Source organism: Arachis stenosperma, chromosome 9 (genome assembly GCF_014773155.1).
Source record: "Arachis stenosperma cultivar V10309 chromosome 9, arast.V10309.gnm1.PFL2, whole genome shotgun sequence".
Taxonomy (NCBI): domain Eukaryota; kingdom Viridiplantae; phylum Streptophyta; class Magnoliopsida; order Fabales; family Fabaceae; genus Arachis; species Arachis stenosperma.
Genome location: NC_080385.1, coordinates 148040262 through 148112350, shown reverse-complemented (window position 1 = coordinate 148112350; position 72089 = coordinate 148040262). Strand labels below are relative to the sequence as shown.

General features: G+C 33.9%; 3 protein-coding genes, 2 long non-coding RNA genes and 1 pseudogene across 6 annotated transcripts; 5 read left to right on the top strand and 1 right to left on the bottom strand.

The window, feature by feature from the left end:
• The first annotated feature begins 7187 nt into the window (after positions 1-7187).
• Positions 7188-8250, top strand: LOC130947788 (uncharacterized). The gene is made up of 3 exons (XR_009072805.1): positions 7188-7418; positions 7541-7648; positions 7733-8250. It is a non-coding gene; the product is annotated as an uncharacterized LOC130947788 (long non-coding RNA).
• Positions 8251-28775: 20525 nt separating this feature from the next.
• LOC130948424 (uncharacterized) lies at positions 28776-29410 on the top strand. Its single transcript, XR_009073048.1, has 3 exons — positions 28776-28830; positions 29044-29128; positions 29380-29410. It is a non-coding gene; the product is annotated as an uncharacterized LOC130948424 (long non-coding RNA).
• Positions 29411-31094: 1684 nt separating this feature from the next.
• Positions 31095-34494, top strand: LOC130950062 (uncharacterized). Its single transcript, XM_057878622.1, has 9 exons — positions 31095-31212; positions 32727-32783; positions 32889-33014; positions 33120-33316; positions 33431-33646; positions 33746-33838; positions 33912-33932; positions 34053-34079; positions 34138-34494. Exons 1-9 carry the CDS (start codon positions 31095-31097, stop codon positions 34492-34494), a joined length of 1212 nt encoding a protein of 403 aa, XP_057734605.1.
• Positions 34495-42738: 8244 nt separating this feature from the next.
• Positions 42739-47887, top strand: LOC130950936 (protein BTR1). Of its 2 annotated transcripts, none has more exons than XM_057879539.1 (8): positions 42739-43137; positions 44166-44404; positions 44501-44607; positions 44892-45085; positions 45741-45805; positions 46818-46913; positions 47000-47061; positions 47188-47887. In XM_057879539.1, the coding sequence occupies exons 1-8, from the start codon at positions 43050-43052 to the stop codon at positions 47282-47284; spliced, it is 948 nt and encodes a 315-aa protein (XP_057735522.1). In that variant the 5' UTR covers positions 42739-43049; the 3' UTR covers positions 47285-47887. The 2 variants fall into 2 exon arrangements, with proteins under 2 accessions (XP_057735522.1, XP_057735521.1); XM_057879538.1 differs by having other exon boundaries at positions 45678-45805.
• Positions 47888-49314: 1427 nt separating this feature from the next.
• LOC130948086 (glycine-rich cell wall structural protein 2-like) lies at positions 49315-50405 on the bottom strand. Its single transcript, XM_057876790.1, has one exon. It carries the CDS (start codon positions 50196-50198, stop codon positions 49575-49577), a length of 624 nt encoding a protein of 207 aa, XP_057732773.1. The 5' UTR covers positions 50199-50405; the 3' UTR covers positions 49315-49574.
• An 860-nt stretch (positions 50406-51265) lies between these two features.
• LOC130953598 (small nucleolar RNA U3) lies at positions 51266-51461 on the top strand (annotated as a pseudogene).
• Positions 51462-72089: the final 20628 nt, after the last annotated feature.

Genomic DNA, 72089 nt, shown 5'->3' with positions numbered 1-72089 from the left:
AGATTCATTTTGATCAAAGTGAGATTCATTTTGGATTTGACAGAGTAATTTAAATCAAGGGAAAATGTCAGGATTCTTACAATATACTTGGTTATAAGAAGGAAGATCAAGAATGATAGTCCAATGAGAAGACTTTGCCAATTCCACTGTAAGTAGAAATTAAGAAAGCAATAATTATTTGTGAGCTTGTTCATCATTTAAATATAGTGAGACCCACATAAATATTAAAATATAAAGAAAGATGAAGATTCACCCCATGGTGCACATTACTCCAAACCAGAGATCATTACAAAAACAATATCAGTATTCTTGGTAAAGTTTTTTATACCAAGCAGACCTTTAAGCTGGAGCAGTGCAATAATAATGACAGCTCGCTCCAGCCATGAACTCTACAAAAAAAAAATAATAATAATTTCAAGATAAGGACTAAGAAAACAAAGTATGAATAGAAGGATTTATTCAAATATATAAAGGATGCAATTTACATTTAAAAAGAATAAAAATAATTATAGAAGGAAAGAATAGCATTCTTTAATATGATTTAAGAAATACTCAGTTTTGTTAGCAATAAAGTGATTTGTTAGTGATGAGCAAATAATCAAATCACAAAAATAATGCAAATACTAACTCTGACTGAGCATGGACCATTCAAAACTTCTAGCAATTTGTCTAGTGTCTTCTAGTTAGCCGTATACTAATGATTTATGATAACTTGGCATAAAAATAACATAAAAAATATTAAATCACTCTTCCACCTTAGCCCATGACAACAATAAAGACGTCTCACCGCCCACAAATTCAGCCCAACAGAATGCACAAATTCAATTATAATTTTAATCTTTATCTTATCTTATAGTTATCTTTATCTTTATCTCTATCTTATCTTTATCTTATCTTTATTTACTTTTATCTTTCATAGGCCAATGCTTTATATATACTTAGTTTTACCTTCATAATGAACAATTCAATCAATCAACAATCAATAAAATTTCTTCATCTTTTCTTTTCTTTCATTATTATTCTTTCACAATTTTATTATCTTTGCATACTCTTTCCGTTTTATTATGGTATCAGAGCTCCTCTTGAGCTCTGCTGACATCCATGGATAAGGAGAAAGGGCACACCAACAACTTCATTTGGAGCCTCTTTTGGACCTTTCGTCAGCCCAATACTTTTCTTTCATGGCACCTCCTTTCAATGAAGAAGCTCGTCCTTCAAACCAACTTGAGCTTTTGCCAAGTCCAACTACTCATTATCTTTGTTCTTTCAATGCTTTTTCTACTATTAACAATTCTTCAAATCGAGATTCATTCTTGAATACTTGGATTATTGATTCTGGTGCCACAGATCACATTGCATCAAATTTGTCTTGGTTTATTTCTTACACACAAATTTCTCCTATTATTGTTCATTTACCAAATGGTTCTCAAACTACTGTTTCTTATAAAGGCATCGTTCAATTTTCACCATCCTTAGTTCTTCATGATGTTCTTTACTTACCTCAATTCAACTTTAATATTATTTCTGTTTCAAAAATTACTTCAGCACTCACATGTGAACTCACTTTTTCATCTTCTTCTTGCACTTTACAGAGCAACAATTTGGGGACGATTGATCTGGCCAGAATGAGAGAGAGATTATATGTCTTTGAACCCAATTTCGGTAAAAATTCATCCACTACACACTCCATAAATTCCATCCAATCTCCACCCATTACACCTTCCAATATATGGCATTTTCGTTTAGGACACCTATCTGGGCAAAGACTTAATCATTTACATAAACAATTTCCTTTTATCTCTATGCATCATGATGAAGCTTGTGACATTTGTCATCTTTCTAAGCAAAAGAAACTTTCATTTTCTCAAAGTTTTAACAAAGCCAATGCAAGTTTTGATTTATTACATTTTGATATTTGGGGTCCGTTTCGACAAAATTCTATTCATAATCATAAATATTTTTTACTATTGTTGATGATTTTAGCCGCTTTACATGGGTTACTTTATTAAAATCAAAAGGAGAAGTGCAAAATCAAATAAAAAATTTTATTACTTTAATTGAAACACAATTCAACTCCAAAGTCAAAACTATTCGTTCCGATAATGGACCAGAATTTATTTTACCTGATTTTTATGCTTCAAAGGGCATTATTCATCAACGTAGTTGTGTTGAAACTCCTCAACAAAATGGAAGGGTAGAACGCAAGCATCAACATATTTTGAATATAGCTCGTGCTCTTATGTTTCAATCTAATTTACCATCATCTTTTTGGTCTTATGCTGTTAGACATGCTGTTTATTTACTTAACAGAGTTCCATCATCCGCAATTAATTTTAAAACACCATTTGAAATTTTATTCAATCATCCACCAAATTATCATGATCTTAAAGTTTTTGGATGCTTATGTTTTGTTTCTACCCTAAAGGCAAATAGATCAAAATTTGATCCAAGAGCCAAAAAGGCTGTATTCATTGGCTTTCAAAGTGGTTTTAAAGGATATATTGTTTATGTTTTAGAAGATAAAAGAATTGAGATTTCTAGAAACGTAATTTTTTATGAAATGATCTTGCCCTTAGTCACAAAAAATGCCCAATTCCATACATTCAGTCCAACATTGCCAAACACACCTTCTCAAAAACAAGATTCAGTTAGTCTTCCAGTTGAACCCTCACCTATACCCATTGACCCAACTCCACCTAGTTCTTTATTTTCTCCAACAACCTCTCCTTCTTCCTCACTATCGTTACCTAGCCAAGTTGAACACATGACAACCGAATCACTTTCAACACAGACACCCATCTCTCCTTCTGCACTAGACACCAGTCCACCATCACCTTCTCATCCCTCGTCACCTTCTTCACCACCCGAGCAACCCCATCCTCGTCATTCCGACCGGCCTCACCGACCTCCAGCATATCTCTCTGATTACTTGTGTAATTCCTCTCTCATCTCTACAAATCAATCTCCCTCAAAGTGCAAGTATCCTTTATCTTCAGTCATGTCTTTTTCTTCCCTTTCATCTTCACATAAAAAGTTTCTTTTATCTCTACATTCTGACGTTGAGCCAAAGTCTTTTAAAGACGCCAATCAATACTCTAATTGGCGTAGTGCTATGAAAGATGAGTTGGATGCTCTTGAGTTGAACAAAACTTGGCGTCTTGTTGATTGCCCTGCAGGGGTTAAGCCGGTTGGCTGTAAATGGGTCTATCGCATCAAACGCAAGCCTGATGGTTCAGTTGATCGATATAAAGCACGCCTTGTGGCTAAAGGGTTCACTCAAACTGAAGGTGTTGATTTCTTGGAAACTTTCTCCCCTGTTGTCAAGCCTGCCACCATCAGATTAGTTTTGGCATTAGCTTCTATGAAGCGTTGGCCCATACATCAGTTGGATGTCAATAATGCTTTCTTACATGGGGATCTTTCTGAAGATGTTTATATGACTCTGCCACCTGGATTTATATCTCCTCAACCGAATCAATGCTGTAAGCTACTAAAGTCACTGTATGGTTTACGACAATCTAGTCGTATGTGGTATGATAAACTTTCTCATCTTTTGCTATCTCATGGATATCAGCAGACCTCATCTGATTATAGCTTATTTGTTAAATTCATTGGTGATCAAATTTCTATCATTTTAGTCTATGTTGACGACATTGTTCTCACTGGTAATTCTATTTCTGAACTTGCTGCCATTAAGTCTATTTTGCACCAACACTTTCGAATTAAAGACTTGGGCCCATTAAAATATTTTTTGGGTATTGAAGTTGCTCAATCAGAGAAGGAAATTTGCTTATCTCAAAGAAAATATTGTCTTGATCTTTTAGAGGATTCTGGTCTATTAGGTGCTAAACCTGCCTCTGTTCCAATGGATAGTACCACAAGACTATATCAAGACAAAAGTCCCCTGCTATCCGACCCTTTTGTATATCGCCGTTTGGTTGGCCGTCTTATCTATCTCACCACTACTCGACCGGACATCATGTATGCCACTCAACAATTAAGTCAATTCATGGCATCTCCTACTGAATCTCATCTTCAAGCTGCCAAGCATGTGTTACGGTATCTGAAAACTAGTCCCGGCAAAGGACTTTTCTTTCCAAGGGAATCAGAAATTCAGCTTCTTGGTTTTAGTGACTCTGATTGGGCTGGATGTCCTGACACTCGACGATCTTTAACAGGTTATTGTTTTTTCTTAGGCAGTTCTTTAGTCTCTTGGAAGACCAAGAAACAAACTACCGTTGCCCGCTCATCCACCGAAGCAGAATATCGTGCACTTGCCAACACAACTTGTGAACTTCAATGGATACTAAATGTGTTACAATTTTTACGCATCTCTCCTATCCGTCCACCAGTTTTATATTGTGATAATCAGAGTGCTCTTCACATTGCTGCTAACCCGGTTTTTCATGAACGGACCAAACATTTAGAGGTTGATTGTCACTTGGTTCGACAAAAAGCTCAAGCTGGAGTAATGAAACTTCTCCCAATTCCCTCTTCTGGGCAACTAGCCGACATCTTCACCAAGCCTTTGTCTCCTCAACCCTTCCATCTTAATCTGAATAAGCTTAGTATTCTTGACATCTTTCATCCTCCAGCTTGCGGGGGCGTATTAAATCACTCTTCCACCTTAGCCCATGACAACAATAAAGACGTCTCACCGCCCACAAATTCAGCCCAACAGAATGCACAAATTCAATTATAATTTTAATCTTTATCTTATCTTATAGTTATCTTTATCTTTATCTCTATCTTATCTTTATCTTATCTTTATTTACTTTTATCTTTCATAGGCCAATGCTTTATATATACTTAGTTTTACCTTCATAATGAACAATTCAATCAATCAACAATCAATAAAATTTCTTCATCTTTTCTTTTCTTTCATTATTATTCTTTCACAATTTTATTATCTTTGCATACTCTTTCCGTTTTATTAAAAAAAACTGATGCTTCATTATAATAATATTTCATTGCTTCTCTCTTGAATCACATTTGGATTCATGTACTCACTTAATCAACCTTAACAGTCAAGTTTGTGTTTGAAAATTGTATTTTAATCAACCTTAAACAGTGAGAAGCCATGCTTTCATTGAAAAATAGAGAAATAATAAACAGCTTCATTTAGCAACTCATCATGTCTGCCTTCAATTTCACCTGCTACTTTGCTAATTACGAATCCATTCTCATTCAATCTATTCTCAAAGTTTGAAGGTATTCTCTTTTTGCTTCTATTAACTTACACAAATTCTATCTAAAACATGCTATCGATCAAGAAATAAAATATCGTAATTCAACATCTCATGTTTATTATGCCAATATATTTTTACTTTAAGTAATCCATCACTAAAAATTTAATGCAACATAAATATGATGAGAATAAGTAGAATAAAAGTCAAATATACTAATTTAAAAAAGATTATTTTTATGTTTCTTTCCACTTCAAAATCAAGAGAAAAAATAACGGAAAAAAATCAAATTTAATAAGATATTAAAATATCGATAGGATGAGAAAAATTCTGAAATAGTATACTGAAACGGAATAGAGGAATATCAACTTTGGAGAAGAATTTATGAGCATGAAACTTTTAAAGTTAATGATTCAAATTCATTTGGGATAATTCACCTAATATTCAAATATCTTTGAAAAAAATAATTCAGGAATCAAAATAGATATTAAGAACGAAAATGGAAAAAAAATCCAATTTATTAAAAAAAATACAGCAAAAATAATGGGCCATTTGTGATTCTTTAGATTAAGTTGTTGTCTAACCACACCAATCTTATAACTAGCATGGAATCTATCATCTCGTGTGAAGATTAGGTCATATAATAAGATAAGGAGATTTTATAAGAATTGGAATTTATATCTATCAAATATTATTTTAGCTATTAAGTTTAATTTACAGTATTTACTTGCTTATGATATTTAAAAATATAAATTTAGTATTGTAGAAATTGTATTAATTATATATTGTACCTAAATCATCATATATTATCTATGCTAGTAGTTGTGTCTTAAAATTTATGGAATGTAATAACTTCTATGAATTAATGAGAACGGAAAGGATTAGTTCTAATTGAGTATTCAATATGTTAATCTATATAAATGCATAAAAAATATGAAACTATTATAAATAAATATGAAGTAATATATTATAAAGTCATTATTGCCAAATAAACCTTATGATGATTGGATGAACATGCATAACAATTATTTGTTGAAATTTTTTAGTATAACTAAACAAAAATGTATACAACAGTATAAACAAGTTAATATATGATATCTTTATAAATGTATATAATAGTGTAAACAAGTTAATATATTCTGCTGGATTTGTTGTAAATTTAGTTGAGTTGTGATTGATGTTGTAGATTGCGGTTGATTGGATTTGTGGAAACCGTAAAAGTAGATATATGTCCAATTTTAGAAGAGGTTATGTCAAAATTTTTTTTAAAATAATATAAATATTGAAGGATTTGTGTTGTATATATATTGATTATGTTAATTGGTATTCTCTTTGCAGATATGACAATAACAGGTAGCAGAGGTGTCACGAGTGTGTCTCATGGTCGTGGTAAAGGGGGATTCCACCAGTACCCCAAGGACTTCTCAGTCATCACCCTCAATCCCGACTACCCTGTCGACCCCTGTGACATCACAGGCGGGTCCCACAGACCAGCAGTTTATCATGGTCCCAAAAGTCAACTACGTAGCTCTTTCTACCACGCCCCCTCCACCCCCTATAGCTCCAATGATAAAGCCCGTGGTAGGTGATTCCTCTAATGCGTCCCAGCCAGATGCACCTCCACCAGCGTCCGTCATATGGATGAAGATTTGGCCTGATGGCATGCAGGCATGAGTACATTCTATTTTAATGTCGTTTATTCGCAATCTATTTTGAATTTGTTAAGTTTTTTGTATTTTTATGTGTTTCTAATCTTAAGGCTTTCATTGATAGGTTTGTCCCAAACAATGCATGTACACAGGAGATCTCCAATGTGATTAAGTCCATGTGCGACAACCCATGGTCGAGTTACACAAAGATCCCTGCTGAGACCAACGAGCGACGGTTTTAAAAGTGGACAGTAACCCAATGTTGTTGAATCAACTGTATTTTAACTGTATTTTATTTCGAATAACTAATGTTATTGAATTACTTTGTGCAGGAGAAATTTATATGGGATATGGAATATGATATCTTCATCAGGAAGATCTATGACCATCAGATAGTTAGGCAACTTTAGCAGATGATGCAAGACATTTGTCAAGGGTGCCGGGCGTGACCACCTCATGATTTGGATCCGTCCAGATATTAAGAAGGAACTGGACGCCCACTTTAGTACTGATGAGGGGTTCAAGCGTCATCGTCTGACGAACAGAACTAATAGGACTTCGCCGAGGTTGTCGAAGTATACCGGTAGGTCGGCGACTTTTATGAAGACGAAGAGTAAACTAGTATGTAATTTGCTAATCTTTGTTAACTATTACTTGAATTAATTGTTACTAATTTATTTTATCAGTTGGTTTCAATATGTGTAGTCTAAGTCGTTGGAGCGTGAGGCGATATTGGCGGAGACCTTCAAGTATACCTATACATTGAAGGCCAACAAGGAGAGATTTGATGATGAGCGATCTGTGGCTCATTATGTGAGTTTTAATTAATTCTATGTTTGAAATATATTCGGTTTAAAGCAATTAACTATCATTCTAATCACAATGTGTGTTATACAGAACGACTACACGTAAAGATTGGAGGTCGCAACCTAACAATCTCAACCTAGTGGGGACGATCTCGGCTTTGATGCCTCAGTCGTAGATCCTGATAGGGTTTGGCGTGAGACTACTTCTGAGCCCTACAAGAATTGCATCTATGGGTTGGGGTTGTTCTTCGCCAGCGGCCTTCGGACCTCCACATTGGCAACTTCATCTGCCTCTGCCTTTACCACTAGCCCTGCCAATCCCAAAGAAATTGTTGATTTGAGGGAGTAGGTGTAGAAGCTCACATAGGAGCTTCACCAACAAACTCAGCAGTTTGAACAGAGGTACAACGAGTTTCTTGCATTCGTGGGAGACACCGTTGCCATCAGATCGGAGCTGATGAAAAAGCTGGAGTAGCTAGAGCATTTACAAGACCAGATGGTGATGTACAACGACCAAATGCGCGCTAGAGGCAGCGGCGCTGCTAGTGTGGCATCGACATAAGCTCTTAGTCCGCCGCCTCAACGGGGGAAGACGACGACGCAACGATTACTGGGATACGTAGGATTTAGGAATTTAATTTATTTTATGTCTATTTCATTGTATTTTACTTTTTTGACCATTTATTATATTCAGACCCTTGATATTTAATAAAATCATTAGTTGATTTTTGGTAATTTTGAATTTGTATCCTAATTTTGTAAACAAAAATTTTAATTTGACTACTAATTGTGCAAAAAAGAAGAATAAAAAACCGTACCGGCAGAATAATCCGACGGTAATTAAGTGCCACAAAACATAATATGGGGCCAAAATTCTCCGCCAGTAATCAACCGCTTATTTTCGTTGCATTAATTACAAAATTCGACGCAAAATCTCCCCGATAATTAGTGTCGGACAAAATAATTTGCCAGTAATAATTTTTCAGCATCATTTATACCGTCAAATTCAAACCGATGGTAAACTAGTTACCGACAGATTTATCAAATCTGATGATACTCAATGTTTTTTTTGTAATGAATGTCAATTTGTCACTGATTATATTTGATTAAAAATTATATTATAATAATTTACAATTAGTCTAATTATGCATTAAATGATGATTTTTATATATAATTATAAAAAAGATACATTTCTAAAATAAGTTAAAAAGAGAGAGGTATATATACTGACACCAGCACGCGTCACGTCTGCATTTTTGGTGTTAGAATGCTATCCGTTATTGAATAATGTAATGATTACTTATAATTTTTAAATTACGTCAAACTCCTAAAATATATGTTTTATATTTAATTAATATACACTGAATTCAAATATTTATTTATAATATATTTTATTATTTGATGTGTGCATTAGACAAATATTTGGATCGATAATAAATAATAAAATGATCTTATCAATTGAAATTAGTCTTTACATTTGCTTCAATCATATTCATTTTGTACCTCCTAAGTTTGTTAAATCTAATCTACTGCTGTTAAACTTTTTTTTAAGGAATGAAAAACACTTATATGAAAATCACTCTCAATTTGTTCCACTCTCACTTTATAAATTTACTTTCCTCACACTTACACATCATTCTTTTTTTTCTAAACCATTTTACAAATGGTTGTCAAACCTATTTTAGGGGTGCTTAAGCAAAATGACATAAAGATATTTCTAAAGTTAAGAATTAATATGTTTTAAATATTTATATAAGCAAAGAATCCAAATATATTAACTAAAATAGGTTATATAAAAGATAAAATAGTAAAAATATACTATATAAACTTCGTCGTGTCTTTATTATATATTTTGAATTCATAAATTAAAAAAAAAACACTTAAAATATTTTGTTTATGTTAGTTTTTTTTTCTCTTTCCTAATACTTTTCGAACTTTTCTTTTCATCTCTCATAACTCATGAGTGATGACTGGTGAATAATGCACTTAAACACCCTTAAATTTAAAAATATTTACATTTGCCTCTCCTTAAAACAAAATAAAAATAGTGTTTACTTTTTATGTATTGTTGATATTATTTAACTGTACTTATTTTTTATATAATTATTTATGTATTAGTTATAAAAATTAATTTTACTAATGTATGTAATAACACGTAATGAAATATATCTATAAAATTAGTTTAGACTATCAAATTAAATTTGTAAAACTAATTTAGATCATCACATAATAAATTTTAGTATAGAAAAAAAAAGAGAGGGGGAGGGGCTAGCTTAGCAAGTTGTTATTATGATATAGAAGAAGCTTATCAGTTATTACTTATCACGAAGCATAATTAAAAGGCACTTGCAAATTGAATTTCATATGAAATTGCTAATTGTTAATAATAATAATAAATTGTATGAAATTAATTAATTAATTAATTAAATCATTGAAGCTTGATGTAGACAGGACTAGCAGATTAAAAAAAAAAGCTTCGTGGCACACCATTCTTCCTCAACTACGAGTTTTCATGTCTTCAAACAGGCACGTTTTATTTTTTTTCGAAAAAAGAAAATAAGACAAATCAATATCAAAATTAAAATGAAACGAGTGACAAGAAAACACAACTTAGAAGGCGATTGGGATAGAGACAACAACTAACTTAATATTTTCCTTTCGAATGTATTGATTTATTTTTCAGACCACATACTCAATTTTTGGAATTCTTTTAAATAAATAAAATAAATATCATAATTATAGTTATAGACACCCACAAAAAAAATTTATGTTTATATATCTTATTACTTATTTCATTCTCACTATTAGGAGTGTGCATGAGTAGAGTAAAACCGAATTTGATGTAACACAGACTCAATCTAAAATATATACTGGGTCTATTTGTTAAATCTGAAGTCGGTTCTAGACCCAATGAAACCTATACACTTTCGGATCACAATTATACCGGATAAAAACTATGTGAAAACCGGACCGTTAATATTACATTACCTTGATATTTTCTTGTAAGCTAACATGTGAAAATATCTAAATTTTCAAGACTCTAACCATTATTTGACATGGTAAAATTCACTTAGAAAAATATAACAAGAACCAACTATTTTCTATAATTAAAACATAACCATAATCAATACTAATATTAATAACACCAAATATTTAAATCGATACAAATAACACAATATTATGCATTAGTCTAAAATCTTATGCATTTTAAACATAAAATATTAATTTATAATCTTATATATAATGACTAATAGCACAAAATATTAAGGTTTACAATACTTAAATTCTACATAAGAATAGCTATCATCCATTACTAATAACACAAAATATTAATTGTGTATGATGACCGGACTACCGGGTCGAGTTCGGGTGACCCGAAACAAAATAATGATCGCGTCTATTTTTGAGACCCTTACCCGACTCTAAACTTAGTGAAATCACACAAAATTAACCCCTAAAATATTCGGGTCAGGCCATGCACACTCCTACTCACTAAATGAGTTTTCTATATATGTATCTCGTCGTTGAGATAAATAAAGAAAATTAATATTGTATCTAGTTTACAGATAAAATAATACATTAAACATATTTTGTTTATATAAAAAATGAGATAAAATGTCAATAAATTATAATTTAGATGACATAATCTTTTTATATTTATCTAAAAATTATGAGTTCAAGTCTTACTTCTAACTTAAAAAAAAAAAACGAGATAAGACAGTGCTTGTTTGCTAATTTAGCTTGTTTGCTAATTTTTACTTGTCCATTTTATGGCTACTTTACCTTTTATTTCTATGCCATCTTAATTTGATATTAATTTCAATTTATTACTAGTAAAAAGAGTTTGATTTTCTTTTACCATTTATTTTATAGCTTCTTGACTTAAAAAGAGGAAAAATATTTCTCCAATTACCCTGTCTCTTTCAGTATTGTCATAAGGAACAAGATAAATACTAAATAGAGTGGTACACACAACCATTACTTTAATTAAAAACTAACACACAATCCCATTTGTAGTTACTTTACATCTAAAACATATTACCAACCATTAGTATATGCTTAGCTTCTGTTAAACCCAATTTTTTGTAGCTTGAAATTCAGCTTATTCGACAATCACCTTCACCAAATATTTTTTTCTTGTATTAATAATTTGTATTTAATCACATTTTAATTTGCATTTAATTAGAAGTCCCAAAAGTCACAATTGAAAAGGTAATTAGTACACATGCTAATCAATAATTCTAATGGAGTTGTACTACTTCATTCAAATCTTATAGTATTTTTAACGAAAGTTTGAAACAATACCAAAATTGGAAAAAAATTTCCTCCTTTAAATTTTAACACAAATATTTATATAAATATATTTTTTTAATTAAGCGGGAATCGATGAAAGTCAAAATGTTAACGTGCGTTGGCTCAATTTGTCAAAAATGATTGTCGAGTGATTAATTAAATTAAATTCCTCCAATTGGGAGATAATGTTATTTAATTAATGGTGCTCTCAGATGTGCTAGATTCAAATTCATCATCAGAATTTAGAAGTCAATCTCATAATTTTATTCGGCAAATTTTTTTTCTTAACGCCAACGCTTGATTCAGCCATAGCCCAACTTGTCAAATTAAAGTTTCTGCCACTAATTTATTCACTAATTAATGTTGGAAGAATAATATATAAACTTCCATTAAGCAAACAAGTTAAGAAGTGCTTTTGAGATATTTTGTAAAAGGTTATTTATGAAAAAATTTTATTTTTTATATGTTATATGGATACAAATAACACTTTATAATAATATTATGATTTATTTTTGTTAAAAAATTGTTTAAATATGAAATATCTGCTTCTTGTCCGTAATATTTTTGTTATTTTAGACTAGTAAAAAAAATATTTTATTTCTCTTGTTAATTTGCTTCCAAATAATAGAATGGTTGGTTAAACAAGCTTAACCCAAAATATTTTTTCAAAGATCATAATTAAAAAGAATAAAGTATTATTTTTTTTATAATACTTTTTCCTATTTTATTTGTCTCAAATATTTAAAAGAATATATATTTAAAAAGATTTTTAAAATTTTTTATGTCAAATACTTTTGTCTTTAATTTTTTTTTTTTTTTGTATTTAAAGTCTCTAAGTTTTATTTTTGTAAGACAAATAAGTTCTTTTAAATCGTTGATTATAAACGAAAAAATCTTAAGTAACCATTAAGTAGATGATGTGACCGTAATGATGTCACGTATCAAAAGCAAGACAAATAAGTTTTTATTAAACACTACATTTAGCGGAACAAATAGATGGACTCCAACTAATACCTCTCATTAGAATCTATTTGTCTAACAACACAAATAATTAAAAATTTATTTGAGGCTCAATTTTATGGATATGGAAGGTTTGAGTGCGCTAAACCTAGATATGGAGTTATGGCGTACAAGACAAAAATGTGAAATAGGTTTTTCTGAACCAAAAGTATAACAACTCGGACCATGCGAGTTCTTTGGTCTTGAAATTTTGCTTCACAAATCGCATGGTCCGTTTTGTAGTTGCAAGAATTTGTAATCTGAATCGTGCAATTCGGACCCTCCGTTTTGTTTGTGGTGGCTAATTTTTTTAACGTTATGGGGGATCAAATCGGAGGGTACGATTTAGTTTTTTTATATTTTTTGAATCCGGTTAACCTAATCGAAGGATCCGATTTTGTTTTATGGACATATATAAAAGTGTGTAACTGAAGGAAGAGATCTAGTCGCGTATTCTTCTCCTTCTTCAACGGCTTGTTTTCCTAGTTTTTTCTTGCTGTGTTTCACAGAATCAAGATATTTATTCATTCAGGGAGTACTAACAATGACATTAAAGTAATGTCCTTTAAAAATGATACTACTAAGGAAAAGTATATGGAACCAAGCGGTTACCAGCCAAAAACTAAACAAAACCACATTAATTTATATTAATAATTAATTTTAAATTTTTAAATTCAAAATTTAAAATTAATTAAGTAAACCTAATTAAAACCTATAAAAGTCTTCTTCTTCTCTTTCATATTAACCTACCCACCTCCAACAATTACACACAGACCTCTCTCTCTCTCTCCAATGCTACTGGAAGCACCAGCGACTTCCATGCTCTCCGCGACGCCCTCAACAAGCGCATCTAAGACAACTGCTTCAACACGAAGTTCACCTTCGATTTCGTCACCGACGAAACCTTCTCCTCTTCCCTCCTCAACCACCTCCTTCAAACCCTATCCACCCTCAACCGCGGCGTCACTCACAAGAACGCGTTTGAAACAGTTGAAAGCTCATACCTTTTTCCTTATTCTTGGTGTTTGACTCCACTCGAAGCAGCCATGGCAGCTAATAAACCCTAAAGAATCTCCAGATCTAATTCCAGCAGATTGGCCGCACCAATTTCATTCGGTGCTGTTCATGAACAGAAGCGGAGCACTGCAAAAGATTGACCTATGGTACGACTGGATCAATGGGCGCAACTTGAACATCATTCAAGAACAGCTCGATGACGATATCCTGTACGACGCCGAGTGGAACAACGGCATGTCGTTTCAGTTCAGTTTCCATCCAGCTGCGCCGAAATGTGACATGTTCCAGCTGGAAGTTGGGATCCTGAGGCCCAATTGGTTGAACGGTGCTAACTACTTGGGCCAGGAGACGGTTGATTATTTTGTTTGCAATGTTTGGGAGAAAGCTGATTTCATTGTTTATATGAGGAAGTGTACTCTCTGCGTTTTGAGATATTAGGTGTCGTTTTGATGATTAAAGAGACTGTAAACTATACAATTACAGAATTATAAAAAATATTTATTTAATATGAAAAAAAAACATCTTAATACTTAACAAAAGAAACATCCAATTATATTTTAGCAAAAATAATTAAATATTTATAAAATTTAAAAAATATGAAATTCTTAAAGAAATAGAGACATTCACGTTTGCAATACAAAAAAATCGAAAAATATATAAAAGAAGATCCATTTAGTATGAAAAAGAAACATTTTGATACTTAGCAGAAGAAACATCTATATATATTAACTCGTAGAGATTTTAAATTCACACAAAAGTATTTAGCTGATTTTTTGCTAATACTCTTTTGGTTTCCTAGCATTGCTCTACTACTAATCATTCAGTGAATACTAACAATTTCTCAAAATAAAGCAACGTGCTTTAAAAATAATACTACTAACAATTTCTCACAACAACAATAACATTTAACTTCATTCATAACAATTATAGTTAATAATTTTAAAAGAATTTAAAAAAACCTAACGTTGTTTTCAATAATAATTATAATAAAAAATATTAAAAATTTTCAAAAAAAATACGTTCTTTATAAAAAAAAAATTACGTTCTTTACAAAAAATCCCAATATTTTAAAAATTACATTTTAAAATTTAACAACTAACAAATATAATAATAATTAATTTTCTAACAATAATAATTATAATTAAAAATTAATAAAAGAATTTCAAAAAAAACTTACAAACATTAAAAAATGCTAATAATCATTTTATTTATATTCCTAAATTGCATTTCTAACAACAATCATAATAATTAAATTTCTAACAATAATAATTATAAATATAAAATATTTAAAAAAAATTTACATAATCAGGATGACTGAGATAATGTATAATATAAAGCTCAGGTTGATCTACATCTTTAATTTTGTGTTTCTTTGGCATTTTTACTCCGCTTCCACCATGCAAAGGTTGGAAGAATGGAGAAATGAAGAAGAAGAAGGGTGAAAGAAAAAGTTCAGAGTGAATAGTAAAAGTGTGTAACTCGAATGGTGAGTGTGGGGCTATGTTAGTATGTTGGGTGCAACACCACCGTCCACCGTTCAGAGAGAAGCCTCTGCGCAACACGTGCCATCCCTGTCACAACACGGATCGTGCGTTTTGCAAAACGCAACTCGGACTCCGTTTCGAGGGACACAACTCGCAGGGTCGGAGTTTTGATTTCTCTGATCCCACAACGAGGTGAAGCATCTCTCCTCTCTATATGCAAGTTCAACACCTCTTTTGTTTTCATATTCAAATTAAAAGGCGTTTATTTGGTTAATAATTGTTATTTTTAAAGGGACCAATCTGTATTATAATATAAAAAAATATTGGGTAAACAAATCATTTTTATAACAAAATTCAATCAAAAATTTTCTCTTTTCTTTTTTTTTTTTATTGACTTTTAGTGTGCAAATAAGTTATTGAATCAACTTGATTATCAAAATAACATAGCATGAGTGTACATGTATAATATATAACAAAGGAGTAATTTGTCTAGATGTAATATTTGATAGAATGACACATATATTTATAAGAGCTACTCAAATAAAAATATTAAAAATATTTTTTTATGAAGATATTTTGTATAAAAGTGTGATTTATTTATTTGACTATATTTTAAATAAAATTAACATTTTTATAATATATCAAAATCTAACTCTTCAATTTATTATTCAAGAATCAAAAAAAAAAAATTTACATAAAAATAATTATAAAATTTTTATTAAAATATTCGTCTATATTTATTAGTGATGTTGGTATAACTGATGATACTAATACTTAACAAAGACTCCATGGTGAGCTTGCACGTGTAGGCAAGCATATAGACTAGGTTAACTGTGGATTTTACAATTGGTTACTTTGGTCTACAAGTTAAGAAATATGTTTGTTGCACATACACTACAGAAAAAAAATGAGTATTTATTTATTTTAGTTCCAAAAGAATTTTAGATTAGATATTTTAATTTTTAATTAAAATTAATTATTTAATTGATTTCTAGCAATTAATTCTATTAGTTTACTTAAATTTTTTGTTTCATGAACTCTAATAGAAGAAATAGTTTCTTATAATTTTTAATAAGGGACAAAATAGTCTCTGACTCTCTCTATTTAAACGACACCGTTCTTCTCTAATTTTCATCATATCTCGCATAATCCGAACATTTATACTCTCATTCTTTACCTTCACAGTCTTCTTCTCCATCTTTTTCTTCCTCTTCATTAACTCCAAAATCAAGCCATGGTGTAACTGTCATGCGTGTCGCACCTATCTTAACATGTCATAGACCACACACTTTTCAAATCTCTATGACTGGTACACCCACCTCCTCCGTAGTTTACCCACCAGAAGCATCCACCTCCACATCCTCGATAACAGCATCACCTCCAACCCCCGACAACGTCTACCATGTCCTCAAGACTAAGTTCCACAATTACTCCAAAGACACGCCTTTCTCCACTCTTCAGCAAACAATATAGATTGTTGGACATTAGGACATCATGAGAAGATTTTTCTTTGATATCATATGCAAATTCTCATTTGAAATGGACTCTAAGTGCTTCATTCCTTCTCTCCCAGAGTGCAAGCTGGCAAACAACTTCAATCTCGCATCCAAGCTATCAGTACAACGAACAATGTTGTTGTCGCCGCTCATATAAAAACTGAAGTGATTACTAAACATTGATTTGGAGAAAAAGTTGAAGGAAGCGATCGAAGTGGTGGACAATGTAGTCATGGAGATGGTGATGATGATGATGAGTCTTAATAAATTGGACTTATTGTCTAGATTCATGGAATCCATCGAAGATGACAAGTACTTGAGTGACATAGTCATTAATTTTATGAGTATGAATTGGTTGAGAACAAGTTGAAAATTTTTCTTCTTGTGAACATTAACGTTACATAGTGTGCATTGTGTAGCTTGAAGTTGTAGTGTTAGACTATTAGGGTTATGCGAGATATGATGGAAATTGGAGGAGAATAGTGTCGTTTCCGAATAGAAGGGTCAAGATCATTTTGTCCCATGTTAGAGTTGTCAGGGATTATTTTGTCCTCCATTAGAGTTGACGGAGTAGAAGATCTAAGCAACTGACAGAGTTAATTATTAAAAATCAATCGAGTAATTAATTTTAGTTGGAGACTAAAGTGACTGATCCAAAATTTTTTGGAGACCAAAATAGATAAATAATTAAAAAAAATATTAATTACAACCAAAATTTTTGTCAGATTATCGATATCCAACAATAATTATACTTGGGGTTGAATTGATCATTAGATTGTATCTGACAAAGAAATTATTTACGCAAATATATTACTGTCAAATTTTAGAATTTTTGCAAACATTTTGAATATTACTATCAGATTTATTCCATGCAAATAGAATCTCAGCTTTATGAAAGTCCAATGAGTTTATCATCGAATTACTTCTGATGGTAACGTGGTTATATTTACGTTGAATTATCGGACTATAATGATGAAAATAAATAATTATATAATTTTTTAAAAAATAAAAAATAGTTACCATCGAATTATTTCATGTAGAGTTTGATAATAAATAACCGTAAATTTTAAATTTTTAAAATTTTTTTTACAATTTTTTTTTTCTTTTCAAATCTTGTAATTAAGAGGGTAAATTTACAAAAATTAGAGAAAATTGATTAATTAAATTATCTTTATAAATCTAATTAAAGAAATAATAAAACTCTTTTAAAAATTTATTAATTAAATCACCTTTTTAATAACATAATTTGAACAAGCGACTAATTTTTTAATTGAAATTAACACAGAAATTCTTAATTGTGTTTAGTTTAACATAACAAAATATCACAAAAAAATGAAATATTATTATCGAAAAATAATAGAATATTAAAAAATAGTAAAAAAGCAAATAAAAACCTTAGCTTTGCCTAATTTTAACACAATAACAAACAATAAAAATTTATAATTAAAAATAAAAAAATTATAATAAATACATAACAGAAAATAAATAAAATTGCAACAGATTAAATATAAAAAATTCTAATTTACCTGAGGATGGTGATGGAAGTAGAGGGGAGGGGTAACATCAATGGCGATAATAGTGTGCGGGTGGTGGGTTAGGTTGAGAGAGAGTATGAGTGTAATCACATCGAGTTAGATCGGAATTTGGTGAATTTGAAAACATAATCAGTTAAATTTGATCGATTCGAATTGGGTTAAATCTACACATTTTTTTATGATTGGACTTGAACCGATTAAATCAGGTAGGATCTGATCGAATAATAGTTTAGTTGACTAAAATTAATTCTATAAGAAAATTTTAAAAAAATAGAGGAGATTATATAACATTGAAGAATGTTATATTAAGAAGGGAAAAAATGGTGGCTAAAGTGAGACTAGAATTAGTAAAATTTATGTAAATAAGATTTTTTGTTATTTTTTAATATAATATATTAGGTAATCGGGTTAGTTCAAAATTTGCAACCTCAAATTCAATATCTAAACCAATTAAGGTTGGGTACAATCGAATTTTATCCTATTATACCCGATTATCCATTAGTTATAAAACCTAATATAATCAGAATGAGTTGAATTTAATTAGGTAATTGGGTTATGTGTATCCGTTTACAATTTTAAAGGAGAGAAAAAAAGAGGAAAAAGAGGATAAGAAATAGCAGAATAAGAGAAAGAGAGCAAAAGAATCGGCCGAAGAGAAATAGTCAGAAGGTGGTGCAACCCGAAGGAAAAGAAAGAGAGGAGAGGATGAAGGAAGAAAAAATTTTGCAAGTATGTATCCATATGAATCACCAACAGATATATATGCGATTCTATCAAAGATTATATCTAGACAAGTTAATCCCCCGTTATATCTTTTATAATATAAATTAGTCCTAAAAAATAATAATTATCAGACAAATAGGTCTTTAAATATTTGTGTCGTTGGATAAGCAAGTCCTATTTGAGAGAATATGTTGAAAGATTTATTTGTTCTACTTAAAAAATAGTATTTTGAACATTTGTAAACTAACATTATTTTGTATATTTTAGTAGAAACCTACTTCTCTAATGCTAATACATGGCATCATTATGACCATGTCACCCAATTAACAGTAACGTAAGATCTCTCCATTAGTAGTCAATGGCTAAATAAAACTATAGAATAAAAATAATACGATTTTAAGTAAATTGTAAATTTAGATATTATTAAAAATTTTCATAAATGTTATCTACAAAAAATAGAAGCATGACTTTTTTTTCATTTTTATTGTCAAAATTTATAAATTTGTTAAAATATTTAATCTCATTATGGTTGCCAATGTTGGAAATAATACACCATTCCTCCTTAAGAAAATACCTTTCACAGAGAAATAAAATAGACACAATCACAACACAAGAGTTTAACGTGGAAACTCCAATTACTGGAAAAAAAAACCACGGTCGTTGCCAAATGACAACCAGAGAATATCACTATGTGAAAATTGTTACAACACATAGACTTCTTTCTCTCTAACACCAGCACTCCAGTACACTCACACTCTCAAAGCAAATATATAACTACACCTCACAACACTCTCTAATCAAAAGGTATAGAGGAAAAGAAAAGTCAGATACAAGCTTTAAGTGTTTCCGACTGGTGTGAAAATTATGGAGAACTTAGCCTCATATTTATAGCCTAGGCCACCCACTCCATTTGCTATTCTAAGCAATGTGGGACTAATTCAACCAAATTCTAACAATCTCCACCTTGATTGAAATAGTCACACATCTTCAGCTTCCATAGTCAACACCAACAATTCTTTTCTGCCATTGTCTATACCGACAATCATAGTTTAGAGAACTATCACACTCCACCATGAAAGTATACTCACTTGGAATTAGACCACTCCAAGCATTTTGCCTTGGTACAGATCAAAACCTTGCTAAAAATTCATGGTGCAACTTCCAAATTGGCTTTTTCTGGAAGTTCTTCAGCCATCGACATAACTCCGCCACACACCTTGCATCTCAACGCCAACCAATGCCCGTGTGCAATTGTGGACCCGATTGCCACAACTTATCCTTATCCATGGCAGTGCGGTAATACCATGAGGATACTTTTTGTCTTCAACGCCTTGTGCAAACCTGATTGTATCAACACATCCTTGACTTGTATTTGCCACAAGTCAAAATTGATTCTTCCATCAAATTTCTCTATTTCAAGCTTCACAGTACTTGAATATCATGACATTGTTACAATCGTATACTGGAATAGTATAACTCAACTGTAGACCGAGCACTAGGAAGGGTCCCAGGAAAGAGAGGTGGGTCACAATGGACACACTTAAATACCAGGTCTTTCCTTAGCCAGAACCTTTCCAAACTGCACTCTCACAGTGTCACACTGCCTTCCAGCAACAACAACAGCAACCAAAGATCAACCTCAAGCTACTGGACAATTTTTTCTGATATGGAAGGTCAGACTAGGCTGCAACCACAGAGCATACTAAGAATAAATCCCACCGAACCGAAGCTCTGATACCACTTGTTGGGAATAATACACCATTCCCCCTTGAGAAAATACCTTTCACAGAGAAATAAAATAGACACAATCACAACACAAGAATTTAACGTGAAAACTCCAATTATTAGAGAAAAAACCACGGTCGTTGCCAAATGACAACCAGAGAATATCACTATGTGAAAATTGTTACAACACATAGACTTCTTTCTCTCTAACACCGGCACCCCAGTACACCCACACTCTCAAAGTAAATATATAACTACACCTCACAACACTCTCTAATCAAAAGGTATAGAGGAAAAGAAAAGTCAGATACAAGCTTTAAGTGTTTCTGACTGGTGCGAAAATTATGGAAAACTTAGTCTCATATTTATAGTCTAGGCCACCCACTCCATTTACTATCCTAAGCAATGTGGGACTAATTCAACCAAATTCTAACAGCTAACACCAATAAAATTGGCATAGTTTTGATCCTTATTTTTACAACCATTATCTCTAATATTGATGAAATTCTATTTCTTTGTATCCATTATCTGAAAAATTCGCTTGAGTTTCTTCCTAATTTTTACTACTATTACCTGTGAAAATCGATTGAACATCACTTATAAATAGCGGCACAGGCACAACCTGCATAGATGAAATTTTGATGGCTAAGTGCACACACTATTTGTTATAGAATTTAATCTTTATGTCCAACTCGCAGCTCCACACTCTTGTCTTAATTGTAGTTGTTTGGGCCCTTAAAGAGCAAAAGCATCGAGTCCTCTTGCATAACATTAAGGCTGTATTTGGTTTTAAAAACATGATACGATAAGATACTGAAAACAAGACACAAAGAACAGAGATACGAAAATTAATATTTTTGTATTTTGTTCAATAATAAACTGAATATAAGATAGAACAAACCATTAAAAATCTAATTTAGCTTTATTTTTTCTTTTACACAAAATTTAAAATAAAAAATAAAATTATAAAAAATATCATTATAAAAATTTAATAGTAATAATAAAAAAATAGTTGTATCTTTATTCAGTGTCTCCCAAAACACAATATCTCTATCTATGTCTTACCTATCAAGTATAATTTTATCTCTGTATCTGTATTTTAGTATTCTATCATTGCAAATAATGCAATTTGAGTTCCAATAAAATACAATGACTTAAAACTTGTCAACATTTAGAAAGAAGAGGCCGCAATAATAAAATAAATCGTGGTATTTTAGAATGAACTTTTTCCTCTTAATTGCTATTCTTGAGGACTAATTTAAATTTATTCATTGTCATATTCTGAGTCTTTCAAAAACTTAACACCAAAATTTAGTGGAGTTAGCAATTTTGATTTCTTTCACTTAACACGAGAATTTAAGGGGTTTACCAATTTTATTTTTTTACTTACGGCTTAATCTGCCTGAAAACTCAATAATTTAAACATAAAAATAAAAAATTACTAATAATATCCACAAATTTAATGCAAAATTTTATCACTTATTGTACTATAATCTTTTCAAGGTAATTAAACATATCATGAGCATATTTGTCATTTTTAACCATAACACTTTGTATTGCACACTTCAATTATCATAAAAAAAAATTGATATTCCTACATTTTTTTTATGTACTTAATTTTGCATATCTTATACTCACCAGAACAAAATTTTTAAGATTCGATCAAAGACTACAACGCCAAAATATGCATAATTACAGGATTATTGTATTCGATCAAAATATACATTATTGTTGTTTCGTCTTGCATTCAAATAAAAAAACAATGATTATATATTTAATAGTTATTTTGGGCAAATTTGGAGTTTAAAATAGGTAAAATAATAGAAAATTAGACTCAATTGTTAGTATTAGCACTGTGTATTTACAAGTTACTCATCTTTTATCATTATTTATGCGAATTTCACAATTACTATCTAAATTTTAAAAACTTGTTTTATTTCTCATTTTCTTTTGCGGAAATAAGGAACAAATTTTAGCCAATTTCACTAGCTCTTGTAGCGAAAATTAGTGTATATATCTATGTGATGTACAGACAAAAATTATTTAATTTATATTTTTATTAGTATTTTTTAATTTAATTCTTTATTGTTAATTTATATAAAAATTATTAGGAGCTATAACTCATCTTTTTTATTATTATCTTAATTTTTAAATAAAAAAGTTTTGCATTTTTTATTTTTTAATATTAAAAATATATATTTAAATTCTTACCCATTTAAGTACTAAGATGATAAATTAGGTCTTTTAATAATTATTCATCTTTTATTATTCTAAAATGATATTATTTATAAATTTTATTTCTTAATAAATATTTGATTAACTAATTCAAACAATGAGATATTGATGTATATTTTTATTTGCAAATTATATTAATTAAAGTTAATATATAATAAAAGAAAGATATGTATACTAGCACCTTTAGCATCAGAATACTATGTGTTGTAAGATAATACTAGTGTATGTATTCATGAGAGGTACGAAAAATATTTACTTAATTTATGCTTTTATTAGTATTTTTTAATTTTATTTTTATTATTTAATTTATATAAAAATCATCAGGAGTTGTAACTCGTAAGTAATCTTTTAAATTATTCTCTTATTTTTAAATAAAGAAAGTTTTTTGTATTTTTTTATCTTTTTGATATTTTAAAAAATAATATATATTTAAACTCTTATTCATTTAGGAGGATAAATTAATTCTCTTAATTATTATTCATAATTTATTATTCTAAAATGAGTATTTTTTTAATGGATATTTAACTAATTAATTCAAACAATAAGGTGTATATATTTTATTTGTAAATTATATTAATTAAAGTTGATACTCAATAAAAAAAAGATATAAATTAGATTTATTAGAATGATTGACAATTAATAAATTTTTAGTCATTAAATATTAATTTTGTATAATTTAAAAAAAAACATTTTTTTAAATATTTTAAAAAGAGAGAGATATACATATTAGTATCAAAATGTACCATGTAAATATTTTTTACGTGAGAATATTATCTGTTGTAAGATAATGTAATATAATATAATGATATTATTTGTAAGTTTTATTCTTTAACGGACATTTGATGACTAATTAATTCAAATAATGAGATATATATATTTTATAATAAATAATGTTACATATTCAAGTGTTTTTATTAATCAAGATCAACTAAATTGATTTAACATCAGCAAAAATTAGTTATGAGTAGCATTACTCAAAGTCTTATTGTTTAACTAAGTTAAACTTGATTTATAAAAATATTTAGATGTGTAGCATTACTCATATTTTATTTACAAATCATATTAATTAAGGTTGATACACAATAAAAGAAAGACATATATTAGATTTATTAGAATGATTCACAATTAGTAGAATTTTAGTCATTAAACATCAATTTATGTATAATTTCAAAGAAGATAGAGATATATGCATACTAGCACCAGAATATGCCACGTCAGTATTTTTAACCCTAGAATACTACTTGTTGTAAGATAATGATAACACAATGATATTATTTGTAGATTTTATTTCTTAAGAGATATTTGACTAATTAATTCAAATAGTAAGATGTATATATTTTATTTACAAATCATATTAGTTAAGGTTGATGCACAATAAAAAAAGGATATAATTATATAAATTAGATTTATTAGAATGAGTGACAATTAGTTAAATTTTAGTCATTAAATGTCAATTTTCATATAATTTCAAAAAAGATACATTTTTAAAATATTCTAAGAAGAGAGAGATATGCATTCTGACACCAAAATGTGCTATGCTAAATTTTTTATGTCAAAATGCTACCCATTATAAGATAATATAATGTAAATAAATTCTATCGTATCCTTTGTAAAGTAACATATAATTTACCATGTGTGATGTCACTTTTTAATTGGTTATTAGGTTAACTATGGTTAGACTATTTTATAATTAAATTAATTTTTAAAATTGGTAATTATGCAATTTTCACTACAACATTTTTAAGCTATTGCAACATATGCTATAAATAACACTTAAAAAATTTTGTTTATAATAGTAAAAAACAACACTTAAAATTTATTGCAAAAAAATAAGACTATTACAACTCTTTATTAATAAGTGTTCTCTTTGATCAATTTAAAGAACATATAAAAAAACGTTGCTTTAGTGAATCAAAAAAACAACATTTATAATATTCATATATTACACTTTATAAGAGTTGCCTTTAAAGATATATAATAAACTTGTGGTGGTAACCGTTGCTTAAATATTTTTCATCATATTTTAATTCCCTCCAAATATTTTAATAGAATTTACTTTCCCTCCTAAACCAAAAACAAGAAAGGAAACACGAGCAATAATTAATTCATCACCTTCCTTACTAACATGTCAAGTACACTTAGAAACACAACTCAATTCATACCATTTTAGAATCAAAATCCTAACCGCAACCCTAGCTCAATTTCCCCAATTTCACGATATTGACTCGCGTTCTGCGTTCCTCTCTCTTGCCGTCGTGGTGTTCTTCACTGCTCTGCTCACGTCGTGTTATGCTTGCATCGCATTCTGCTCTGCTCGTGTCATGTGCTTCTTCTCGCATCGTGTTCTGCTCTGCTCCGCCATGTTCGATCTTCAGCTCGTGTCATTCTGAAACACTCACTTTGCTCCGCCGTGGTGTTGTTCACATCTTCCTCTCAAATTTCTCAGGTATGACAAAAATTTCTCTCAAATTTTACTTACTAGTGGTTAATTTGGTTGAATTGTTGAAATAACAAAACTACTCCAACCACTTTGAATTTTGATTGATGTGAGATTTACTCTTTTCTCTTCGCATTCCTTGTCACTGCTCGCGATTTACTCTTCTCTATTCGATTTCCTTGTCATTGCCTGTGTTCCTCATTGCTGGCGTCGCTGTTGGCGTCTCTGTCGTGTTCGTCACTGCTCGCCTCACCTCGCCGTTGGGTTCGTCCCTCCTCGCGTCACTATCTGTTCATTGCCTACTGCTTAATTAATTATGGTCTTGTAAAATCGCTACAATGTTTCATTGTTATGATATATTTATCTGTTGCTGCTTTAATCACTGAATGATGGCAATTTTAGGGATTGGAATTTAATTATTGTTGGTGAAATCTCAATTTGGGAATTTAACAGTGGATTCATTGTTATTGTAGATGTTGGAGTTGGCTGGGAATTCCTTCAGTTCAATTGAGTTAGCGCTAAGTTTTTCGTCATGCTTCCAATTACGTTCACTTCTTTTTTTCTGCTTCTCTCTTTGCAAATTAGGTTTGCTTTCATAGCTACAATATTTGGGGAATTCTTGAAAGATTTGTCTTGGCTACAGCTACCTCAAGTGCTTAAACATTTGATGGTTTTTGAGTGCAATAGCTATTTCAATGGTTTTATCTTGTAAAGTTGTAAACAATGGTTTGGCTGCTTGATGGATTTTGTGTGCAATAGCTATTTCAATGAAAAACTTGTTTTACTACTTTAACTTATAAAAAATAATTTAACTTCAACCTGAAGGCTACTCAATGTGATCATTGATCAGTTTGAAATTTACATATATGCTGTTGTTTAGTATTTTGTAATCTATATATTATTTTATTAGCTAAGTAGTTGTAGGGTCAAGTCTTGTTCTGTTTCCTTTTTTAGCTAAATTGTGTCTCCCATTTAAATATAAGGTATTGGTACAAATTAGAATGTTTCGTGCCTGCATTTGTTTTTTGCTCTTCCTGAGATTGCACATGCATAGATAGATACTCCTTTAATTTAAGCCATTAGTAATTGTAATTATTTAATTTAAAACATTAATTAGTGGGCATGTGATTCATCTACTACTAAATAATATGTATGGACAGATTGGGGCGAGAAGTAAGCCATGTATGTTAATGGAAATTAACCTAAAAATGGTTCATAAAGCTAAGCTACACATTGCACATGTGCCTCCACAACTTTGATGAACTATACACAATACAGACATGCATTGCATAACTTTGTATTTATGTTCGTTATATATCATATGTGTGTTTGTGCCTTATTGATTTAGTTTAAGGGGGGAAGTCCATTTGAATTAAGTGTAATTAGAAAACCTGGGTACCTCATCATTGCATTGTAATCTCCCCATTTAGTTAGAGGTCAGTATTTGTTTAGATATAAAAGCACATGCATTTCTATGTTTAAATTTTCATATAGAAATCAGTGTTTTTGTCTTCGCTAGTTGCTACTTAGTAATAAATTTCATTGTTTTTCATGGTATCTCCAAGTACTAGTCATTTCAATTAATTGGATGTCCTTTTGACATTAGAATTTTACTGCATGCAGATCTATAATTTGGACAGCACAGGCTTTGCAATTCTCTTGCAGTTTCATTTAAGCTCTATGATTTGGACAGCACAGGCTTTATAGAATGCCAAGAGGTAGCTATTCTTTTTATTTGATGCTTCAGGATGTAAGTAACTTATTTTTTTATGGAGGAAGAGATGGATAGATTCAGCAAAGTTCAGGAGAGTTTCTTGCCAAGTTCTTCAACTCTCAGTATACTTGAATTCATATTAGTGATCAAAACATAAATGTGGAGCCAATTGAATTGTTGCAATTGTGAAAAATGTGATGCTTTAGTGATTTTTTATTTGAATTTTGGCAGATTTTTGATATTAGCAAAACCCTATCGTTGTTCATAGAGCTTCAAACCTTAGGTGACAGCTTCTGTGATTTGGTTTAATGGAGGTTCCAATTTACAGGAATACCAATGATTTAGAATTGGAAATGATGGGAACTTACAAGGAGTAGGCCTCTTCATAATTTTTTAAATTTATTAGGAATATGCCCCATTACTTAATTGCTGCTAGTGGCTTTACTAAATTATATTATTTAAGTAAAATCACCAAAATTAATTAATTCATTCATTAATTATAAGATAATTTTGATGATAATTGTGATAGGTGCTATTAGATTGATTCTTTGGACACTTTGGCTCTACTCGGTGACCATGACCGCTTTGCCGCTTCCGTTGAATGGATTGGTAAAAATATTCGCTTTGATATTGTGAGTGAATGGCTAAGCAGCTGAATTTTAAGTTTCTGTACTCAATTTGGAGTTAAGGATGAATTTAATTACTTTTTGGTATGTTACAGAACAAAACTGTTTCTTTGTTTGAGACAACAATCAGAGTTCTTGGAGGATTGCTTTCGGCTCATCTTATAGCCAATGATTACGCTACGGTATCTGTTATATACATTATTATATACCTGCATTTTTGTATTTTGATAATAGTCTAGTGATTCTAACATTTGAGCACAGGTGAAAATGAAGTTATCCATTAATCATTATGTTTCAATTGGACATAGTTGAAAAACTGTTGATTCAAATGTGTTGGTTTACAGGGATGTGATGATTGGTGCCATTCCAAGCTATGAGGAGCCGTATATTCAAGTTCCAAGAGTCTTAAGTATGGACTAAAAACTTTGTAAAGGTACTTGATTTGATACAAGGAAACAAGACTATGGTTTTGTACTCTGCATTTTTTGGTTCTTTTTATTGGAAAATGATCTAGCTCTTAATCTATATGACATTCATTTTTGTCATCATGAGTTTGTGTCCTGCCATTTGTCTCATTCTTATAAAACAATCATCTGTGTCCTTCATTCACAGCTGGTGATCACCACTTTAGTTCTCAGAAGGCAAGAGTTATAGCAATTGATGCTAAAACTACCCAAGACACTAAGCTATGTTTTTTTTGGAGCATTTGATTGTTTTCGATAAGTTGAAGGTTTTGTTTTCAATTTTCTAATCTCCAAAAGGAAAGAAACATTCTAGATATGTCCTATGTGCCAATATATACTACTGACTATGAATATGAATAGTTGATACTACGTCCAATGCATTAATCCATGTCTCGGCTCAGGGAATCTTAATAGGGACCTTAGCAAACCATTTATTGATAAGTGAGTATTTGATACAGCCCGTATATATATATTTTTATATGTTATGTATTATTGTGAATAGTTTAGAATTATTTTTCTATTTAATTATGTTTTTGAGGTACTGAATTATATTTGAAATTTTATTGATTAGTTCAATTTAATTTATTTATACGCATGAGTGTCAATTTGTCATGCTTTTGATTGTTTCTTAATGTTCTTCAAATTTATGTGCAGTTCATTGAAGGTGGAGCAGAGGCTGAAATAAACTCATAGTGAAGTTGACTCGGTGAAAGACCTGAATGAATCAATCCTTCTTCAGGTATATAAAAAGGATAATTTTGACATAATAGATGGTGAAAAGTAGATATGTGTGAACTTCTCACTATGCTAACTATATTTTAGAAATTAAATTTAAATAATGAATACATCTAATATTTAGTACAGAAACAGTCGAGCAGCTTGCCTGTGTTTTTTCTGCTCATCTGAGTTCATTTCTGTGTTTTTCAATGTTGATATAAGATTGTTGCTTTATTCGTACAAAGTGACACCATGCTTTGGTTAAATAACCAGGATGAAGAACATGAAAACAAAAGAAAATATGAGAGCTGTGAAGCTGCTAAAAGCGATGCATCTGAAAGGGAAGATGCAACTGACGAGGTAATGGTTAGCTTCTGGTTCTTTTTTCTTCTGCAAAAAAACCTTGAATATACCGAGTTATTATGAAGTTTGAATTTGTAATATATCTCTTTGTTAGTTAGCTCCATATTTATATAGAAGTTAGTTTAGTCAGTGGCAAAAATAGAAGATTGAGATCTCTCTTTGCACATAGCAGAATCTTGAAGCTTCTTTTCTATTTTCTATTCTCTCTTCACACATCAACTCTGTTTTAATTTAGTAATTTATGTATTTGGTATTTAGTGATTTTGTGTCTTGCATGAATGAAATCTGAGGCAAGCTATTTATTACTTTTATATCTATGTATTTAATATCATAAAAAAATTCTATTATTATAATTTTTTAGTTTTAATAATAAGTTACTTATTTTTTTGTTATGTATTATTTGCAAATTTAGCATATGGGACAAGTCAAGCATGGATATAAAATATGCAAGTAGATTGACATCTTTTTTACAAATATTAATTACTATTTTGTTATGTATTGTTAGATAAGAATTTTATTATTTTGTCGAGAATTATTGATGAACACGTATTTGAAATACTAATTGAACCTTTTAATATTTATTTAATTTTTACTTTATTATTAGTTATTTTGTCTCTTTTATAAATTTTTTCTGTTGTGCACAAATTTATTTATTAATTAAAATAATTACATATGTATGAACAAAAAATTTGTTGTAAATTTTATTTTTTTGTATTTTTATTACAAAAGTAACTTTTATTTTTGCTCAAAAGGCAACTCTTCTATTAGTTGCATATTTTGAATATTAGACAACACTTGTATGGTTGCATATCCAAAAGAAAAAGCAACACTTGTATAGATTGCATATCCAAAAAAAAAGGCAACACTTATAAAGATTGCATATTCAAAACTAATAGGCAACACTTCAAAGGATTGCAAATTCAAACTTATAAGCAACGCGTAAAAGGGTTGTATTTTATTGCAAATAAGCAACACTTTTTAGTAGTGGCCAAAATATAAGAGAAAATACAACACTGCAAAGTGTTGTCTCAAACACACATTTGAAGTGTTGTTGTTTTTCAACCAAAGGCAACACTTACCAAGTGTTGTCCTCAAAAGCAACGCTTTTGAAGCAAAAAAGTGTTGCCTTGATCTAAGGCAACGGCCGCATATGCAACGCCGCCCAAAAACGCTGCCTTAGGTCCAAAAGTGTTGCCATAGATAAAAAGCAACCTTTTATCAGCTTTTAGACAACACTTTTTAAATGTTGTCTCAACTTAAAAATGTTGTAGTGTTTTCAAAGTATTAAAAATTGAAACATGGCTTTTTCCCCAAATCATTTCCAGAAGATGTATCCTAACCCTCTGTAATGGTTTTCGGTGTTTCGCTCTTCCCCCATTCTTTCATCCTCGTCGCGCCTCCCAAGCAGCACTGCCTTGTTGATTGTAATAAAATTATAAGCCAACTGAATAACTAAAAAAAACTTATAGGGAGTTTCAAGAACGCAGAGAAGAGAGAAAACCAATCTGTTTAAACACAGCGAAGCATATTATGGCCAGAAGTGACAGTAGCGGCAGACGAAGATGCGATGATGAGAAACAAATTGGAGCAAGGAGACGCGACGACATAGATCATGGGAGCCATAGATGCGACGGCGCAGTGTTGGAGACGCACCGGAGCTGACGAGACGAATTAGAGAAGCCGACGATCGTGACTTCTGGACTCTGGAGTTCGGCCGTTCGAAACTTCAAGAGAGGCTGACTGGTGAGGAAGAGTTGCGGAGTGACATTAAGAAAGAACGAGGAAGAAGAATTTAGGATTAGGACCACCATTAACGTGATTTGAAAAATAAAAAAAGTCAGTTTCTAATCTTTTAATAAATTATACATTTACCCTTTTTAAAAATTTAATTACAATATAATCTATCTATGGTTAAGATAGTAACTCAAATTAAAAGCAAATATCCAATTAAGATGTGACACATAATAGGGAGTAATTTACATGTTATTTTAAGGAAGGTTTGGTATAATTACCATATAATATAATGATATTATTTGAAGGTTTTATTCCTTAATGGATATTTGACTAATTAATTCAAATAATAAGATGTATATTTTTAATTGCAAATCATATTAATTAAGATTGATACAAAAAATATATATTAGATTATTAAAATGATTGATAATTAGTAGAATTTTAATCATTAAATGTCAATTTTTGTATAATTAATTTTAAAGAAGGTATTTTTTCTAAAAAATTGTGAAAAAAATAGGTATACATACTAGTACTAGAACGCACCACATTAGCATGTTTTTTTTTGTGTTAGAGTATTATGGGTTATAAGAGAATATAATGATTTTTGGCGACAGAATACTACGCATTGCAAAATAATATATAGAAATATAATATTTTTTGTAGATTTTAATCCTCAATGAATATTTGACTAATTAATTTAAAGAATGAAATGTATATATTTTATTTACAAATCATATTAGTTAAAGTTGATACATAATAAAAAATATAAATTAGATTTATTAAAATATTTGAGAATTAGTAAAATTTTAGTTATTAAATATCAATTTTCGTATAATTCTAAAAAAAATATTTTTTTAAAATATTCTTCAACGCGAAAGATATGCATACTCGCACCCGAATGCGTCACGTTAATATTTTTGAATTCAGGTTTCCAAAGATAATCAATACTCTGGCAAAATATGAAAGTTTGGATTTATTAACTTGGATATATATTTTTTGTTTATATCATGTCTTGGGTTTTGATTTGATTTCGGGTAATGCCTGTATATAGTGCTTATGCAACCAAGTTGTAACACATGCCTTTACATGTACATTCAAATGTGAAAGGGATATATAGTTACTTATGATAATTTTATCATATGCTGTTCTACATGTTTTATATATGTCCTATCATATAAAATTTCTTATTTGAACCGCATGCATTATTATTAATTTATATTGCACCTGTTTAGTCACTTAAGTATACGCATGACATAGATATTGGAAAGGCATGTCGCTTCCAATTATCTCATTTTAAGCATATTGCTTTTTTCTTTTACGAGCTTTAGCATGTATATATTATTGCTATACGTGTCTGAATATTTCTTGAATTATTTAATGCTCTTGAATTTTCGTTTATTTTTACATTTTGATAATAGTATTAAGTGATATTATTGGTGGTACTAAGTTTATTAAGATGTCTAGGATAGGTTGTTTCACGAAGAAATTAAAGATAGACTCAATATGTCAGCAAATATAAACAGAATCTGCTGCAGCTTCTTTCGTGTCCCAAATGGATGGTCTAATTCCCCCTTCTGATGGTACTGGTGTCGCTCCGACCTCATCTTTACGTCCCTTTCGACCACCCTATATTAAACCACCGCCTCCCACGAATAGTGCTTAACACTCGGAACCACCTGATGAAGACTTAGACCCAAAGGTAGATGAGATAGATTCTTTTGAGCAACATGTTTACAACCTATTTGCTGCATCAAAGGCTCTGAAGCGTAAGAGACGCAAGACCACCGAATTTTGGAATGTTAAAACAATTGGTATACAATAATTTATCCTATGTATAACTTTATGAGTAATTTCTTTATGATTTCATTGCATCTTGGCCATAGTGGTTACCCACACACACTAATTGTGATAAACAGAATTCAATGGGACAATCAAGCAACTTTATTTAAGTGTGAGAGAAGCTATGAAGCCACCTAACGGTAGAAAGATCGTACCGAGGTTCAACGATAGACTGCAACCAGTTGGAAATGAAGCTAGTATACTAAGCGGCGTTGTCGGAATGTTGGGATCTGACTACACCAAATTTTTAATCTGCGAGAAGGACTGGAGAAAGGTTCGCTCTAGGAACAAGATATATAATGAATGTGTAAAGGTAAATTAATATTTTTATGTAAAGTTCCGAAATCTTAATTCGACGCCTACCAACAATTTAATTCTACTCTTGTAGGAATTATTTCATTTTGAAGAAGATAGTAGAGGAATTATCAAGCGTACGATATTAAAAATGCTAAGAAGGGCTTGGAAGGACACGAGGAATCATTTGTATCATTACTTTTACGATGAAGAGCTAACTCTTGAACAAAATATTAGAGGCCGTCCACCGGAAATTACTGCAGATCAATGGAGATGGTTCCTTGATTATCACAACAGTGATGAAACAAAGGTAATGTATTTTTATCTCAAATTTTTAAAAATCTATTTATGTCATATTGAGTTAGTAAAAAATAGTGTCTAGTAGCTCTTATGTTTGATGGGATAACAGGAGAAGTGTAGGAAAAATGCTGAGAATCGATCGAAGCAGTTATACACTCATACTGGCGGATCGAAAAGCTTGGCAAGGCTCGAAGAAGAAGAGGTAATTTACTCTTAACCTACTTTTTGAACATTCTCTATGTAGACTATTAACTATTTAAGCTATATTGTTGCAGTCGGAACGACAGGGGCGTCCAGTTAGTAGGGGGAGTTGTTTGTCTTAACGCACAAACGATCTAATGGATCTTATCTCCATGATGCAGCCTGGGCTATTGGTGTGAGTAATGTGTTGGAAATCGCTATGTTGTTTCTCATAGGTTTTGTTTGTTAAAACTGTGTCCAAAGTATGTTTGGTTAGCAATTGGCTAATAAATGATTTTGTTCGCTTATCTAATTGTGTAGGAAAGAATTGCGAAGATTGAGCAACGTGATGAATCATCTAGGCTATTGTCTCAGAATGATTCACTTGCTCAAGCTCTTGGAAAGGAGCACCCAGGTAAAGTGCGTGGCATGGGAATCGGACCGACTACTAGTCAAGTGTTTAATTCGAATTCAGCTCAACCAATCATTGGAACTCAAAGGGAGGAGACCCAAAGGGTGTTGCTTGAACTACAAGCAGAGCTGGCGGCTGAGAAATTAAAAAGAAAGGCAATGGAGAGTGCTCTAATGTGTCTAGTTCGAGAGCAAGGTGGGGAGCTACCACCAAATGTGGCTGCATGGATAAATTCATTAGAGGGACAGAGTAGAGAGTGGATCTAAGGATTTGAAATTTATTCTTTAAGCTAAATATACACTTTCTTATTGTTGATTATACAACTCTTAGTAAGAAATACACTTTATTGATATTTGGATTTAATGAATAATTTTATCAATTTTGATTTTTATTCGTTCACCCATCAATTTATTCATTCAGTTAAAAAATAATTAAGTTTTCTAATATCAGAAAATTTTTTATAAATAGCCAAAAAAAATAATACGGTAATTAAAAGAGCGCTGATTGCCAGTGCAAAATACAGTCATTTTGCAATTCAAAATGAATGAATAATTTAAATTTTTGGAAAAATCGGATAGCGGCGGTTTGGAACCGCCGCGGAATACATTTATAAAAACACAAGGAGTAGTTCAAAACCGCCAGAAAATGCATTCGAATTTCCTGTTGGCCAAATAGCGGCGGTTTCAAACTGCCGCTAAAACAATTGACGCCAATCAAGTAGTTTCCTAGCGGTTGTGCTAGCGGTTCAACAAAATCGCTGCAAAATCAAATGTCTACGTTCTATACAACAATGGTTTTTGAACCGCTGTTTAAACCGCTACTAAGCGGCGGATTTGCTGTAGTGATTGTAAGATAATATAATATAATGATATTATTTATAGACTTTATTTCTTATAGAGTATTTGAAAATCCCTTAAATTCAATTTCCACAAGAATTGAATTGAATTTCAGCATTTAAAACAAAAAAAGGGTTTAAATAGAATTCAATTCTATTATTTTCTTTCAAAATTAATTCTTATCTAATTGGATATAATTTAAAATTTTATTCTATTAAAATTTCACTTAAAATATAAAATATCTAAAATATATATGTGATCTAATTTTTTTTTTACTCATTTATTTTTTAAATTTTCCATCTACCTTTCAACGCTATTTTCACTCTCTTTTTCTCTTCTGTACAGATGTGTTTTAGCTCCTTTTCTTTCGTATAGACGTGTTTCATCGATAAGGTATATATATTTCTTTGTTTTATCTGATGTGTATTGCACTTAAATAATATCACATTTAAACTTTTAACATATTGCTCTCCTTTCCTTTTTGTAGATGTGTATTGTTTTATGAGAATTTATATACATCTAATATAATTTATATAAAATTTATGTGAATATATATATATATATATATATATATATATATATTCAAATGCTTGTAGATAATATGAATGAATTTGACAAAACAGAAATTGTAGCTTTAATTATTTATGCAGGTTATTTAGTTTGTATCAATATAGAAGGCAGCGTATATCTCCAATTAAAAGACTAATCATTCAAACACAGCGATATAAAATATATAATAGAGATTACGTACGAGATGAGTTGATAGTTCAATTAAAAATACATTATAACTCATGTTCTATTTATAATACATATGAGTTATGATATTTTTAAAAGATTAGTTGATATATTTTATAGAAGAGAACTTCTTAAGAATATCCAATATATAACTATATTGAGGAATAAATTACAAATTTTTTGTCTATTTTAAGTGGTCAAACAAATATTCGAACAAATTTTTTTTTGTCGATCTATTAAAACAGTCATCAGTCATCATTTTATCAAATTCTTAAAGTTATAATAATACTTAAAGATTAATTTTTAGTTCAATCAAATAGTACAGTTGTTCTATCAGAAATTATTTATCAGGATTTTATTCATATTTTAAGGTAATTTTTTAAAAATAAAATTCATTTATTATTTTTATGTATATTTTTTGTATTTTTATATGGTCATATCACTAATTTTTGTTTAAATTTTTAGAATTGTGTCGGTGTTATAGATGGAATACATATTTGTGATAAAATTTTAAAAGATATATCAAAATATAGAGAAAGAAGAAGTTACCTGATAATGAATGTATTAGTAGCTTGTACATTTGACTTAAAATTCTCTTATGTAATGTGTAAATTCTGCATAATTAGTGAATAATTAGCTAATAAATTAATTATTAATTATTAATAAAATTAAGAAATTGAATTTATAGTTTAATGAAGTAGAAATAATTAAAATTTGAATTTTGACACTAATTTTAAAATTTTTGGCTCAAAAATGGGTCAACGGGCCAAACTAGTTAGACCGGATCCAAAGCTCATTATATAAAAATCCAAAACAATATCTATTCCCTCATTTTTCCATGGAAGCACGCTGAACACAAGGGAAGGGGGGGGGGGAGGTACGCCAAACCCTTGCCAAAAAATTCGATTTCACTTATTTTTCAATCTGGAGCTCTGATTGATGAGCTGTCAGCGACCACGTGTTCATCTTGAAACTCTCTACAAAATTCACTGAATAATTTGGTAAGAATATAGCGATTTCTCATTCAGCCACTCTTTTCCTAATTTCGAAAATTTGAAGTTTTAATTTTGAGAGATTATGTGATTTTGGTATTTAGGATCAAATTAGCCTTGTGAACTTATCGGGTATTGTCCCGAATTTTTGCGGTAAGGTGAGAAACCATTAACTCTTGTGAACCATTAATGATTATGAACCCTAGTTTGATTTTTGTGATATTTATGTAGAATTAGAGTGAGATATATGTTTTGGAGACAAATTCGATGATATCGGTGACTAGAAAGCGAACCAGGTTGGGTTTTCTTTCGCTGAGGATTCGGAGCTTTGAACACTTGAAGAACGGAGATAATTGAGGTGCTTCGACATTAAGGAGGAATCGGCTAAGGTATAGTTTTGGTTTCTTGTAGATAATATATAAAGTTTCGTGAAAACAGAGGTTAAATGACTATAGAATAGGTTGAAAATATGTGAATATGTTAATGCTTAATAATCTTGATGTAAATGTGAAATTATATTGAGAATGAATTGATGAATGATGATTTTGTTGTTTGATGAGTTTGGGGTTTGATGATGATAATGCATAATGATGAATAATGAATAATGTTGTTTGATCTTTGGTTATGTGGAGTGAAAAATTGGTATAAATGAGTAATTGATGCAATGGGAAGGTAATAGAATGGTAGTAGACCTGTTTTATACATGGTGAGTGTTGTTTTAACGAATAATGCATTGGTATTGAGTTGAAAACTTGGTAAAAATAGAGGTTGATAAATTTTGAGAAAAACTTATTTTTTATCGAACTTTGGCAAAACATAACTCGACTTTCGTACCCCAAATTTGTTTTGAATGAAAATTGAATCCGTGAAGTTTATACTGTTTGAAAAATGGACTAGAAATAATATTTAACGAAAAATTTATGTGAGTCGGAAGTTCGAAGTGTAAAAGTAGTTTCTGCATAACTTAACAGCTTTTTACGAAATTTGAGGGGCATGCGTACAAGACACACACACGCGACACGACAATTTTGTTTTGTTCAGACCTCTCGCATACGCGGGTGTGTACGCGAGAGGTGAATTTTGCAAGCCGTGTACCCGCAACATGGCATGCGCATACGAGACTCTATTTTGGAAAATATTACATTTTTGTAATTTAAACATGATTTCAAATATGTAAGCCTCTATTTTTACTCTCTAAGGTCCTAATACTTAGTTCTAATTTTGGTGAAAGGGGAGAACCTTGAGAGAGTATTAACTTGGAAGTGAAAAAAGCTTGACAAGTGGTGAATTATGATTGATGATTGACTTGAGAGTGAATAAATGTTTGATTGAGATACCTGGATAGTAGCAAGGATTATGGTTCGTCCCGCTTGCTCTGGGTCAGTGATTGTGACACCTAGGTAGTAGAAGCAGTAGTGGATTATTCTATTTGCTCCAGGTTGAGTTTGTAAACACCCGCCTGGGTAGTAGCAGTAGTAGTGGTTACATCACTTGCTCTGAGTTAAGCGAGTAGTAGCAAGTGGGTTGTAGCTCAGTCCCATTTGCTCCAAAATATGTGTTTCTGTCCAAGGTTAGCTACTAGAACATATCGGGTTGGCTATATAACTGACAGATGATATTATTAGTCATAAGGCAAGCATTCATATATGTATTTTTCTGTTTTGTTTGAGTTTGTATTACTTGAGTTTGCCTACTTAATAATCTATGCTTATCTACTATGTGTTCTATTTGTAGTAACTAAAATCTATCTGTATTTTCTTTGTATGTATTATATGTCTGTGCAACTGAGAGTCCCCTTGTCTAGCAGAGGAGTGACGAGGGCAGTTCTACCAGAGTTTTAGAGAATTGGAAGAAAGTGAGAATTAAGGGGGTTAAGTTAGAATTGGATTAGAACCTAAATGCCTTAGATAACTTACCTTATTTATGGTTTTAAAATCTAACTCTAAGTTTTAAATTTGAGTGTCGGAGTTCTAGGATTATCTCTGGCTTTTTCGGAACCTTATATATTATTTATGTGGGCACCATTACCATGTTGAGAACCTCCGACTCTCATTCCATACATATGTTGTCTTTTTCATATGCAAGTCGAGAGGTACCTCGCTATGCGGGAGTTTTTTTTTTTTTTTTTTTTTTTGCAGGCGAAGTCAGGTTAATGTATTTTGATTTTGGGATATATATAAATATATGTTTAGACTCTCCTTTGTGTATGTTTCACTTTTGTACCTCTTAAAGGCTTGATGGAGAACCAGTGTTCATTTTGAGTATTTTAGAACTTGGGATTGTATATATGTATGTAAATATTCTCCGATCAGCCTTAGTTTCGCAAGTTGAGCCCAAACCTTGAATATTTTGTATCCTTTGATACTCTACTCTTATTATATATATGTATCTTTATTTTTTTTCGTATGCAAGTTTTTGTTCACACGAGTGATACGCTTTTCTTTTTGCGACTTGTTGCTTAAACTTTCTTTCAAGGTTCCTCAAATATAACTTCCTTTCAAATATACTATGTATATATTTATTATTTTAGAGGTCGTAATACCTCACAACTTCTATTTCACAACTTAATTGTAAAGTTCTGTGTGATAGAGTATTATATAATATCTGAGTGGGAGGGCTCGGCTTCAGATTCACGAATTTTAGATAATACACTTAGTAGAGAAGATAATCTAATTGTTCCTTAAGGTATTAGTTTTTTAGTAGTTTTTTTAATTTTTAATAAATATTCTTCTAATATTAGTTAAGCAAATAGTTTATATTCTATTTTTAGGTAAATTTTATTTAGCAGATGCTGAATATATGCTAAGGTCTAGTTTTATCACTCCATATCAAAATATTTGATATCATTTAAAAGAATATTCATGACATCTTCCTAAAAATCTCAAAGAGTTATTCAATTTAAGACATTTATCATTTCCCAATGTAATTGAAAGAGTTTTTGGAATTGTGAAAAATAAATTTTCTATTATAGGAGAGATGGCTAGATATGATGTAGACAATGTGAGCGAAATTATTATAGCTTATTACATTCTGCGTAACTTTTTAATGAATTTTGATCCAGACTTCTAAACTATTTGAGGCAATTCGTAATTTAAGTGCATAAGATGATAAACTTTTTGAAATTGTTAAGTGGCTTGTTGAACATTCTACTTTTATTGATGTCTTCTTTGAATGTCCAAAAGAGTTGCGTTTAGGATAGTTGCGTGACAAGTTAGGTTGGTTTCATGCCTAATAGTTTCACAAAATTTACGTGATTTTTAAAATAAACTTTGAGTGATATTTTGTGTTTTTTATTTTGACAAACAAATACTTATGTTGCATGAATTTACTTTTGTTAAATTTTAAATTAAAATATTTGTGAGTTGTTAGTAGATAATTTAGTTTATTTTTTTGAGTCGATGACTTTAATAATTGTAAACTCTGATTTTGGTCTTCTACATATTTTATAAGAATGAAAAATAATATTTTTTATTTTTCAAAAGAAGTAAACAAATTTTAATTAAAGAAAAATTTAATTTAAAAATAAAATTTTAATTATTTCATATAATTTAATGAATAAATATATTTTTTATTTAAATATAATGTTAGATTAATAAAGAATAAAGGTGTTTACTATAAAATCTTAATTTATTTAATAAACATTCTAAATATTGGAATTCAATTCAATTCTATAAGTTTATCAATTCATTCTAAACGTTGAAATTCAATTCAATTCAAATTGAAATTTAATTTTTAATAGAATTCAATTCAATTTTATATCATTAAAAATTTTTAGACAGATTATTAATGAATATTTGACTAAATAATTTAAACAATAAAATATATATTTTTATTTGTATATCATATTAATTAAAATTAATACATAATAAAAAAAATATATTAAATCTATTAAAATAGCTGATAATTAGTAAAAATTTAATAATTAAATGTTAATTTTTAAAATACCTAGAAAAATAGTTGATAATTAAAAAATACTTTTTTAAAATATTTTAAAAAGAGAGATATATATTAGTACTAAAATATATTATGTCAATAATTTTAATATTAAAATACTATGTATTGTATGATGATATAATGCTAATGATAATGATGGAGAATTATTTTTAGTTTAATTTTCATTAGCAGCGAAAATGGAAACAAAATTTAACCAATTTTGTTGCCATTGTTAGCAGAAATGCATAACAATAATCTTACCTATTTTTTGCGGCTAAAAAATTTAAATATAGAAGTAGAATGAGTGTTATATTTTAATATAGTAATTTTTGGTGTTTTTTAAAATTATGGGAGGTACACAAATGGATTCGTATTTAAAAAAATTTTAAAAGTTTGGAATACACAAATTGGATCCATGATCCATCTATTTGTGCTGGAAAAAATTAAAAATTTTTGGAGTACATAAATTAAATTGTTCGACTTGTAAAAATTAAAAAGTTTTGGAGTACACGAATCGAATATACTCCAAAATTTTTGTATACCTAAAAATTGGACGGTCCAATTTTTATATCTCTTAAAAATTGGACAGTCCAATTTATACTTCGTACATTAAATCATTTCATATTTTAAAAAATTACTACAATATATCACAATTTAAAAAAATACAATTGTTACTCTAATATTAAAAATAAAAAAAGATTTTTCGTATGTAGTGGCAAAAAATCTAATAGTGCTTAAGACAAGTAAGTTTCTCTAATTTGCTTAAATTTAAATAAATTAGTAATTTTTTTAAATAAAAATTTTAAAATAATATTTTTTTTATATATAAAAATAAAACCTTTGGGAGTAGCTGTGATTTTTGCAGTGCGCAGTGAAGACTTTGAATAAAAATATCCAGGAAAAGAGAGGGACACGACACACACATGCCTCAACACAACCCAACAGTTCCGCAAAACTATACCAATTTTTATTTATTTATTTATTACAAAAAATTATTAAAAGAATTTTAAAATTTATTATTTTTGTTATTATTTAATTATTAATTTAATTTTTTAATCAAATAATTTAATTACATATTTTACCTATTTTTTTTAAATTAATAATTAATTAATGATCAAAACAATAAATTCTATAATCCTTTCACATATCTCATTTATTATTGGTAAAAACTCAGGTGCAGTCGACTTCACGTGAAGTTGATAACTGAGAATCGTTAAATAATTTGATTGATTTGATTAAATTTTTATCTAACGGCTCTCAACTATCAACTTCTCATAAAATCGATTGCACCTAAATTTTCATCTTTATTATTAGGGAGCCATTCAGATAAAGACGCATAAAACGTCTTTTTTTAAAGATGTTTTTCAATAATTAAAATTTAATATATATAATTAATTAAATTATGTTATTTTTATAAAAATTAGACTAGACAAATTGATTTAACAGAAAAAATAATAAATCAAATATTAAACTGGTCTAAATTAATATTATTTTTTTATAAAAAATGACTACAATATTCTTATTATAAAAAATAATTAAAATACTCTTATTATTATATATATATATATATTAATTTTAAAAATTTTAAATCTAACCTTACGACAGAAAAATAAAGAACTAAAATTTAGAATTTTCAAAATTAATATATATAATAGAAGTATTTTAGTAATTTTTTATAATAGGATATTGTAGTTATTTTTTATAAAAAATAATATTAATTTAGATCAGTTCAAAATTTAATTTACTTTTTTTTAGTTAAATCAATTTGTCTAGCCTAATTTTGACAAAAATAATACGATTTAATTGATTATAAGTGTTAAATTTTAATTATTAAAAAACATCTTTATAAAAAAATATTTTTAACGTCTTTATCTGAGTGAGTTTCTTATTATTATTATTATTATTATTATTATTATTATTATTATTATTACGAAAATAAAAAGAAAAAGAAAAAGAAAAATAAAAAAAGCGATAGATGTTTGGATATGTAGCAACAGCTATTCACACACTATCACCTCCTTCTCCTTCTCCTCTCTTCTCTTCTTTTCTCTTCTCTGTTCCCACCACTCTCACTCCTCCATTTCTCTCTCTCTCTCTCTCTCTCTCTCTCTCTCTCTCTCTCTCTCATAACAGTTTTGAATTCCTTAACCCAATGCTGTGAAACCCTCTCTCTACCTCGCTCTTAAATCTCATTTCGAAATCCTCTCTCTCTCTCTCTTGCTCGCGTATTCAAAGAATAATAGGTTTTGGTTATCAGCTTCGGGGAAGAGGAAGAAGCAGAGAAACAGCAACAAGAAGAACAAGAAGAAGAGGAAGGAGAAGGGAATGGAGTCGACGGAATCTTCATACGTGTCGTCGCCGGAAGGGCCAAGGAAGCACGCCTCGCCGCCTCACCAATCCCCTTCCCTTGAAGGTACATCTCGATCCCGATCTGCTTTCTCTCTCCATGCTTCTGTGCCCTAGTGTAGGTCAGGTTCAATGTATCTCGCTTATGCTCTTCTAACTTCTAAGGTCAACACCTTCCTTTCGTAACCCTAATTGTTGCACTACGCGCCACCAATCACGCTACCTTTCCTCAGATTCACTGTTTTCATTTTTTATTTTTGCTATGTTATCCTGAAAATGAAAATAAGAACAAAAATGCATAGCTGCTTTTTGAGTGGATGTGATTTTGGGTTTTACTTATTTCTTTTATCTCTCTGCTTTGGTCTTTAGATTTAAGTGGATATGCTTATATTCAGTTGCATAGAAGGATAATATGCTGTTGCTTACCAAGTTTTATTGATGGCAGAAACTAGGAGAGCTTATTTATTTATTTGTTTGTTTATTCATTTATTTTTTGTTCCTTTGCTCATTTTGTTTTCATTCATTAAGTTTAAATTTCGAGGGAGCTAATGAAGGTTTCCCAAATATACTCCATTTTGGTCAAATTTGGAGTTCTTTTGGTTTGAATCTAGTTAGGCCACTTTCGGCATCTCATTACCGATTTAGCACACAACTGGAACTAACTCTTACTTGGCAGTATTATATATCCTTAACATAAGTGTTCTAAAATTCTCTGGGTTGAGCTTTTTAGCTCAACTTTTGCTTAAATAAACCGGATATTCTGGTTCTGGTTGTTATTATTTTGGCTAACATTGATTGAAGATTTGGTTTCCTTTTATTATTCTCATTATGCAAGTGGGAAGTAGTTTTGAAGTTTTTGCAATGATTATGTTGTACATAGTGGTAGTTGAAGGGAAGCATTGTTGGTTTTTTTTTCCCTCATAAGATGAGGCAAGTTGTTTCATATATAGAATCTGGTCAATTGAAGCTTAAAATTATGTTCGATAGTTATTCTGTCTTGTTGCATCCAAAAGTTATACTCTTATTTGTAAATATGTAAATGTCTTAATTGTTTATTTATTTAATATTATATGACATTATGTTGATCACTTGCAGATTCCGCAGAGAAGCCAACATATGTTAGGTTTCTTGTATCAAACTCTGCAGCTGGTTCTGTTATTGGAAAGGGTGGTTCAACCATCACTGATTTTCAGTCACAATCTGGGGCACGAATCCAGTTATCACGCAACCATGAATTCTTTCCTGGGACTACTGATAGGATTATCATGGTATCTGGTGGAATAAATGAAATCCTAAGAGCTGTTGAACTTATTCTGTCTAAGTTGCTCAGTGAGGTAATTTATGATGTCAATTTGATTGGTAATGAAGAGAATGAAAACTTGTATTACAATTTCCTGTTTTCCTGAAAGTTATTTACCTTGTGTCATTAGCTTCAAAGTGAGGATGAAAATGATGCTGAGCCAAAAACAAAAGTGAGACTCATTGTTCCAAATGGTTCTTGTGGTGGTATAATTGGCAAGGGAGGTGCTACCATTAGGTACTATTGCTTTTCCTCATTAAGTTATCTATTTACAATTTTTTAAAATATGTACAGATAAAAGTAGTTGTTGATACTATCATACTACTATGTCTTAATTTATGATTCTGGGTGTATTGTGATTTCATGTGGTTCTTTGGTGTTCCAGCTTTTATTTCCCCTTGCTCCCCCTAAATTATGTCAGAAAAGAGAGAGTTCTTAATTGTAGGACCCTTTCTCTTTGTTTTTAAATTACACATGATTGGTGATAAAAGCTTAGAGCATAAATTCTTGCCCTTGGTCAGGTCATTCATTGAAGAATCTCAGGCTGGAATTAAGATATCTCCTCAGGATAATAATTATTACGGATTGAATGATAGGCTAGTGACACTGACAGGAACTCTTGATGAGCAAATGCGTGCAGTTGATTTAATTGTTTCTAAGTTAGCTGAAGATCCTCATTATTCGCAGTCCATGAACTCTCCATTTTCATATCCAGGTTAGTGTTCCGAATTAGTACCTTGGATGTTATTCATTCTTACATGTTAGTAATCTGTATGTTTATAATGTATATTTTGGAGTTGGAGGGCCTAATAGTAAAATATTGAACTCTCCACTGTCCATGTTTTGTGTGTATGGGTTCCCATGATTGCATGAAGTTAGTATATGGAAGCATTGCCTCAAACCATAATATCTTTCCCTGCTATTGTAGGATTATTTCTTTTTGTATAAGATTATGGGTTTGTAGGCACTTTTTTATTTTTTTTCCTTCTCAATGAACTTGTCCCATCTGCTTCTCTACTACTATGTTGTGTACTTATACATGGAGATATGTAGAAGATAGTTATGGCAAAAGTATGTTCTGCTTATAGTTTTGTATATTGAGGTAAAAATGGAGTTAATATAGTTTAATCATCCATTTTTAGAGGAATGCTCATCTTTCTATATTATATTAATTCCCTTGTTAAATTTTCATTTCAATGAAAATGAAGATATTGAAAATGTTTTATGATGAGTTAGTTTGGTGCTAAATTTGTGATGAGCTACTTTGGTGAGTTTAATGCTAAGTATAATATTGTTAACTGACATAGGTGTTTACTTTTCGGGTTATCATGGTGTTCCATATACATATGTGCTTCCATCTGTTGCACCAGCACCATACAATGCAGCGAACTACAGACCAAATGGTGCTGCTGGAGGAAAGTTCCAGAATAGCAAGGTTCTTTTGTTCCATTAATTTAGTATTGTTATTGTTTTGAATTTTCTACTGAGTTAATAATAATAATATAAAAAAGGAAGATGTTGAATTCCCTTTTCTTGTTCTACAGGATGCCGATTAACATGCATGTTGTGACTTGTGACAAATGAAACTTTTAACAAAAAATCAAGTGTTTTTTTATCCTGGAATTACTTATTTAATTCTTCTCATGAATTATCATTCTCAGTGTTAACATGCTTAGCTTCTTATAGTTTGTGCTAAGGTGGTTGAATAGACATACATGAGAAGATAAGAGTAGGAGTTATTATTCTTGCTTAGATTAGCATCCATTGGGTAGAATATGATTGGTTTGATCATTTGAATCATAGACCAATGGAGGTCCCAGTGAGAAAAGAGGATCAGGTTAAAGAGAATTCAGTCAAAACTTGAAAGGGTTTGTGATGGAATACTAGAAGACATTTTAAGAGAAACTTAAAGAATTCCTTTTTGTTTGGGTTTTAGCTTTTAATGAAAATTATGGTTTTGATAATGGCGGATCCAATGGTTTCAATATGATCTGTTTATCTAATTTTACTTTCTTCCTGCAATTGTGATAATGAGAAAACTAAATTTTTGCAGCACTAGACAAGGATCTAATATCACATATATAAGGGGAACTACCACTGAAGCACATTATGTGATGGCATCTTGCATTTTAAATGGAGGAAGTCTTAAAAAAATAACTGTCAACACTGCATTGTTTAGTATACTAAGAACAGTATGAAACTTAGTTATAATGCATGCTTAATATAGTACTGCTGTTGTCTTGAGATTTAGTTGATGAGCTTTATGAAATCCAGTTTCATGTGAATAATTTTTTTAGATTATGATTTTGGCAATTTGAAAATTATGGCCAAATCCAAGCATGCTATCATGGGATTATAGGACCTGTAGTCAGTAGTGAATTCCTCACATCTTCATCTGAAGGTGAATTGGTGATGTCTGAACTGACAGAGTTCCTGTTGTTCTCCAGGAGGACCGGAGTAACTCGCTGACCATTGGTGTTGCAGATGACCATATAGGATTGGTTGTTGGTCGTGGCGGAAGGAATATAATGGATATTAGTCAGGTTTGTCAATGGCTGGGAGTATTACATGGCTTACAGTGACTAATTAATTAAGAAACTAACCCAAGTAAGTCTTAACTTTTTTCCAGGTTAGTGGGGCAAGGATAAAGATATCAGACAGAGGAGATTACATATCTGGGACAACAGACAGGTAGGATTTTATTCTATCAAGGCTTTTTTCACCCTTCATATCCAGAATATAAGCCAGATCAATGATCAAATGTCCAAAATAATTTCCTTTACCAAAATGCTTTACACTACTTTCCTTATTATACAGGAAAGTTACTATAACGGGTTCCCAGAGAGCAATACGTACAGCTGAATCTATGATAATGCAGAAGGTTGCTTATGCTTCTGAGAGGGTTCTTGAGTAGAGTAGGGTAGTTTGCATGCACTAGTCTGCTTCTAGATGCGTAGTGAAACCTGCTTGCTAATTGCTTATACATTTGCTGAATTTTTGGGATTTGTTTACATTATTTCTCATCATATGATATACTCTGGGAGATCTTTATTGTAGCGAGAGGCAGGATTTTTTTTTTTTTTGTTGAGAGCGGTCTTATAGGAATTATTCTCAAACCCTGTCAGTTTAAGATCGATTGGAAAGGGCATTATTGCCTTTTCCAAGTGTAGTATTTAGAACTATATTCTTTTGTTGTAAGTCAACAGTAGCTAATATCATATACGTTCTGTATCTTCATCTGTTACTGGCCTGAGATAGGATTTGAGAAAATTTATTTGCTGTCATAGAAATTGAGTTAAGAATTTCACTTGCGAGTTACCGTCGTGTATTTCTTATTCATGATCAAGCTGTGGCTAGTGTTATTATTATTATTTTTTTTTGTGGTATTGTGCATTGTGGGTAGTGTTATTTGAACATAGCTGTTAATTGTACCTTTTTTTGGTCATGGATTATTGTACTTCGTTGATGTGCCATCTATTATTATTAATGGGCTTGATATTGGCCCAAATTATGATCATGTTCATGAAATATTTGCCTTGGTTGAATGAGTGCCTGCACTACCAATCAATATCGTTGCATCTTTGTTGTGTTTTAAGACTGATAGACTGATAGCTTTTCTATAGGAGCCCTATTGGAAATAATTCAATAAGCATGTTTGCCATTTGTATATTTTATTTCAAAAAGCCCGAGAAACAAGACAAGACATAATCACGGGTTTCTAAGATAAGGTCCAATAACTGACAATCTTCTGTGCTCTTTTGTGGTGGTTTCATTGTGATTGTGAGGATGCCAAAAGTAGTGGCTGTTTAGGATCTTGTAACGGTTGAATATCTTTGCTTGTGCAAGACTCCAAGTCTCTTTTTAACGCTTTGCAGGCACAAGCATGCGAAACTGATAAAAAATGTTCATCAAGCTTTTTCAAAGTTGTGGCGGGGTCCTCATGGCCGAGCCATAGTGGCGGAAAAGAGTTGTCTAAAGTAATTTTAATATGAATGATTCTAACATTACAACGGGCAAATCTTGTCTTTAGTTCACAGTTTGAACTATAATTTGAATCATTAACGTGTGTTTGGAGACTTAAAAAATTGGGTGTATTTTCTTGTCATTAAAAGTTGGGTTAAACAGGTTACAATGAAATAGTTTTTCATGAGTATGGTTTCGTCCCAGTTATTTAGATAAAAAAATGCATTCAACAAAAAAAAAAAATAGCAACTTTATCCTATTAGGTAAAGTTGACCATTGTATTTTATTATGTATAATGTAGTTATTTATGCGTTAGTTATTTATGCTTTAGTTATTCATGCATACATTTGACTGAGAGCTATTTAAGAAAAAAAAACCAGCATAAATATTATTAGCAAATGATTTTTTGGTACCCCGGTAAGTAGTATCATCATAAAAACAATAGAAAAATAAAAATGATGGACCTGTAGGTCTGCAAATTATATAGTTATGTAAAACAAATGTCTGTCATTGTAAACCAGCCTTCAGTATCCCACATGCGTTACATTGCTGAGCATAAGTACAGTAATTAATTATCATACCAAGGAAATAATAATGTAAAGGATTTAGGACACATATTAGCTAAACTTCTTTTTCCAACCAAGAAATGAGAGTGCATGCTTGCTGAAATTCTGAAATAATAAATGTACGGAACATTTCTTTACAAAGTCATAATTAAATAGAAAAGCTACTCACAATGAGTTACTATAAAGTTTGTAGTACTTACTTGGGTTGAATTTTGATCTGTTCGATTTAAAAACTACATGAAACTATTATTGAAACAACTTTTCTCCTTTGATAATAATAACTAGTACTGTTAATAAGTATATATCTTTAACAATGACAATACGTTAATATATATTCTTTGATCACATCAATTTTTTAAGATAAAAATAATCAAGACAAGAATACTCTAGAAAGGAGGAAGAGGATCGGAGAAGAGAAGACACAAGTACAGAAATATTATTGTTAATGCCATGCTTGATAACATCACTAACAACGAAGGGTAACTAAATATTAACACTACCATGCATGCATGAAGAAGGATGGCCATGAAACCACCCTATAGTTTATTTTTGGAGATCACATGTATGAAAACCAACATAGTTTGAATGCAAATTAAACCTAATCGAAACAAAACCTATTTCGTTTAAATACATTTTAAAAACTGATTTATATTTTTAACCCTTCATTTAATTTGTTTAAGGAGACTCACCCTCATCACCACCTCCACTACCGGATCCATAGCCGGACCCACTTCCGTAGCCGGAACCTCCATTATTGCCACCGCCGCCACCACCTCCTCCTCCTTTTCCACCGCCACCGCCACCACCGTTTCCTCCAATGCCACCTCCTTGGCCATAACCACTTCCTTCACCATAACCAGAGCCATAGCCGGAGCCACCTAGGCCTCCACCACCTCCTCCACCTCCACCTCTCCCACCTCCTCCACCGCCGCCACCACCTTCACCTTTTCCACCACCAGAGCCATATCCTGATCCATACCCAGACCCAGATCCATAACCTGATCCATATCCTCCTGAACCACCACCACCACCTCCACCACCTCCTCTGCCGCCGCCACCACCTCCTCCTATTGCTCCACCACCATATCCTTCTCCTCCACCAGACCCATAACCTGATCCATATCCAGAACCCCTTCCAAGATTGCCACCACCGCCGCCTCCTCCGCCACCACCACCTCCTCCTCCTCCACCACCACCTTTTCCACCACCTAAGAAGCTGTCTTTCACCCTAGCAGCAAATGCTATGTCCACAATGAACAAAGCAATGAAAACAGCTCCAATAACCTTGGAGCTTGCCATGATCTCTAACACTATATATGTCTCTCTACACTTCAACAAAGAGAATGTGACAGTATATAGGAGAATTTACGATATGAGTATGTCTATCAATTAAGCTTGATAAAAGACTATACAATATAATGTATTATTGTTGTTATTATTTCACCGCTTGAGGCATGAAGCAAGAACTTATTGGTGCATGAAAGTGTGAGGCATGGGACACTATATATACACATTGAAAAGGTGACTTCTAGTAGGTTCGATTAAGCATGTGTTAGGTCCATTATAGATATCATATGATATATTTCTGAAGGAACGTGTTGTGAGGGATCTCTTAGTGGTGGAGAAGACGGTGGTGGTGTCATTGTAATTAGTAGTGGGTGAGTGTGATCATAATAATATATGTCTTTGGTGGTGGAATACTAGAATGTTTGTCCTTTATTTTTGCCCATCAAAATTGTCTTGTGTATATATTTGACACCAATATTATATACATTATTGATTGTTGGATAGAGTATTTGGATTAGATTGAGTTTGGGTTAATTTAACTTTGAATTATGTGTTTAATTTTAATGTATTTACAATGTAAAATATTTTATATAATTATTTAATTATATTTAATTTTTAAAATAATTATTTATATATTTAATATAAAAAATAGATATTTTTATTACCTATTAGGTAAATTCTAGCATATCCTTCTTATAATAACATGTAATTTACCCTCTGTGACATGTCATTTTTTAATTGGTTGTTATGTTAACTATGGTTAAATTATTGGTAATTAAATTATAGCCCAAAGTGGATGATTATGTAATTAAATACCTCCAAATTTAATTTCAATGCCATCCAGAAATCCCATATCATCATCACCATCACCATCATCATCATCATCATCATTATTTTCATTTTCTTTTTCGTCTTCCCCTTCTACACTATCATCATAAAAAGCCATCATAATCAATTTCACATTCTTAAATTTTAAGATTTTCTGAATTTCGCAAACGTAAACTTAGTCTCACCTGAGCTAGGTTCACAAAACAAAAGCAGTTTTTATAACTAAACACAAAGAACACAAAACACAGAACACGACCTTATTTGAACAGGATCTGTTCTATAGGCTCGTACATCTGTATCCTTGAGTTCTAAGAAGACTTTGGTTGAACTATGACCGTGAGGTCAGAGCGTGATTAATTGTTCCAAAGCGCATGCCATCTGAACGGTGGAGGATTGTTCGCGCTACAACCTTGTGGTCGAGATGGTCTCACGCTGTTCTGACAGACTCAAATATTTTTCCCTGGCCATTTAATTAGTTATTTTCTCTAAATACTTAGTGTGTGTTTGGATTACAGTTTGCAAACGGGAGTTTGAATAAAATTAATTTTGCAAACTTGATTTTGATGAAAAGTAAGTTTGTATTAAGTGATTTATGTTTGGCAATATTTATATCAAAATGAATTATAGTAAAATAAATGTTGTTTGGATTACACTATTCAAAATCACTTTTAGATACAAAATTACTAAAATAGACATCAACTTAAATAATTTTTGTATATTATTTTAATTTAGATATTTGAATAGATGTTATTAATTAATTCTATAATAAAATTAATATTTATACACTAAGATAAAAATAATATATAAAAATTGGCAAAATATACTTTTAATTAAAACTAACAAAATATAAATTTTAGAGAGTACTAAAAATAATAAAAAAATTAAATATTTATTTTGGTAGTAATTGAAATAAATCAAAAAAAATTTATGATATTTTTTATACAGTATATTTTTAGTACTCTTAGTACTCTTTTTTAGTATGTTATAATTTTTTATTATTATTATTTACAATTAATTTTTTGTTTAATTTACTTTCTTAATAGGATCAATATATTATATTAAAAAAAATAAAAATAATACAAAAAAATTATAATTATAAAAGTGTATAATATCAAATAAATAATTAATAAAAAAATAGTAAATAATAGAAAAAGATAGTTCATATAAATAAAAATAATATAAATAATACAATAGTATGCATAAAGGATAAAATTGGTAAAAAATAAATAAAGATTGAGTATTGATGGCTAAAAGCCCGTTGGTGAAACGCAGAAGCTTAAAATTGTTGCTTCTTGAAAACGTGGTTTTGAATGCAAAATCACTTCTGCGTTCATGAATCAAAAATTTGCCAAACCAAAAATTACAGCTTTCAAGATATCTAAACGTACTTCTTCTCTTTGAACGTGGTTGCCAAACACACCCTTATTTCCTGGTTCATCAAAATATAGAACACCCAATGAGTTGATTTTTTCTTTCAATTTCAGAGAGAAATGGGACTGGAGTAAATTGAATTTCTACACAATGATAAAAATATAACTTTATTTTTTAATGTTTATAGAAATTATATATTTATCTCTCTTATAAAAATATTTAATTACAAAATTATCCTACTTTAGTTAACATATTAACTCTTATTGAGTTAAATTAACTCAAACTAAAACTAAGCATCCAATTAAAACATGTCACGTAACGAGGGGTAATTTACATGTTGAAATAGACGGGGTTGAGTAGAACTCACCTATTAGTTATTATAGTATTATATAATAATTAAATTCAGATATACGTATATAATTATTTTATATTAATAATATCTTAAATTATATATAAATTGACATTATGCATGTCAACATAACATTCAAATAATATCTTAAATTATATATAATTTTTAATAAGTTAATAATAGTAAAAAAATTATGTAAAATATTACCTTTTTAGCATTTATTTTTTGAGGTGTTTAAAGTAAAAATTTAGTGTCTTAAGTTTAGAATTTAAATTTTAAAATTTAAAATTTAAAATAAAATAATAATTTTAAAATTTGATTATTATATTAACTATTAAATAAAAAATGATTATCTAGTTATGTATAATATTGAAATTAGGACTATCAGACAACTTAGGCCGACTTATTTAAGTAGGTCTATTGTTTAAATTCGTGCGTTATACGAATTGGTCTATTTTTTCTTTTATTTATAGGCCTCAATTGTAAGGTCTGAATTGTTTACGACGAGTCTAATAATTATACGAGTTGATTTGTTTTGTTTTTATTTCTAAAAAATGTGTGGAAAAAAATTTTAAGTTTTGACGTAAAAAATTGAAAAAAATTGTCAATTTTAGACAAAAATATTAAACAAATAAAATTTTTTATTGAATGAATTACGTTTTCAGATCGGATAAAAGTAAATATCAATTTTTTTAAATTAAAAATTTTAAAAATAAAAAATTAGACGGTCTCTTTAGCAGATTAATCTATTTAACTCGCTATTTTTTTAGGTTAATTAAATTCAAATTGTTTAACTCAAAATTTACCAGAAAAATTTGGCATTAGAAGCTTAATCTATTTTAATATTATTCCAGTCCAGTCCAACGTGACTAAGGACCTAGGTCCGGACGTCTGATCGACTCGACGGGTTACCGAATCCGAACCGGGACGTGACCCGAATGTCATCGCCCCCCTCCCTCGCGAACCTAGACAGCTGGGAAGGAAATTTTTAGGAAAGTAGATCTGTCCGTGTGGGACCCACTCCAATACAGACTATATAAGAGGAGGGCTCTACCCCTCTCCCGAGGTACGTCACAAAACCCTAACCCTAACTGTCGCCTCTTGTACGGACACTGACTTGAGCATTGGAGTCTGGTGCACAAAATTGTTATCACCAGGCATGGCTCCAAAAACTTGGTGCACAATACCATGACTCACACGTCTCTTCACAACTTTGCACAGTTGACCAGTAAGTGCACTGGGTCATCCAAGTAATACCTTACGTGAGTAAAGGTCGATCCCATGGAGATTGTCGACTTGAAGCAAGCTATGGTCATCTTGTAAATCTCAGTCAGGCAAATTCAAATGGTTATAGAGTTTTGATAATTAAAAGATAAATAAACATAAAATAAAGATAGAAATACTTATGTAATTCATTGGTGGGAATTTCAGATAAGCGTATGGAGATGCGTTATTCCTTCTGAATCTCTGCTTTCCTATTGTCTTCATTCAATCATTCATACTCCTTTCCATGGCAAGCTGTATGTTGGGGATCACTGTTGTCAATGGCTACCTCCCGTCCTCCTAGTGAAAATGGTCCTTTACGATTTCTGTACGGCTAATCAACTGTCATATTTCTCGTCTCGGATGAAAAATACCAGGCACAGCTACCGCTTGGCTAATCAGCCGTTAGTTCTCGATCGTGTCAGAATAAGATCCAATGATCCTTTTGCGTTTGTCACTACGCCCCACAGTCGCGAGTTTGAAACTCGTCACAGTCATCCCTTCCCAGATCCTACTCGGAATACCACAGACAAGGTTTAGACTTTCCGGATCTCAGGAATGCTGCCAAATGTTTCTAGCCTATACCACGAAGGTTCTAATCTCATATTCAGATGCCCCATTGTCAGAGAAAAAATGATGTGAATCGTTGATTAGAAACCCAAGAGATACACACTCTAGCTTTCGCAGGTAGAACGGAAGTGGTTGTCAGGCACGCGTTCATAAATTGAGAATGGTGATGAGTGTCACGGATCATTACATTCATCATGTTGAAGTACGAGTGAACATCTTAGAATAAGAATAAGCTTGAATTGAATAGAAGAACAATAGTATTTTGCATTAATACTCGAGGAACAACAGAGCTCCACACCTTAATCTATGGTGTGTAGAAACTCCACCGTTGAAAATACGTAAGTGATGAAGGTCTAGGCATGGCCGAATGGCCAGCCTCCAAGTCTAAGAAAAAATGTTCCAAAGATGATCTAAGGATAATCCAAAGATGTCAAGAACCAAAAGATGTCAATACAATAGTAAAAAGTCCTATTTATACTAAACTAGTTACTAGGGTTTACAGAGATAAGTAAATGATGCAGAAATCCACTTCTGGGGCCCACTTGGTGTGTGCTTGGGCTGAGCATTGAAGCTTTCATGTGTAGAGACTTTTCTTGGAGTTAAAAGCCAGCTTTTATGCCAGTTTGGGCATTTAACTGCAGCTTCTATCCAGTTTCTGGCGTTTAACGCCAGAATAGGGCAGAAAGTTGGCGTTTGAACGCCAGTTTGCGTCGTCAAAACTCGAGCAAAGTATGGACTATTAAATATTTCTAGAAAGCCCAAGATGTCTACTTTTTAACGCAATTGATTGCGCACCATTTGGGTTTCTATAGCTCCAAAAAATCCATTTCGAGTGCAGGGAGGTCAGAATCCAACAGCATCAGCAGTTCCTTTTTTAGCCTCTGAATCAGATTTTTGCTCAGGTCCCTCAATTTCAACCAGAAAATACCTGAAATCACAGAAAAACACACAAACTCATAGTAAAGTCCAGAAATGTGAATTTTGCTTAAAAACTGATAAAAATATACTAAAAAGTAGCTAAATCCTACTAAAAACTACCTAAAAATAATGCCAAAAAGCGTATAAATTATCCGCTCATCACAACACCAAACTTAAATTGTTGCTTGTCCCCAAGAAATTGAAAATAAAATAGGATAAAAAGAAGAGAATATACAATAAATCTCACAATATCAATGAAACTTAGTCCTAATTAGATGAGCGGGGCTATTAGCTTTTTGCTTCTGAATAGGTTTGGCATCTCACTTTATCCTTTGAAATTCAGAATGATTGGCATCTATAGGAACTCAGAATTTTAGATAGTGTTATTGATTCTCCTAGTTCAGTATGTTGATTCTTGAATACAGCTACTTTATGAGTCTTGGCCGTGGCCCTAAGCACTTTGTTTTCCAGTATTACCACCGGATACATAAATGCCACAGACACATAACTGGGTGAACCTTTTCAGATTGTGACTTAGCTTTGCTAAAGTCCCCAATTAGAGGTGTCTAGAGTTCTTAGGTAGCGTTTGGTAGAGAGACTGAAAAACTGATACTGAGAGGCAGAGACTTAGAGACAGAGACTGAAATAAATTTCAGTATTCTGTTTGGTGCAAAGTGGGAGACAGAAATTGAAACAAGAATGAAGCTCTAATTTAATTTGTACAAAGGGTAAAATTGAAATTAATTAATTGAAATGAGGGTATTTTAGGTATGAAATGTTATTAAAGTTTCAGTATCCGTCTCTAAAAATTTCAGTCCCCTGTGTCCTTACTTTTTGGAGGTACTGAAATACTGAAATTTTGGGGACAGAGACAGAAATTTTAATACCAGTCTCTGACCCAACAAACATGATATTGAGTTTCAGTCTCTCAGTCTCTGTCCCAGTACTTCAAAACAAACGCTACCTTAAGGACACTCTTTTTGTTTTGGATCACGACTTTAACCACTCAGTCTCAAGCTCTTCACTTGGACCTTCATGCCACAAGCACATGGTTAGGGACACCTTGATTTAGCCGCTTAGGCCAGGATTTTATTCCTTTAGGCCCTCCTATCCACTGATGCTCAAAGCCTTAGATCATTTTTATCCTTGCCTTTTGGTTTAAATGGCTACTGGCTTTTTCTGCTTGCTTTTTCTTTTTCTTTCTTTCTCTTTCTTTTTTTTCGCCATTTTTTTCGCAAGCTTTTTCCTTCTCACTGCTTTTTCTTGCTTCAAGAATTAGTTTCATGATTTTTCAGATTATCAATAACATTTCTCTTTGTTCATCATTCTTTCAAGAGCCAACAGTTTTAACATTCATAAACTTCACTATAAAAAATATGCACTATTCAAGCATTCATTCAGAAAAAAAAAGTATTGCCACCACATCAAAATAATTAAACTAATTTCAAGATAAAATTTGAAATCCAAGTACTTCTTGTTCTTTTGTAATTAGGCATATTTTTCATTTAAGAGAGGTGAAGGATTCATAGAATTATTTATAGCTTTAAGACATAGACACTAGATACTAATGATCATGTAGTAAAGACACAAACATAGACAAACATAAAGCATCAAATTCGAAAAACAGAAAAATAAGAACAAGGAAATCAAAGAATGGGTCCACCTTAGTGATGGTGGCTAGTTCTTCCTCTTGAAGATCTAACGGAGTGCTTGAGCTCCTCAATGTCTCTTCCTTGCCTTTGTTGCTCTTCCTTCATGGCTCCTTGATGTGCAGTCAAATGCTCTACTACTGAGCTATGGACCCTTGAGATGAATCTCTCCATCTCCCATGACTCGGAGGTGGAAGCTTTTGCCTTTCTTTTCCTCTTTCTAGAGGTTTCTCCGACCTTAGGTGCCATAAATGGTTATAGAAAAACAAAAGGCAATGCTTTTCCACACCAAACTTAAAAGGTTTGCTCATCCTCGAACAAAAGAAGAAGGAAAGAAGGGGAAAAAGAAGAAAATGGAGGAGATGGAGGGTGGAATGTGGTTCGTTCAAGGGGTAGAAGTAGTGTTAGTGATGTGTAAAATTGAAGGAGGGATGAGGGGTTTTTGGGGAAGAGATGTGGAGGTGATTGGTGAAGGGTATTTGGGGAAGAGTGTTATGAAAAGGTGTGAGGGAGAGAGAGAATGAGTTGAGGTTGGTGGGGATCCTGTGGGGTTCACAGATCCTGAGGGGTCAATGACTTCTCATCCCTACTCCATTTAGGCATGCAAAACGCCCTTAGAGTACAATTCTGGCGTTAAACTCTAGGTTGCTGCCTGTTTTTGGCATTTAACGCCATCTTTCTTTCCTTTTTGGCATTTAACGCCAACTTGGTGCCCTGTTCTGGCGTTAAACGCCAGTCTGGTGCCCATTTCTGGCGTTAAACGCTCAGAATGGTGCCAGACTGGGAGTTTAATGCCCATTCTGCTACTCTTACTGGCGTTTAAACGCTAGTAAGCTTATCCTCCAGGGTGTGCTGTTTTTAATGCTGTCTTTGATTTTGCTTTAATTTTTGCAGTTATTTTTGTGATTCCACATGATCATCAACCTAAAGAAAACATAAAATAACATAGATAAATAAAATTGGATTGCCTCCCAATAAGTGCTTCTTTAATGTCAGTAGCTTGACAGTGAGCTATCATGGAGCTTCACAGATGTTCAGAGCATGGTTGGGGCCTCCCAACACCAAACTTAGAGTTTGAATGTGGGGGATTTGTTTGACTCTATATTGAGAGAAGCTTTTCATGCTTCTTCTCCATGTGTACAGAAGGAGAACCTTGAGTCTTGAATACAAGGTAGTCCTCATTCAATTGAAGAACCAACTCTCCTCTGTCAATATCAGTCACAGCTTTTGCTGTGGCTAGGAAAAGTCTACTAAGAATGATGGATTCATCCTCATCCTTCCCAATGTCTAGGATTATGAAATCAGCAGGGATGTAAAGGCCTTCAACCTTCACTAGCACGTCATCTACTAGTCCATAAGCCTATTTCATTGATTTATCTGCCATCTCTAGTGAGATTCTTGCAGGTTGTACTTAAAGATTCCTAGTTTCTCCATTACAGAGAGTGGCATGAGGTTAATACCTGACCTTAGGTCACACAAAGCCTTCTCAAAGGTCATGGTGCCTATGGTACAGGGTATTAAGAATTTACCAGGATCCTATTTCTTTTGAGGTAAAGTTTGCTGAATCCAGGTATTCAGTTCATTAATGAGCAATGGAGGTTCATCTTCCCAAGTCTCATTACCAAATAGCTTGGCATTCAGCTTCATGATTGCTCCTAAATACTGGGCAACTTGCCCTTCAGCAATGTCTTCATCTTCTTCAGAAGATGAATAGTCATCAGAGATCATGAATGGTAATAAGAAGTTCAATGGAATCTCTATGGTCTCTGTATGAGCCTCAGATTCCTTTGGTTCCTCAGTGGGGTACTCCTTAATGGCCAGTGGACATTCCCTGAGGCCTTCCTCACTGGGAATCACTGCCTTTTCACTCTCTCCAGGTTCGGCCATGTTGGTCACAGTTATGGCCTTGCACTCTCTTTTGGGATTCTCTTCTGTATTGCTTGGGAGAGTGCTAGGAGGAGTTTCAGTAACCCTTTTACTCAACTGACCCACTTGTGCCTCCAAGTTTCTGATGGAGGACCTTGTTTCATTCATGAAACTGAGAGTGACCTTAGATAGATCAGAGACTATATTTGCTAAGCTAGATGGGTTCTGCTCAGAATTCTCTATCTGTTGCTAAGAGGATGATGGAAAAGGCTTGCCATTGCTAAACCTGTTTCTTCCACCATTATTATTGTTAAAGCCTTGTTGAAGCTTTTGTTGATCCTTCCATGAGAAATTTGGATGATTTCTCCATGACAGTTTATAAGTGTTTCTATAGGCTTTACCCATGTAATTCACCTCTGCCATTGCAGGGTTCTCAGGATCATAAGCTTCTTCTTCAAAAGATGCTTCTTTAGTACTGTTGGATGCAGCTTGCAATCCATTTAAACTCTGAAAAATCATATTGACTTGCTGAGTCAACATTTTGTTCTGAGCCAATATGGCATTCAGAGCATTAATTTCAAGAACTCCTTTCTTTTGAGGCCTCCCATTATTCACAGGATTCCTTTCAGAGGTGTACATGAACTGGTTATTTGCAACCATTTCAATGAGTTCCTAGGCTTCTGTAGGCATTTTCTTCAGGTGAATAGATCCACCTACAGAATGGTCCAATGACATCTTAGACAATTCAGACAGACCATCATAGAATATATCCAGGATGGTCCATTCTGGGAGCATGTTAGAAAGACACTTTTTGGTGAATTGCTTGTATCTTTCCCAAGCTTCATAGAGGGATTCACCTTATTTTTGCCTGAAGGTTTGAACATCCACTCTAAGCTTGCTCAGCTTTTGAAGAGGAAAGAATTTGGCTAAGAAAGTCGGGACCAGCTTATCCCAAGAGTTCAGGCTATCTCTAGGTTGAGAGTCCAACCATATTCTAGCTCTGTCTCTTACAGAAAAAAGGAAAAGCATAAGTCTGTAGATGGTGCACGAAGTTGTGATCATCAATGGCGCCATCAACATGGTACGCTCAATTGCAATCTCAACTCTTTATCACAACTTCGCACAACTAACCAGCAAGTGCACTAGGTAGTCCAAGTAATAAACCTTACGCGAGTAAGGGTCGATCCCACGGAGATTGTTGGTATGAAGCAAGCTATGGTCATCTTGTAAATCTCAGTCAGGCGGATTCAAATGGTTATGGAAGATTAATGATTAAAAGATAAATAAAACATAAAATAAGGATAGAGATACTTATGTAATTCATTGGTGAGAACTTCAGATAAGCGTATGGAGATGCTTTGTCCCTTCCGTCTCTCTGTTTTTCTACTGTCTTCATCCAATCCTTCTTACTCCTTTCCATGGCAAGCTGTATGTTGGGCATCACCGTTGTCAGTGGTTACAGTCCCGTCCTCTCAGTGAAAATGTTCAACGCGCTCTATCACAGCACGACTATTTATCTGTCGGTTCTCGATCATGTCGGAATAGAATCCAGTGATTCTTTTGCGTCTGTCACTAACGCCCCACAATCGCGAGTTTGAAGCTCGTCACAGTCATTCAATCCTTGAATCCTACTCGGAATACCACAGACAAGGTTTAGACTTTCCGGATTCTCAAGAATGCCGCCATCAATTCTAGCTTATACCACGAAGATTCTGATTAAGGAATCCAAGAGATAAACATTCAAGCCTTGTTTGCTTGTAGATCGGAAGTGGTTGTCAGGCACGCGTTCATAAGTGAGAATGATGATGAGCGTCACATAATCATCACATTCATCATGTTCTTGGGTACGAATGAATATCTTAGAACAAGAATAAGCTGAATTGAATAGAAGAACAATAGTAATTACATTAATACTCGAGGTACAGCAGAGCTCCACACCTTAATCTATGGTGTGTAGAAACTCCACCGTTGAAAATACATAAGAACAAATGTTTCTAGCCTATACCATGAAGGTTCTAATCTCAGATTCAGATGCCCCATTGTTAGAGAGGAAACGATGTGAATCGTTGATTAGAAACCCAAGAGATACACACTCTAGCTTTCGCAGGTAGAACAGAAGTGGTTGTCAGGCACGCGTTTATAAATTGAGAATGGTGATGAGTGTCACGGATCATCACATTCATCATGTTGAAGTGCGAGTGAAAATATTAGAATAAGAATAAGCTTGAATTGAATAGAAGAATAATAGTATTTTGCATTAATACTCGAGGAACAGCAGAGCTCCACACCTTAATCTATGGTGTGTAGAAACTCCACCGTTAAAAATACATAAGTGATGAAGGTCCAGGAATGGCCAAATGGCCAGCCTCCAAGTCTAAGGAAAAATGTTCCAAGGATGATCTAAGGATAATCCAAAGATGTCAAGATCCAAAAGATATCAATACAATAGTAAAAAGTCCTATTTATACTAAACTAGTTACTAGGGTTTACAGAGATAAGTAAATGATGCAGAAATCCACTTCCGGGGCCCACTTGGTGTGTGCTTGGGCTGAACATTGAAGCTTTCATGTGTAGAGACTTTTCTTGGAGTTAAACGCCATCTTTTATGCCAGTTTGGACGTTTAACTGCAACTTCTATCCTGTTTCTGGCGTTTAACGCCAGAATAGGACAGGAAGTTGGTGTTTGAACGCCAGTTTGCATCATCAAAACTCGAGCAAAGTATAGACTATTATATATTTCTGGAAAGCCCAGGATGTCTACTTTCCAACGCAATTGATAGCGCACCATTTTGGTTTCTGTAGCTCCAAAACATCTATTTTGAGTGCAGGGAGGTCAGAATCCAACAGCATCAGCAGTCTTTTTTTCAGCCTCTAAATCTGATTTTTGCTTAGGTCCCTCAATTTCATCCAGAAAATACTTGAAATCATAGAAAAATACACAAACTCATAGTAAAGTTCATAAATGTGAATTTTGCTTAAAAACTAATAAAAATATACTAAAAAATATCTAGATCCTACTAAAAACTACCTAAAAATAATACCAAAAAGCGTATAAATTATCCGCTGATCAGAGTCCTTTTGCAGGTGGCCCCACCTCCTCCTCACACCACTTACTCGGAGGACCTTCACTACCGGCGTTTGACCAGATCCAGCCTCCAATACCCACTTCTCCGTGATACCAGTAGATCCAAACCATTTGGGAGCCGAGCATTCGAATTTTGGCACTGTCTGTGGGGAACTAGCGTGAATGGATTTTCTATTGGGCCCAGTTGACGAGCAAGAAGAGGAGAAAGTGCACGAGGAGGAGGGAACTCGCTTGATGAGCAGGATAGCCTCCATGGCTTCCTCTCGTAAGGGCACGAGAACCCCCTCCCGTAGGAATGACCCTCCTTCTAGCTCCTATTAAAGGCACCCCTTTGGGACTACGGGTGGTGACAACATAAGGATTATGCAGGAATTGCACCACTGAGTGCAAAATCTCGAGAAGGAGTTAGCGGCCAAGGATCGCTACCGACCCAACACGAGCCTCTCTCGTACCTGGTCTCCTACGAGGAGATCGGATGCTCGGGGAAGAAGCCCTCGGAGGAACCGTACCAGACGCAGAGCAGACACTTGATCCCCCTCGACCCATGATGGGTCGGAGGGCCAAGGTGAGAACAGGGAGAGGCCGAGAAGGTGACGAGACCCGATAATCATGGGGGCAACCCCTTTTTACTCCTCCATCCTTAAGGTCTGGCTGCTAAAACACTTCAACAAGCCAATGGACATGAGATACGATGGAACCCAAGATCCTCAGGAACACCTAACGGCCTTCGAGGCCAAGATGAACCTCAAGGGTGTTGGCGATGTGGTGAGGTGTTGTGCTTTCCCCGTGACCTTGGCAAGACCGGCAATCCGGTGGTTCAATGCGCTTTCTCAAGGGTCCATTACGACCTTCTTGGACATAATTCGTAGCATTCTAGCACAGTTCACCACACGCATTGCCAAAGATAAACATCCCATTAACCTTTTAAGGATCACCCAAAGAGCTAGCAAGCCGACTAGGAAGTTCCTCAACAGATTCAACGATGAGTGCCTAGAAATTGATGATTTGACCGACTCAGTGGCCAGCCTATGCATGACAAATGGTCTGTTAAATGAAGATTTCAGAAAGTACCTCACTATCGAGTCCGTATGGATAATGCAACAGATCCAGAACCTAGCGAGAGAGTACATTAACGATGGGGAGGTTAGCCAGGTGGTGGCGGCCAATAAGTGACTGCTGGCCAACCCTCCCACTCGTCAACCCGGGCACAGGGAAGGGTCGAAAGAACCCTCCAAGGATGGTGGATCGGCTAAACCTTTCAAGTATTTCCCCCGACTGGGAAAGTTCACAAACTATACCCCCTTACGGCCCCAATTGTGGAAGTCTACCAGCAGATCGCTGACAAGGGTATCCTGTCGAAGCCCCGACAACTGAAAGACAGAACAGGTGGGAATAAGAGCTTGTACTGTGATTACCACAAAGGATTTGGCCATAAAATCCAGGACTATTTTGACCTGAAGGACGCCTTGGAACAAGCCATTCGTGAAGGTAAGCTAACCGAGTTTTCCTAGTTCATAAGGGAGCCCAGGAGAAGGGAGCAAGAACGTTCCGAGGAAGATCGTGGTCTGGTCGTGAAACAGAAGCGAGGACCTAGCAAGGACATTGACAAAGCCCTCACTGTGGAAACATGATAATAGGGAGAGACGCACCCCCCAAGTCTAGGTCCGCCACCAAAAAGGATGGCAAAGTCCTAGACGTGTCATCGAGTAGCCATAGACCCCATCCCAAGGAACTTTCGAGGATATCGTTTGGATCAGAGGACTAGTGGGCTTACAACATACCGAAAAATCCCACTATGGTGATTACTGCGAGAGTCGGAACGGGCTTGGTCAAGCGGATCCTCGTGGATACGGGGGCCGATATATCATATTCAGAAATGTGTTCGATGCCTTAGGACTCCGCGAGACTGACCTTAAAACCCATCAGCATGGGGTCGTTGGCTTAGGGGACAACTTTATAAAACTCGATGGGATAGACACCCTCCCGGTTTGTATCGGTGGAGCAGAAGGAAAGAGGTCGGTAATGGCCGAGTTTGTAGTCCTAGGGGACTCCACAGTTTACAACGTCATCCTGGGGAGGAAGACGATCAATGAGTTCTCTGCTGTGATATACACCTAGCTTCTTCTAATGAAATTTGTCACTGACAATGGGTCCATTGGATCCCTCAGGAGAGACCTAGAAACAGCGGTTTCATGCGACAACGCCAGCCTCTCCTTGAGAAAGAAATCGAAGGAAGCATCCGGGTCTTTTTGGCCGACTTAGATGCTAGAGTGGACGATAAGCCGAGGCCCGAGCCCGAGGGATATTTGGAGAAATTCCGGGTTGAAAACATGGAGGACAAATTCACCTTTGTGAATAGGAACCTCCCTCATAACCTGAAAGAACCCCCTCATGGAGGCCATCAGGGCAAACGGTGACTTATTCGCCCGGATCCCAGCCGACATGCTTGGGCTGGACCCCGATTTCATATCTTACTGGCTTGCCGTAAAGCCAGATGCTAAGCCCATTGCTCAAAGGCGAAGGAAGATGTCCCAAGAAAGAGCTAACGAGGTGGTCAAGCAGACGGCCAGCCTGTAGAAGCCGGGTTCATCAGGGAACCTGAATACTCTACGTGGTTGTTGAATGTAGTCCTTGTCAAAAAATCCAATGGAAAATGGAGGATGTATGTCGATTATTCGAACCTTAACAAGGCGTGATCTAAGGACTCCTTTCCTCTCCCAAACATTGATGCCCTGGTGGATGTGGCGGCAGGATATCGGTTCCTGAGCTTTATGGATGCGTACTCTGGATATAACCAGATACCGATGCATCAACCTGATGAGGAAAAAACGGCATTCATAACGCAATGGGGCACTTACTGTTACAGGGTGATGTCGTTTGGACTGAAGAATGCAGGAGCAACCTTCCAGATGCTAATGAACAAAGTGTTTAGTGATCTCATCGAGAAGTCAGTTGAAGTCTACGTCGATGACATCTTGGTGAAAACCAGCCAACCAAAGGACCTAGTCGGAGACCTAGAGACCGTCTTCATGTCTTTCAATAAGCACAACATTAGACTCAACCCGCTCAAATGTGCCTTTGCCATGGAGGCGGGGAAGTTCCTTGGCTTCATGATAACCCAGAGGGGGGTTGAGGCTAACCCGGACAAGTGCAAAGCCATTCTGTGAATGATAAGATCAGGATGTGTTAAAAATGTACAGAGATTGGCCGGAAGGCTCACGGCCCTATCCCGCTTCCTCGGGGCGTCGGCAGCCAAAGCTCTCCTCTTCTTCAATCTCATGAAGAAAAGGATACCCTTTGAATGGACCCCAGTCTGCGAAGAAGCTTTCGACCATTTCAAGAAGATACTTTCATCCCCACCAGTTCTGGGCAAGTCTAAAAACGGTGAGATGTTGTTCCTATACTTGGTGGTGACGGACGCGGCCTTGGCGGCCGTCCTAGTCCGAGAAGAGGACAAAGCCCAACAGCCGATTTATTTCATTAACAAAGTGCTACCAGGTGCAGAGCTAAGATACACCAAGCTGGAAAACCTGGCTTACGCGCTCCTGACCTCGTCTCGAAGGCTGAGGCAGTACTTTCAGGGGCACTGGATCGCCGTGAGAACTGACCAAGCAATCTGCCAAGTTCTGCAGAAGCCCGACCTGGCGGGGCGGATGATGACATGGGCAGTTGAGCTATCCCAATATGATTAGTAGTATGAGCCTAGGCAGGCAATTAAGGCTCAAGGAATGGCAGATTTCCTAGTAGAGGTGACTAGGGACCCCACAAGAACCTTGACACACGGTGGAAGATCCATGTCGACGGAGCCTCCAACCAAGCATTTGGAGGAGCAGGGATAATCCTTGAAATTTCAACTGGGATGGTTTATGAACAGTCTATCAAGTTCGACTTCCCGGTCTCGAATAACCAGGCAGAGTACGAGGCCTTGATAGGAGGCCTACTCTTGGCGAAAGAAGTCGGGGCAACGCGAGTTGAGGTAAACAATGAGTCTCAAATCGTCAATTACCAAATCAACGGGACCTACCAGGCTAGAGATTCCTTGTTACAGAAGTATTTAGAGAGGGTTAAAAGTTTGAGCGAGGAGTTTGATGAGGTCGTGGTGCAGCATGTCCCAAGAGAAAGGAATGCATAGGCCGACCTTCTATCAAAGCCGGCAAGCACGAAGCCAGGATCGGAAAACCAGTCTTTGATTCAAGGCCTGATAAAGGAGCCTACGGTGACCCTGTGCATGACCCAAATAGTGAACACACCCTCGTGGATCGACCCAATTCTTAATTTCTTGGAAGTCGGCAAACTCCCCGAGGATGAGAAGGCAGCAAAGATGATAAGAAGGAAAGCGGCCAAGTATGTGTCAATACAAGGCCAGTTGTTCAAGTGAGGGCTAAACCAGCCCCTGTTAAAATGCCTACGCCTCGACTAAACGGACTACGTCCTAAGCGAAGTCCACGAGGGACGTTGTGGTCACCACATTGGGGGAATGGCCCTGGCCAGGAAGCTCGTTAGCGATGGTTACTATTAGCCCTCGATGATTATTGGATGCCCAAGAATTTGTAAAGAGATGCAAGAAATACCACGAAAATGCCAACTTCTACAGGACCCCAGTAGCGGAGTTGAGCTTATTGATGGCCCCCCGACCTTTCTGTCAGTGGGAAGTTGACCTACTGGGGCTCTTCCCAGTAGGCCCTGGAAAGGTTAAATACCTAATCGTGGCCATTGACTACTGTACTAAGTGGGTCGAGGTGGAGCCACTGGCTAGCATATAGTCGGCAAACTGCTAAAAGTTCATATGGAGGCAAGTAATCTCCAGGTTTAGAATCCCAAAAGTTGTGATACTGGATAACAGGACACAATTCGCTGATAAGAAGTTTGGTGAGTTCCTTTCCGGCCTGAAGATAAAGCAGATGTTCTCGTCAGTAGAGCACCCACAGACCAACGGTCAGGTAGAAGCAGCGAACAAAGTCATCCTCCAAGGCCTCAGGAAACGGCTTGACCAGAAGAAGGGGACATGGGCAGACGAACTCGCTTCAGTCTTGTGGTCCTATAGGATGACGCCACAATCCTCCACTGAGGAGACGCCTTGCCGGCTCACCTATGGAGTCAATACAATGATCCCTATGGAAGTAGGGGAACCGAGCCCACAGCTGCTCCAGTCGAGGAAGCACTAGAGAAGGACTTAATCGACGAGACTAGAGAGGTGGCTCATTTATCAGAAATAGCACTGAAACAGAGAATGGCCCTAAGGTACAATGCCGGGGTATTAAAGAGGAGCTTTGAACCAAACGACTTGGTTTTACAACGCAACGATGTAGGCCTACCAACCCCTGGAGAGGGGAAACTGTCAACCAATTGGGAAGGCCCGTATAGAATAAGAAAGGCAATCGGCAATGGGGCTTACAAGTTAGAACGGCTGGACGGGAAAGAGGTGCCCAAGACATAGAATGCGGCAAACCTGAAGAGATTCTACCCGTAAACGCCAGCACAGGACCTGGTGACCAGTCACTCCCCTGATCTAGTAATGGCGATCAGTTACTCCATGATCTAGTAACATTTGTTTCTGTTCTATTTCGTTTAAGTCTTTATTTATTCCATCCTACTTCAGTTTTTATCTATTCCACTTTGTTGAAGGTTTACTTGTTCTTATATTCTTTCTCGACTTACTACTTTGAGTGTGCGTTTAAGTCAATTATTAATGTTTTGCTATCTGCTCTATCACCAACGTCACGGCACTTCGAGACAATCACCCCAGGAGCCAGCGAAATCACAACGATTAGTCAACGGCTATTGAAGCAAAGGCCATACAATATAAACGATTAAGAGTAAAAGCCTCAAGTCGGCTTGACAATTAATCATTTGATAAACAAACGGTAAACATTTTACTCCTAAAAACTACCAACATGTCCACAACATACACTACATAGCAACCACAGCCCAAAAGTACAAATATTCACAAGTTACTTCCCCAGAAGGTCAACTATCTTGCCATCTTTGATGGTCTTGAATGCACCGACAGCAGAGATATTGAAATCAGGGACCAGCAACTTTACCTGTGCCTTGATCGCTTCCTCGGTAGCCCCTATGGCATTCCGAGCATGCTTTACGATCTCTTTGTTCCTCTTCTTTAGATTGGCGACCTCGGCCTTAGCAGCATCTGCCGACGAGACGGCGTCAGCAAGTTTCTTGTCTAGGTCTTTCGCTCGGCCCCGAGCAGCGTTGAGTTGGCTCTCCAGGGTGAGCTCCCGCTCAGTAAGCCGAGCAACTGTCTAGTCGGAGACCTTTACCTTCTCCTCATATTCAGCCAATTGTTTCTTCATCAATGTCACCTCCGCTTTTAACTTGTCCACAGACTGGCAAGCCGCTTGGAGCTTGCCTTCCAGGGTCCGCGCACCAACCAAGACGGGCTCCGCCTTTCTCGCTATTGCGGTAGCCCAGAGCAAGGTGCGGTATACCCACTTGGCTTGAGAAGCGAGGTCCCCACCGTGGAAGAACTCCTCGGTACCGAGCAGGAGCTGAGCTTCAATAAAGGTCCCAGCGTTAAAGTTCCTCTCCATCACGGTGAAGACCCCTTCTGGGCTGGAAGTCGATTTCCTCCTTTTAAGATTGTCAAGGATGGTGACCTTGGAACCCAACTCCTCTCCCAAAACCTCCGTTTAAGGGGTCACACCAGCGCTTGTGCCGGCGATCTCCCCTTGAAGAGGTTGGGACTGAACTTTTCGAGTTGGAGAAGGCAGAGCATCGACTTTTGGAGTGGCAGAGGTGTCATAACTGTTCCCAGGGAGAAACAGGGACATTAAGTTCTCGAGATCAACTTGCTCGGCAGCCATGGATACTGAAACAAAGAAACATACAAGTTAGAAGTTTGTTAGGCAAGCAAATAAGTTGAGCATAAGAAACAGGAAACAATGGCCACCCGACAACTCATCTATGTAGCTCCTACCCATCTCATGATAATCCATTAAGAGGTGATGGTTGACATTATTTTTACCAAAGATAGCCAATAACACGTCAGCTATATCTTTATTTTGCTGGGTCAACCCTTTTTAAGTTACTTTTGTAAAGGCGTTGGCCCCAGCCCCAGCCCCAAAGCTCCAATAAGTCGGGAAATGACGCTTCCCCTCTAAGGTTAACCAGAAGGGGTGCTGACCTTCGACGTGCCGTACTTTAAAGTATTTCTTCTTGAAGCCATGGAATGAATCCTCGAACAACCTGAAGATTCATCTACCTTGAACAGCCTGGAAAGACATGTACCCTTTCTTATGTCTTCCTTCCTTTGAAGGGTTCGTCAAGAGGAAGAACCACAGGAAAACTTCCACAGAGACTGGCAGCTTCAGGTACTCGCATCCCATCTTAAAGCACCGGATGGAAGCCCAGCTATTCGGGTGCAATGGTAATGGTGCCACATCACACCAGTTTAGAACAGAAGCGCCATCACAAAACGGGAGAAGGGGATATGAACCCCCAGACTGGTGAACATTGATTTATACACCCAAATCCAGTCGGTAACTCAGGGGGTGTTTAGGTTTATGTGACATATTCATTCTTGGTCCCCAGGAACGAATGCATGATAACGCTCCTGCTCAGGACCTCCCCCCCCACAAAGTAGGTCGGAGTGGCAAAACTCCTGGAGCTTCTCAAGGGTCATTCTGGAGGGCATATCCTTTACGTTCGAGGTAATCCAGGCGTAACGGTCCATGGGGACTCTCGAAATGGGACGATGCACGATACCTACAGTGGGGGGCACTACTTAAAGTTAGACTGGTGGGTCGGGAACTCGAAAGAAGTGGAAACTAGTGCTACAGCCTATTGGACACTAATCTACGGTTGATATCAAATCAAAAGCAAACATTGTGCCTAATGGTAACGCTCTCAGAATCTATTTAGCACCCGTAATACCCAAAATAAAGCAGTTATACACAACTTAAATAGCTAAAGAAGGAAGTATCAGTAACAACAACAAAAAGAGCGGGATTGATCCACTGGCAGTAAAGGAAAATAATGCTTACCAAGAAACAATGAATGGAGAATGGCAAATTCCAGGGGAATGCAATTGAGCGAGAATGAATTGGAACGTCTGAGTTTGGGAGAACCAGGGAAAGGAAGGAAGAAGAAGCAGTAGTGAACACAAGAGTAATGGGAAATGATGGGAATTCGAAATGTAAAAAAGCGAGAAGAAGCATGAAAACTAAAAGGTTATTGACAGTGAGAAGCGCGAAAGGCAGGGGCAGAATAGACCTTTCACCCAGGCTTTTAAATCAGTCATAATGGGCATTAAATGCCCAGCGCAAGAAACAAGACGACGATTGACATCCCTCGAGAGTAGGCGAGGGCTACTTGCGCATAGGAGGCACGCTCCTATCACGGGCGGCCGACCTGTCAGGAACCCTACCAAAGGGGGAGTTAAGAAGAACGTGTCAACCATGGCGCCCACGACCGCAGCTAGCACGCTAGGGGCACTGTTCCGGCCCAGCCCAATGGTGACCAAGAACTTGGGTCCGGACGTCTGACCGACCCGACGAGTTACCGAACCCAAACCAGGGTGTGGCCCGAATGTCACCCCCCCTTGAAGCTAGACAACTGGGAAGGAAACTTCCAGGAAAGAGAGTCTGTTCACGTGAAACCCACTCTAGTACAGACTATATAAGGGGAGGATCCTACCTCTCCCCAGAGGTACGTCACAAAACCCTAATCCTAACTACCGTCTCTTATACGGACACTGACTTGAGCGTTAGAATTCTTTTGCAGGTGGCCCCACCTCCTTCTCACACCACTTACTCGGAGGACCCTCATCCCCGGAGTTTGACCAGATCCAATCTCTAGCTTTTCCACTCCGTGATACTCAGTAGATCCGAACTGTTCGAGAACCAAGTAATCGAACAAACACGCTGGTAGTAAAGAATTACAATAGGATTAAATAGTTGTTTTAACGTGTGTTTCAAAAAAAAATATACTAATATTTCTGTTCTAATATTATATTTCATGTGTTGAATGACTGTCCTTTCATCCGCACCGTCTGGAATAGCATTGTCAATAGTAACTTGAAGCCTGACTTCTTCAACCAAACCCACAAGGAATGGCTGGAGAGCAGTCTTTTAAAGTTTACTCCTTCCCACAATGGTACACCATGGACCATCATCTTTATTACTACCTGCAACACAGCTTGGAGATGCAGGAATGAGCTTGTTTTCAATAATCAGAATAGTCAACAAGCCCCAATTCAATATATGGTTACAGTTCTAGCAGCAAACTACAATTACATTCTCAGCATTACTGAACAGAGTAGTAAAATTCTCAGACTTACCATGACTGTGAAAATTGGGTGGGAACCACCTGAAGAGGGCTGGGCCAAGCTAAATGTTGATGGATCTGTCTTACAATCGGGTAGCAGAGGAGCTAGTGGCGGTATCATCCGTGACTCCAGAGGTAGGTTTGTCGCCGGATTTAGCATGAACATCGGAAAGTGTACAATCACAATTACAGTACTTTGGGAGTTCTTTGTGGGTATGAAATTAGCAGTGGAAATGAGCATCCCCTACCTTGTGGTGGAGTCTGATTCTAGTTGTGTCATTCACCTTCTTTAAAGTGCCGTGGTGGAGAATCATGTGGGAGCTTCGTTGGTGCGTTCCATAGAAGATCTTATGACTACACCACATAGGGTGGTGATTCGGCATGTTTTCAGAGAAGCTAACCAATGTGCTGTCGCTTCGGCTAAGCATGGACAAGTTATAGAAAAGGGGATTAGGTGGTTTGAAGAAGTTCCAGCCATGGTAGTATCGTTGGTTTGTGCAGATGTAAGAGGGATAAAGTTTTTCAAAAAGATTGTTGTTTAGTTTTTTCTGCTTTGAGCCTTAGGCCCCGTTTAGTATTATATATATATATATATATATATATATATATATATATAAGTTATTGCTTTTCTTTTGAATAGTCCATTTTTAATCCACAAAATGAAACACCACTCTAAGTATAAGTAGGGCTGTCCACGGATCGGATATGGCTGAAAATTCGAT

Excerpts from the sequence above, each read along its gene's own strand:
- LOC130950062 (XM_057878622.1), top strand. The coding sequence starts at position 31,095 with ATGCGACGGCGCAGTGTTGGAGACGCACCGGAGCTGACGAGACGAATT. Across the intron at positions 32,784-32,888 it reads TCTAATTCCCCCTTCTGATG|ACTTAGACCCAAAGGTAGAT; the intron begins GTACTGGTGTCG and ends CACCTGATGAAG. Across the intron at positions 33,015-33,119 it reads TTGGAATGTTAAAACAATTG|AATTCAATGGGACAATCAAG; the intron begins GTATACAATAAT and ends TGTGATAAACAG.
- LOC130950936 (XM_057879538.1), top strand. The coding sequence starts at position 43,050 with ATGGAGTCGACGGAATCTTCATACGTGTCGTCGCCGGAAGGGCCAAGG. Across the intron at positions 44,608-44,891 it reads AAGGGAGGTGCTACCATTAG|GTCATTCATTGAAGAATCTC; the intron begins GTACTATTGCTT and ends GCCCTTGGTCAG. Across the intron at positions 45,806-46,817 it reads GAAAGTTCCAGAATAGCAAG|GAGGACCGGAGTAACTCGCT; the intron begins GTTCTTTTGTTC and ends GTTGTTCTCCAG.
- LOC130948086 (XM_057876790.1), bottom strand. The coding sequence starts at position 50,198 with ATGGCAAGCTCCAAGGTTATTGGAGCTGTTTTCATTGCTTTGTTCATT.